Source organism: Drosophila hydei, unplaced genomic scaffold (assembly GCF_003285905.1).
Source record: "Drosophila hydei strain 15085-1641.00,03,60 unplaced genomic scaffold, DhydRS2 tig00000001-arrow-pilon, whole genome shotgun sequence".
Lineage (NCBI taxonomy): Eukaryota > Metazoa > Arthropoda > Insecta > Diptera > Drosophilidae > Drosophila > Drosophila hydei.
In genome coordinates, this window is record NW_022045643.1 from 11457659 (window position 1) to 11511954 (window position 54296).

General features: G+C 41.1%; 10 protein-coding genes and 1 long non-coding RNA gene across 14 annotated transcripts; 4 read left to right on the forward strand and 7 right to left on the reverse strand.

The window, feature by feature from the left end:
• Positions 1-6995: 6995 nt before the first annotated feature.
• On the reverse strand, positions 6996-8122 carry LOC111600937 (copper transport protein ATOX1). Its single transcript, XM_023317308.2, has 3 exons — positions 7870-8122; positions 7725-7800; positions 6996-7565 (listed from the first exon to the last, which is right to left on the reverse strand). The coding sequence occupies exons 1-3, from the start codon at positions 7873-7875 to the stop codon at positions 7432-7434; spliced, it is 216 nt and encodes a 71-aa protein (XP_023173076.1). The 5' UTR covers positions 7876-8122; the 3' UTR covers positions 6996-7431.
• Positions 8123-8173: 51 nt separating this feature from the next.
• On the reverse strand, positions 8174-9471 carry LOC111600936 (aldose 1-epimerase). Its single transcript, XM_023317307.2, has one exon. It carries the CDS (start codon positions 9338-9340, stop codon positions 8237-8239), a length of 1104 nt encoding a protein of 367 aa, XP_023173075.1. The 5' UTR covers positions 9341-9471; the 3' UTR covers positions 8174-8236.
• Positions 9472-10489: 1018 nt separating this feature from the next.
• Positions 10490-12134, forward strand: LOC111600969 (fibrinogen-like protein 1). Its single transcript, XM_023317351.2, has 4 exons — positions 10490-10711; positions 10772-11314; positions 11388-11941; positions 12007-12134. The coding sequence occupies exons 1-4, from the start codon at positions 10649-10651 to the stop codon at positions 12122-12124; spliced, it is 1278 nt and encodes a 425-aa protein (XP_023173119.1). The 5' UTR covers positions 10490-10648; the 3' UTR covers positions 12125-12134.
• An 810-nt stretch (positions 12135-12944) lies between these two features.
• On the reverse strand, positions 12945-14479 carry LOC111600994 (fumarate hydratase, mitochondrial-like). The gene is made up of 3 exons (XM_023317386.2): positions 14345-14479; positions 13279-14287; positions 12945-13223 (listed from the first exon to the last, which is right to left on the reverse strand). Exons 1-3 carry the CDS (start codon positions 14477-14479, stop codon positions 12964-12966), a joined length of 1404 nt encoding a protein of 467 aa, XP_023173154.2. The 3' UTR covers positions 12945-12963.
• A 443-nt stretch (positions 14480-14922) lies between these two features.
• Positions 14923-16598, reverse strand: LOC111600993 (probable fumarate hydratase, mitochondrial). Its single transcript, XM_023317385.2, has 2 exons — positions 16332-16598; positions 14923-16271 (listed from the first exon to the last, which is right to left on the reverse strand). Exons 1-2 carry the CDS (start codon positions 16515-16517, stop codon positions 14988-14990), a joined length of 1470 nt encoding a protein of 489 aa, XP_023173153.1. The 5' UTR covers positions 16518-16598; the 3' UTR covers positions 14923-14987.
• Positions 16599-16855: 257 nt separating this feature from the next.
• On the reverse strand, positions 16856-18276 carry LOC111600995 (aldose 1-epimerase). The gene is made up of 2 exons (XM_030225786.1): positions 18120-18276; positions 16856-18050 (listed from the first exon to the last, which is right to left on the reverse strand). The coding sequence occupies exon 2, from the start codon at positions 18017-18019 to the stop codon at positions 16886-16888; it is 1134 nt and encodes a 377-aa protein (XP_030081646.1). The 5' UTR covers positions 18020-18050; positions 18120-18276; the 3' UTR covers positions 16856-16885.
• A 244-nt stretch (positions 18277-18520) lies between these two features.
• On the reverse strand, positions 18521-19444 carry LOC111600996 (ORM1-like protein). 2 transcript variants are annotated; one of them, XM_023317389.2, is made up of 4 exons: positions 19101-19444; positions 18884-19035; positions 18695-18823; positions 18521-18644 (listed from the first exon to the last, which is right to left on the reverse strand). In XM_023317389.2, exons 1-4 carry the CDS (start codon positions 19275-19277, stop codon positions 18629-18631), a joined length of 474 nt encoding a protein of 157 aa, XP_023173157.1. In that variant the 5' UTR covers positions 19278-19444; the 3' UTR covers positions 18521-18628. The 2 variants fall into 2 exon arrangements, with proteins under 2 accessions (XP_023173157.1, XP_023173158.1); XM_023317390.2 differs by having other exon boundaries at positions 18521-18823.
• Positions 19445-19547: 103 nt separating this feature from the next.
• Positions 19548-25063, forward strand: LOC111600992 (mediator of RNA polymerase II transcription subunit 1). 2 transcript variants are annotated; one of them, XM_030225780.1, is made up of 4 exons: positions 19548-19624; positions 19687-21036; positions 21100-22949; positions 23691-25063. In XM_030225780.1, the coding sequence occupies exons 1-4, from the start codon at positions 19591-19593 to the stop codon at positions 24921-24923; spliced, it is 4467 nt and encodes a 1488-aa protein (XP_030081640.1). In that variant the 5' UTR covers positions 19548-19590; the 3' UTR covers positions 24924-25063. The 2 variants fall into 2 exon arrangements, with proteins under 2 accessions (XP_030081640.1, XP_030081641.1); XM_030225781.1 differs by having other exon boundaries at positions 23696-23951.
• A 302-nt stretch (positions 25064-25365) lies between these two features.
• Positions 25366-26966, forward strand: LOC111600938 (adenylosuccinate lyase). Its single transcript, XM_023317309.2, has one exon. It carries the CDS (start codon positions 25446-25448, stop codon positions 26889-26891), a length of 1446 nt encoding a protein of 481 aa, XP_023173077.2. The 5' UTR covers positions 25366-25445; the 3' UTR covers positions 26892-26966.
• Positions 26967-27057: 91 nt separating this feature from the next.
• On the reverse strand, positions 27058-32891 carry LOC111600975 (mediator of RNA polymerase II transcription subunit 1-like). Of its 2 annotated transcripts, none has more exons than XM_030226161.1 (4): positions 32747-32891; positions 31334-32683; positions 29415-31270; positions 27058-28673 (listed from the first exon to the last, which is right to left on the reverse strand). In XM_030226161.1, exons 1-4 carry the CDS (start codon positions 32778-32780, stop codon positions 27441-27443), a joined length of 4473 nt encoding a protein of 1490 aa, XP_030082021.1. In that variant the 5' UTR covers positions 32781-32891; the 3' UTR covers positions 27058-27440. The 2 variants fall into 2 exon arrangements, with proteins under 2 accessions (XP_030082021.1, XP_030082023.1); XM_030226163.1 differs by having other exon boundaries at positions 28402-28668.
• Positions 32892-33027: 136 nt separating this feature from the next.
• On the forward strand, positions 33028-33646 carry LOC111600976. Its single transcript, XR_002751514.1, has 3 exons — positions 33028-33093; positions 33219-33318; positions 33574-33646. It is a non-coding gene; the product is annotated as an uncharacterized LOC111600976 (long non-coding RNA).
• The last annotated feature ends 20650 nt before the right edge of the window (positions 33647-54296 follow it).

A 54296-nucleotide genomic window follows, 5' to 3' on the forward strand; every position in this document is an offset into this window, starting at 1 on the left:
ATTTATCATTCGTTAAAGAAGCTCAATCTATAACGTGCCTAATTATTATACCTTCTGCTTTCGACCTGAACTTGATTGTATGCCATGGCATAAATTATTTATTGTTGTATTTGCTGGCATCTCATATGAGAACAGGCAAACTCTTGATTAATGTCAAAACGAACGATCCAACTGACTTTGGCTGTTGCTGCTGTTGTTATTGTATGTTGTATGTTGCATGCTCGTATTTTTCTTTGCTGTTAATAAATTCAAAATTAAATTTTCTCTTAATTGCAGACGGTCGACGCGTCGACCGGAGTCACTCGAGAACCCGATCAAGAGAAAGTGTTTCTGTTTTGAGGCTTAGCTGGCGACGAGCTGTGGGTCTGCAGGTCTCCAGGTCTGCGGGTCTGCCCGACCTGTTGCATTGACTGCTTGAAATTGGGTCAGCTCTTGGAGCCAGCTTCAAGCTTCCAGCTCCCAGCTACTCAGCTACTCAGCTACCCAGCTGCCAGCTGTTGGGTTAGCTAGCTGTCTGCTCTTTTGCTCATTGACATTTAAATTATGGATTGTGGAGCTTGGGGTTTGTGTTCACTTTGCTATTGGGGCCAACAAAAATGCCACCGAGACAGCATTTTAGCAGCTCGACTGTCGCGTGATCTCTGCCAAGGGGCAAACACAAAAATCTGACAGTGAAAAATCTGTTTTGCTTCCAGCTTATGCAATCGGAGTGCTAAGCTCGCACTTACTGGACAATTGGCTTGGAGACCGCGCCCTGCTTGACAAGCACAGGCCAGGTGACAGCTCCAAGTGGGACAGTATCAAGTTGTCTTCAGCGCGGCATAACGGTGTCGATTATGCGCCCATCAAACACCAAAAACAACAACAACAAAAGGGCTCCACTGGTAATTAAAACCTAGCTCAATCTATGATCTCTGATTGGAGCTGACAAAGGTGTCTGTCTATCTGTCTGTCTGTCTATCAGTCTGTGTTTTATTTTGTTTCTTTTCTTATTTGTGCCCAACTCACACTCCGCATAACTCTTTTGTGTCCCTTTCGCTTTGAGTGCGGCCCTATAAAATGATCTCGTAATGTTTCATTCGATCTGTCGATTGCCGTTCCCGTTGTCGTTGACGTTGTCGTTGAGTCAGCTCTCAGGTGTGTCGGCACGAGCGACTTATGTCTCGTGTTACCCCAATTCAGCCCACTGGAGGGCACAACCCACAGTCTCGAGTCAAAAGTCTCCATCTCAATTGGGGACCAGCTGGACCAGTTGAGCCTCTCGAGCTAGCACAAAAGAATACTTGTACTCTCTGCGGCCATTGTGTAATGTGCCTTATACAACTCGCTTTAAATTTGATCGTTAAGCATGTTCAATTGCCTTTAATAATATTTTCAGTTTCGGTTTCTACTACATATAACAGCAATATTACTTGTTCGAACCAAAATATCATTTTTTTATTTATTTATTTACAATTGCCTTAGTGAACTTGCATCTCTAAGGGAGATTTTCAATATTTAATTATGATCAAAAGCTGTCAAACCTATATACATATTATATACATATATATATATATATATATATATATATATATATATATATATACATTCTTACATATATTAAAATTCTTTTAATGCTCCAGTGAGAGGAAGTCTTAAGCTTACTCTGAGGCATGCATAGAGGACTGTATATCCATAGTTTCAAGTCTCCCAATCTGTGCTAGATTAAGAATTGGAAGTCACAACGCATCACTTGAAGTAGAAACTATATCTTTTTTCTCAATTATATTTATTTTAAACAATTTTAAATTACATAAAACACAATTTGATAAATTTCTCTCTTATAAATTGTTTCGTGCTTTAAACTTATTTTAATATTGCTTCACACTTTATTAACTTCTTGCTGCTTTCCATTTTCTTAGAGAATCTGTTATACATTTCGAAATTCATTTTTAATGGCATATTTAAGCATCGTTTGGTAAGCCCTAATGCTGTCATGCCCGCCTGTGGACCACACTTGACATGACTCTATATCCAAAAACTCAGAAGAGGAGAGAAATAAGTTCTCTCTCATTGGTCGAGATCGTAAACAAAAGCGCAAAGGTGTCAAACGTCAAAGCTAGAGTCAATAAAAATAGTTTACCATCGACTGTGGGTATATGCATAAACATTTCTGTTTGTTTGTATGCTATTTCGAAACTATTTGAGAGCTTGTTTGTTTTCCACTTAAAACCAGAACAGCGAGCAGCCAACAGCGCTCAGCAAATGTATCTATTTGATAGGCGACATATTTTGTGCTGGCTGCCAAAAAGGCGGCTTGACCATATTGTGAAAGATTCAGCCAAAAGGCACAAATTTCGGTTGGGTTTTATTCGCGGCATAAATTTGCCAAGAGAGCAAACGAGCAAAGCTTATAAAATGGGGCTGCGACACAGTTGAGCCGTTGTAAGCTTTCAATATTTGCATAAACCTATTCAATTTTGACCTACAACCTGCTTTGGAGCTACTAAGCATATTCATATCAGATCAAAGTATCTAAAGAGTCAACTGAATAGAAATGGGTTCTTTAGGTGTGGAATCTAATTTGCTACTTGACTTAAGATCCGCTGACTTATGCAAAGTCTATTGTTTGACTATCAGCTTGCAATATATAAATGGGAATTTTATTTATACATATAAATATGAATATAAACTATGTATTAGAACTCATTCTAATCAAATGAAATTTGCAAGACATCTACATAGTTCTCTCTGCGGGTAAATGTTAGTATCAAAATATTTGTTGTATCTCGTTGATCTTAATCTCCACTATAACATAATAATTGATTACAGTAACATTTTATTTTATGCATTCACCTGGGCAGCTCCCTTACTCACCTCAAATAGTTTTATCCATTTAGTTTTTCTACAAATCCCATAAATTCTAAGCCGCTTGCTGATTATCCAGAAGAGATGATTGTCTTAAATAAATCCACTTTCGTATGTAAGCTTCAAGAGCGATGCTCGCGTGCAATTAATTACAACAAATTGCTTTACTTTCACCCAACTGCGGGTACTCGAGAGATATAATTATTCATGTAGCATTTGCATATTTACGAGTACTTTGATCTGCTAGACGTTTAGCATTTAGCACATCACTAAACTCGCGCACATACACAGCGACGTTTGCCAAGTGGGCCGAGGTGGATGAGGGGAGTTGCACTCGACACCAAATTTACGTATGTTGCATGCACATTTTGTTGTTGTTGTTGTTGTTGTTACTGCTGCTGCTGCTGCAGTTTTGGCAGGTTTCGTTAACAGGAAAATTGACTTTATGTACAAATATGTATGCATGCATATGGGTAGAAACTATATATAAACATATATATATATATTTGTATGTATATAAGTATGGGCTGCAGCGAAAACAACTTTTCGCGAAATATTACATACACACACTCACGCGCGCACACACATACACTCACATGCACCCATAAAACGCCCGCGGCGTCTGCGTTTTGCGTCTGGGCGTTAATCACGTTTAGAGCAGAATCGTTCTGCACGACGAAAAGTCAAAAACACAACTGAAACTTCTTTGGGAAAAAGTATTTTTACAGCGCACGGCACGCGCAATAGACCAACAATGGGTCTTGCTTGGGTCTCAACAGGTCTTGAGCTCAAGATATTGAGTGAGTTTTTTTTCTTTTTTTTTTGCCTCTGGTAGTTGCTTTGAAACCAGTTGATCTTGTTTTTGAGCCGATTTTACTGCGACTGCGGCTGCTGCTGCTGCTGCCGCTGCTGTTACATGACTCGGCGGCTGCGCGCTGCTCCTTTGGCAAGTTCGTGTCCTAAGTCTTTTGTTTTGCCTGCATTGCAATTGCTTTACTCGCAAATGCATGGCATTATTATCTATGAGTTATTTACGCTTAGCATTTTTGCTCTTGTTATGACCAGACGTGGCTCTATTGCTCCGCTGCCAACGTCGTTGTGCTAGTCGTTGTCGTGGGCTTGGCACACGTCCAGCCTCCAACCCCGTACAATGTTTGGTGGCCCAGGAATGTCCATGGCGGCGGCGACAGGTTTGCAGCTCTGCGCACTCCCAACGCCACTGCAGTTGGCGCATTTGGCGTAAATATATTGGCTACTGTTTCCAGTTGTCAATTGCCAATTGCCAATTGCCAAATGTATTCGATTTTTCCGCTCCTTTTTTGCGGGTTTCTATTTGCGGCGTAGGAGTACCTGGTTCAATGAACCGAGCCTGTAGTAAGAGAGACAAAGACAGAGGTGGAGCGAGCGAGAGAGAATCTGTGAGATATGGAAGCTTTGAAACGACCTTGTCGTGTGTGCGAAGTTTCAAAGACTTGAGCTGGCATCGGCTTCAACTTATTTCAGAATTTATTGCCCAGCCGTTGCTCAGCTCAGTTTAGTTTAGTGTGGCATTGTTCTGGCCAGTTCGTCGGTTCTTTTCAAATCTTATGACAATAAAGAGCGGCATTTTTCCGCTGGTTTGTTTTTTTGCTTGAAGCTGCCGCAACGTATAAAACCAGTCGCTGTCCGTGCGCTCTGTACTCTGTGCTCTGTGCTGTGCTCTGCTCCTGCCAATGCCCCAAACGTGAACCGAACCCGAGCGTCAGGGCAGTCACTTGATCAACTGGCAGCCAACTGGTTAAGAGTTGCTGAAAAGCATGCGCCAAAGAATTTAGCCAACGATTTTTGGAATGTTTTCAATGTACCAAGTGTTCAAACACCAAAAACAAAAAAACAAAAATACTTCATTCTGAAGTTTGGGAAGGCATTGATCGAACTAATATGCTCTCAACATGTGCTCTCTGTGTATATTAGCATTAGGGTATATAAGCTGACAAAGCTTTTTCTCACATTGCTTAAAAGTGAGCTTATATTTCGATCTTGTTTTTAATACAGTATTTCTCTCTATTGGAAGGAATAAGAGCTGCAATAACTACACCTTGAGCCTACGACGTCTGTGATGGAAAAAACCTCAAACATGTGGCTTAACAGCAATGATTTACAGTCAACATTACAAATATAACTTTTTGATTTTATTATCTATATAAATATGAATTAAAATAACTAATTGATGCGCCTCAAGTACTGTTGATCAACTATCAAACAGTTCTCTTTGGTCAGGAGAAGTGCAAATATTAAACAAATTTATATAATAAAAAAATTAATATGAATCAAATATTGCATTTTGTTATATTTTAATAAAAATATATTTTGAATTTTATGAATGAATTTGAAAATTTTATCTGCTCTCAGCGCTCTCTGGCAAGGCTTGCTTTCGAAAATATTGAATTTAGTTAATAAAAAACACTTGTTCTAAGCAGAAGAGGAACTTGAAAATTTAGCTATTATATCTCAATTACAACTTTAATTTGTTGCCTATAATTTTATATAAAATTAAATTGAATATGCCAAAACTTGGAAATAGTTTTTATTTATTTATATTTATAATACATTTTCTTTAATTTTATTTACCTTTCTTACAGCTTAAACTTTGATATATATTTAAAAATATATATATTGTGAATAACAATTTCATGTGTTTAGCAAGAAAATAGATGATTTTGGAGCATTAGAAATTCCATAATTTCATAATTATTTTCATACAATTTGTAGTTTAAATTTCGGAATCTGTAATTAGAGATCAATATGCAAGACTGCAATGAGAACTCTTTGATATCTGTTATTAGTTGCTCACTCTGCTGCATGGATTGAGCATGATATTGCATATGATTAGATGACAGAGCATATTATGGCAGAGCAGACCTGCTCAGCTCATAATCAACATTGTTGCCAGGAATTTTAATGCTGCTCATTAGTTGTGTGGCAATGTGTAGGGCAGCAGTGGCACACCAGCTGTTATTTTACTGAGGCAATTTAAACGGCATTAGCGCTAATAATTTGCGTTTACCTACTGCTGCCTTCGAGGATGGGATTGCCTCGGGACAGCGCCGTAATCTGAAAATCTCTTGCATCACTTGAAAATAATCATTGGGCAAGGACGTGACTGTGTCGTTGACGTTTATTGTGACAGCAGCGCTGTGGTGACTGCCTTCGGTTGATCGTATTCCCTGTACCTTTTTCCTGAATAGCTGGCTGGGCAACCTTCAGGTGCTAAGGTCTCAATGCGGTTCCGTTCCATTCCGGTCCTGCGTCGCTGCATGGGGCATAAATCAACACGAGCCGCAAAATGCAACCACAACAAAGCAAAAGGTAAAACGCAGGTAGCGACACCAACGACGACGACGACGACGACGACGACAACATCAAATTCCGAAGCCCCCAAACAAACGCAACGTTCCGTTTGTCGACCCAACTCTAAACTCAATTAGTGCATTGGTATAAGTGTGTGTGTGTGAGAGAGTGTGTTGCATTCTTTGCATGCCAATGTGGCATTTGATTGATAATTTCGTTACGCCTCGAACATGTTTCAAAATACATTTTTGATAGCTTTGGGTTTGCCGTTCCCCAGATTTATGACATATTATGTTCCCAAGCCTCTATTGTTATTGCTATTGTTAGCCATTAGCATGATATTTGTCGCTGATTCGTTTGGACAACGACGCGCTGCGAGCATGACTAAGTGCCCGCATTCGATTGGGATCCTCTTATTACAGAGTCTGCCTCTTCATCTTCTTTATAGAGATGCAAGGCAATTAGGTTGGCTGGCAGCAGAAGCCAACAATAAGATCCCGTTATAATCTTTTTGAATTCAAAATTTATATATTAACCGATATTGATTCGAAGAACGATGATGATTAGATTAAATAATTCCTAGACGCTACAATCTCATTTGAAAACTACAATAAAGTTAAGATTTGCAAAACATATTTATTTATTATAAGATTTATTATCTTAAAAATTTTAATTTGTTAAAATTTGTAATTTATTTATATATGTATATATGTAAATTGGTATATCATAAGAAGGTAATTGGCATATTTTGTTTGTGTTTAATTATTAGCTGAATTATATTGGAAATATTTTGAATATTTCTAAATATTTAATTGGGGTATATATATGTATATAATTCAATTATCGCATCTTCTACTTAATTGTAAAAATTTGAATTTTAAATTCTGGATCTATTGGAGTACAACTCTTCTAATACAAATACTATCTTGAGATACGAGAATTTCAACTACTTAAAATTTGGAGTTAAAGCAAATCCATAAGCAAACTTTGTAGATAAGCTGCCTATGCCTATATCATGTTTGTTTATCCTTCTAATCACTGTAATGTATATTTTGTTTGTAAGATTTCATCTCGTCGAACGTGTGCATCACGCTGTTTTCTTTTAATGTTTTGTTGTGGCTGTTTCTCACATAGTGACATCGATGACATCGTCAGGCAAAGCAAGGCAATCACGAAATCCATTCAGAGTTCCATTAATTATTAGACTTCAAGTTTCAGTTTGCCGTATTTCTGAAACTTGCTGAGAAACTCATCTCATTTCTTCACACCAACATATGACACCGTTTTGCCGCTCTTGCGCAGCTGTGCTAACAGTTCCTCGGACGGTAAGTTGGACGTAACGCTTACCGTCTTCGTCTCCAAATTTATGTTCACTTTTTCCACCTTATCTACAAAATGCAAAATGCAAAAAACAAACTTTAGTTGGCAACCGCGACCAAAGAAATGCCGTCGAACTGATAAGAGACAGCATTATTAATATATGTACTTAATAATACCAGCACAAAGCCTAATGCTTAATTATTCCGTGTAAATATGTGTGTACATACCACCTAATTTGGCTAAACACTTTTCCACGGCGCTGGCACATCCACCACACGACATTTCCACTTTGAATTCATGCACCTGCAAAATAGAGAAATATGCCAATTAACCTAATTTTAATGAATGAAATGTATTTCTTTTTGTACGTACTGTCATCCTGCTGTTTGTGCTGTTGCTGCTGCTTGGACGGCTCGAGTCTGCCGTAGTATGCTTATAGACTTGCGGTAAATTAAACAGCTTGAAGACGATTAATTTTATTGTTGTATTAAACGTGGCACACTCTACCCTTTCAATCGTTGACAAATAATAAAATATTTTTCTTTTGTGTTTGTGCTGTGATTTAGGCAATCGATGGAACTCGATAGTTGTGTTCCGTTGAATTTATCGATGTATCGATATTGAATAAGAAATCTGGCAGCACCGTATAAATACTTTTAAATAATAATAATTATTATTTTATCTACTACTCATTTTTTGATATTATTTATTTTTGGCAAATGTTATTAGATACCAATTCTTACACACGTTTTGGGCATGCACCAAATCTATAAACCACTTGATGATCATATAATTGACCCGGATTAACAATAGTCGTTGGGAAATCCGAGTTGTTCATCGCATCAGGATATTTTTGAGTCCGCAAGCTGAATGCACCGTGTTGTGCATAATGAGTACCGCCCTTCCCAACATTGGGAATATCTCCGCGCTCTTCTTCGGGCAAAGAGTTTGCTGTATAGAAATGCAGTCCAGGTTGATTGGTATGAATTTCCATAAATCGACCCGAACATGGATGAACCGCGCGGGCAACTAACTTCACTAGATTTGGATCTACATCCACGCAGTAGTTGTTATCAAACCCGCTAATTGGACAACGATAAACCTGATTAAGTCGTTTTCCCAAATTGGTTAACGTGGTAAAGTCATAGGGAGTATTACGCACTGGCATTATTTTGCCAGTGGGAATCTGTTCAAGATCCGTATCCACAAGCGAATTCGCCTTTATCATTATCATATGTTGGAGGAGTGTGTCCCTACCCGTACTGTGACCTGCTAGATTAAAAAGACAATTGTGACCAATGTTGATGCAGGTGGTGTCCTTCGCACGCGCCTCTATCCGCAAGCCCAAGCAACCCGTTTCATTAAGTGAATAGTTAATATTGACTGTTATCTCGCCCGGATAGCCCTCGTGCCCGTCCGGTGAAACATGCTGCAAAGTAACACCATCCTTGTGTATGCCAACCACATCCCAGATTACGCTATCAAAGCCCACATAGCCGCCATTCAGATGGTAAAGATCCTTGTAGTTTCGAGATAGATTTATATCTTTGCCACACAGCTTGAATTGGCCGCGTGACACTCGATCCGCCACTCGTCCAACTATAGCCCCAAAATACAATTTTTGGTTACGGTAATAACCGGCGACATCATCATAGCCTAGACAAACGTCTTCCAGCTTGTTATTAGCGTCTGGCACCTTGATGCTTTGTACAATACCACCCAATGTTAATATAGCCACGGACATGCCCTTTTCCGTAAACAATGTGAAACGGCGCACATGATCGGTTTTTTGGGTCATGGGATTAACTGCGATTCCAAATACATCTTCCACTACTCTTACCATATTTATGGGATGCAAAATTTAAGCTTTCAAGACAAAACTACAATTTCGAATATCATGAGTCAAAATAAAATTTAAAATGTAATTAATTGTATAGTCGATCGCTCAAAACATACGAATTTAGAAAAGCCAACTTGAACGCTAAATATAAAAAGTACATTTAGCCTACATTAAATCTCTTTCTAACTAAAAGGATTTTTTTTAAATACTTGAACTTAAACATTTCCAAATTAAAGTTGGCGTCCGATATAGAAATATCGATACATAAATTCGAAATATACTCGATATGAGTAATGATCAGCTGAGCGCAATCTATTTAGAATTGTATAGTCTTTTTAACGTAAATTTGAAAGCATCGTTAAGTGGACAGTCACAGCGATATTCAGAAAACAAAATAAATATTAAATAAAACTAAATAATAAAAAAACTAATTTGTAATATTCAAACATTTAACAACATATCGATTAAAATCATTAAGGTATTATCAATAACAATAAGGTATTAATTATGGTTATTTTAAACTCCTTTTGAAGGATCTTTAACTAATTAAATATAAAAAAAATTTTCGAATTTTGTTTTTGACATGACTTAATTTAAATGATTTAATTTAGAATAATGTCGCAAATTATAAGTTATCTATATAAAATAGAAATCTGGTATATCGGTCAACATATTCATTGATTAATAACGTCTTTACAAGCATTTAAAGCGACCTCAAACTAAAATATTTAAGGCTTATTTAAGGCTTAAGTGGAAAATAGTATTATTAATCATCTATATTTAAACGGGAAATTTTACGTTTTTAAAAAAATTAAGAGTTTCCAAAAATAAATCCAAAAATTTACCAAAGTCAATGACAAAATTGCTTACATATGTTACTAGGTTTGTAATAATTAAGGAGTAGTAACATGAAGATTAATAAGATGGCAGAACTGTCTTTAGAATTCTTTTCTTGATCAGACCATATGTTATTAAAATAATTATACAAATCTACATGGCATAAATCATATCAATATTGATTCGTTTGAATGTTCGTCACCTATAGTGGCTAAAACGAAAACGGTTGCAAATGGTACAAAATCGATAACATCGATAACAATATGTTAATCCCTTTACATTTCAGTTAGATTTAATTTAGTGTTCAAATGGATAAATTCTTTGCATCACATAGCTTTGGCTCGACTTATATTGTAAATGACATAGCTTACTGTTGTTGTGACATTTGCTTGACGTTTAAGCAAAAAATCAGATGTGGGCGATTCAATATTCAATGGAACTTCCACAATTTCAATGCCATAATTTTATACCATTATGAATACTCAAAATATATTTACTATTCAATTGGAACCAGAGGACACATCGGAGAAAGTTGTGGTGAGCGTCGGCAAAGGCCATTGCTGAGTAACTTTCTGAATCAGGCCTGTTTTTGTATAGCCGCCGAATGAGTGGGAAATTTTACGGGATAATGCCTGCAGTACAATTTCTCAGCTGAAGAAAATTAAATTTTCGGTATACAAGGAGAAGCTAAATTTATACAGCGAGAAATGTAAAATCAAAGATGACGTCATCATGGCTCTTCAAACATGTTTGGAAACGTATAAGAACACTAATGAGAACAATAATGAGCTGGTATCATTCCTAAAGGCGAAACTCGCTGAAAGGCATTCAAAAATAGTCGCATTAAAGAAAGAGCAAGATAGTCTAAGCGTTAGCTACGAATCAACCATTCGCGAGAAAAACGAAGTGATCAACACACAATATGCCATCATTATAGAAAAGGAGAAACATATCGAGGAGTTAGAAAACAAAATTAAGGAGCAATGCGAATTAACTATTAGGTCAGATGAAGAGGTTTCCTCGCTAAAAGTAACTATTAACGATAGTGAGATGAAAATCAGGGAACGAGATCAGAAAATTTCACTACTCGAAAGTAAGTTAGCAACCAATGCGGAAAGAGTGAGGGCAACTCAAAATCTGGTAAGCAATGGGAGAATCCAGCCCAATCTGGCTTTATCAATCTATCAGCTATTCTTTTTAATCCTTATGCAAGCTTAAGTTTGATGCCGCACTCATGCTATGTAAGCAAAATGATCGTTTGATCGGCTGCACAATCAAAGAACTGCAGCAGATCCTTTGTGGGGAAAAAAGAACCGAAATTAAAATCATGTCCCTGCCCCGCATTGGTCCAATCAAGGTAGCTGTTGAAAATGTCACAACTGGCCCCAGCTGGATGGTCATTCAGCGTCGTGGTTATAAAATGGTAGACTTCAATCAAGGCTGGTTTTCTTTTGTGGAGGGCTTCGGCAACTTAGACGAGGATTATTGGATCGGCCTGGACAAGATACATGCAATGACCAAAGGTCACATGCATGAACTCTACATCCATTTGGTATTTGCCAATAAGGAAACTCGATATGCCTATTATGACAACTTTGCCATTTCTGGCAAAAGCGATGACTATAAGCTGAGATCGCTCGGCAATTATGTTGGAAATGCTGGCGACGGACTGCGCACACACGAGCACCATATATTCAGGACCATTCGGTATGATACCAAAACCACCGTGGAATACAACCGCTGGTGGCAGCATGAGTATCCCAATTGGTAAGGAGAAATATATCTTCCCAACTTATTTGTATTCATCTCAATTATAAACTGTGCAACTGCAGCAATTTGAATGGAACATTCAATGAAAAAACTGAATTTGGTGTATGGTGGTGCAGAGGAAATGGCACATATAAATTTGTGGAATCTGTACAAATGTTAATTAGGCGAAAGCAAGTGTAATTTTAAAACGTCAATCAAATCATTTTTTGTTGTTTTATTATTATTATATATGTATATATATTTATCAAAATTTTCAAATAATGAAGCTATTAAAAAAAAGCCAAAATAAATTGGTCAATTTTAGATCAAAAACTTGCAGATAAATTGTGGGCCGACGGTGAATATTTGAATGGGTTCAACAGTAACAGGTTTGTATGTAATACGCCAAATAAAGCTTTGCATAAAGTGTATACATCTTGATTAAGGCGACGAGCTGACTCGATCTAGCCATCTCCGTCTGATTGTCCGTACGCCCGCATAAATCTCGAAAGCCTTTAAAGCTGAGGACTGCAAATTTGAAATATATATTCCTGTTTGGCGCACGCAGTTTGAGTTTAATTTTTTTTCATAAGATCCCATTGAGAAGTTGCTATTAGAGAGAAATTAAAAATAATTCATGAGCAACTGTCAAACAACTAAGAGTGCTCGAGAGATACCACGGGAAGAGTTGATATTTCAATCATTCTACTCTTCTCTTACTGATATGTAATTTCAAACAATACCCTCACACACACATACGCAGCCCATATCTTGGGATTTGCTGTCGAAACTTAATTGTGTAAGCTGTGCTGCAGGCAGAGCTCCTGCTTATGTGTGCGAGTGTTGCAAGCCGTGTGTGTAAAAGAAGCTTATGACGATTGGAATATCAGCTCTTAGTCCAGCCGTCTCGACTCCTCTCTTTCGCACAATTTAATTTGTTAGGGCACTTTGAGCTATCAGCAAACAACGGCATTTTACACAAACCATAAAACCCTCGAGTTTATTAACTGCTTAAGAAAATACATGTACATGAAATTATATTAGGCGGGGCCAAGCATGTTTTCCGGGCGTACCCATTCGTCGAAATCTTCTTCCGAGATGCCAGCATTGATGGCCTCCTGCTTCAGAGAGGTACCATTCTTATGAGCTTCCTTGGCTATTTTGGCTGACTTATCATAGCCAATGTGAGGATTGAGTGCTGTCACCAGCATCAGAGACTCGTTCACATGCTGTTGAATCCGCTCCTTGTTCGGCTTCATTCCAACAACGCAGTTCTTGGTGAATGTGTTACAGCCATCCGCTATATGAGACAAACACTTAGTCTAACATTCAAAGAGATTGGGATAGCAAAATACTTAGCAGCCTTATCGAACGTATGACGTTGGACGCTATCAACGGCTTAAAAACATTCAGCTCGAAGTGCCCATTGGAGCCGCCCACAGAGACGGCTACATGATTACCCATGACCTGAGCACAGATCATAGTCAACGCCTCGCATTGAGTGGGATTTACTTTGCCCGGCATTATCGAGCTTCCTGGCTCGTTCTCTGGCAAAGAGAGCTCGCCCAAGCCGCAGCGCGGCCCTGAAGCCAGGAATCGTATATCATTGGCAATCTTCATGAGGCTTACGGCAATGGTGTTCAATGCGCCATGCACCTCGACCATGGCATCCCTGGAGCCCAAGGCCTCAAAGAAATTCGGAGCACTCACAAATGGCAAAGATGTGAGCTGGGCAATGCGACTGGCGGACTTCTCTGCGAATCCCTTGTAGGTATTGAGACCGGTGCCCACGGCGGTGCCACCCAGAGCCAGTTGATAGACATGAGGCAATACCGCATCGATTCGCTCCAGCCCATTGGTTAACTGCTGTGTATAGCCGCTGAACTCCTGTCCCAATGTCAGTGGCACCGCATCCTGTGTGTGTGTGCGTCCAATTTTGATAATGTTCTTCCAATCCATAGACTTAGCCTTGAGAGCGTCGCGCAGCTCAGTGATCGCTGGCTTCAGGTCCTTGACCAGCTGAAGAGCCACTGAAATGTGTAAGGCTGTTGGGAAAGTGTCATTCGAGCTCTGGGACTTGTTCACATGGTCATTGGGATGCACCGGATCCTTAGAGCCCATCTCACCACCATCTTTCTCAATGCAACGATTGCTAATCACCTCATTGACATTCATGTTCGTCATTGTGCCAGATCCCGTTTGCCAAATGGGCAGTGGAAAATGACCCTCATCGTACAGCTTGCCCGAGATGATGTCATCACAAACAGTCGAAATAGATGTGCCGATCTTGCTGTCCAGCCCAAACTCCTTATTGACCTCAGCGGCGGCCTTCTTCAATATGCCCATGGCCTGGATAATGGGCTTCTGTAAAGGTAATGTGAGCATAAAGACCTCATTTCTGTGTGTCGCTTCAGTAGTTACCGGCATGCGTTCAGCCATTTCGCTACAGGGAAAATTGTTCAGACAACGCATAGTCTGGGCCCCAAAGTAACGATCAGCTGGCACCTCGATTTGCCCGATCGTGTCGCTCTCAACGCGACTCTTCGGCTGACTCATCTTGTCTTGTTTATATGTATTATATGGAACACAGCGTCTAGAAATATAATTATAAAAATTTAAAGCCAAGCCTACCTCACCTTAGAGTATTTCTTTCAAGTATCTCATATTAGAATGTTAGTGTTAGTCGGTGCCAGTGATCGTCGACAATCTCAGCAGCCATTCGCATGGCAAATTTTGAAGTTCAGCTCTAGAATTGTACAAGAGACAGTTATGGCTTGGATCCATTCCCATCCTTATCCCTTTCACATTTCTATTCTTGGCTTATAGTATAGCATACTATATATATATATAGTCTGTAACACGACCCGAAATAGTTTTTCCCAGAGGGTAACCACGAGTAAATGTTCCAAGCTTCAAGTCTATAGCTTCAATAGCGGCGATACAGACAGACGAACGAAGAGCATGAAGGACATTGGTCAATTCCAATATGGACATAAATAAACTGAAGTTAATTTTGGTTACTTGGAATACTTTATTGAGCTTTAAAATCAATTAGTTATTTTTGTCATTTCTCATTGGTATATTCATTTGGGCCCAACATTTTATCCAACTGCAGCCAGTTATCAAGGTCGGCATTGGATATGCCTTTCTTGTAAGCCTCCATCTTCACGGTGGTACCATTTGCGTGCGCTAGGTTAGCTATTTCGATTGTCTTCTCTAAGCCCACATACGGCTCAAGTGCAGTGGCCATGACTAGAGATTGATTTAAGGCCTTCGTTATGTTCCCTTTGTTCGCCTGGATGCCCTTGAGGCAACTGTTGGTAAATTCATTCAAGCCGTCGCTCAATAGAGCGATGGAACGTAACACATTTGAGGCGATCAAGGGCATAAAGGCGTTGAGCTCGAAGTGTCCGTTGGAACCACCAATGGACACGGCAACTTGGTTGCCCATCACCTGTGCACAAATCATAGTCAACACATCGCACTGCGTGGTATTTACTGTGCCCGGCAATACTGAGCAGTCTATCTCTCCCTCCGGCAACGAGAGCTCGTTAAATCCACAACGTGGGCCGGAACCCAAGAGCCGTATATCATTAACAATCTTCATGAGACTGACAGCAATGCTGTTCAGTTCGCCATGAAATTCGACCATTGAGTCCCGTGCACTGAGCGCTTCAAAGAAGTTGGGTGCCGCAACGAAAGGCGACCCCGTGATGTCCGCAATATTAGTGATGCATTGAGCTCCGAACTCCTCGTTGCAAGATGTACATGTGCAGGCCGAGCTACTGACAGAAATTTCATATAATCTCTGGATGCACGAGTTGAGTCTCAAGCTGTTGTTGATCATCATTTGCTTGTAGCTGCCGAACACGTGTCCCAGGGTCAAGGGATCTGAGTCCATGAGATGAGTGCGTCCGATCTTAATAATATTGCTGAACTCCTGCTCCTTATTTTGTAGGACCTCTATGACGCCCTTCAGCGAAGGCAAGAGCTTATCATTCAGTTGCATGATAACGGCAATATTGATGGCAGACGAGAAGCTGTCGCTGCAGTTCTGAGACATGTCGACATGCTCTACGGGACTCACTGGCTTGTTGCTGCCCAGCTGACCGCTCAGTATTTGATTGGCGCGGTTGCCAATCACTTCGTTGACATTCATGTCGGACGACTTGCCCGAGCCCGGCTGCCAAATGACCAACGGGAAATGGTTCTCATCGTACAGCTTGCCGGATATAACATCATCGGCAGCTTTCAGAATGGCATCGCAGATAGTCGGATCCAGCCCGCTCTGCCTGTTAACTTGGGCGGCGGCCTTCTTTATGATGCCCAAGGCTATGATTATGGGGCGCTGCAGGGAACAGCTGGCGGCATCTTATACTGACTAGCTTAATCAGAGGCGCCTACTTACCGGCATGCGCTCCTCCATGCCACCTATATCGAAATTCATTGCCGAACGCATTGTATGCGGCCCATACAAACGATCCACGGGCACATTTATTGCCCCCATCTCATCGTATTCGAGCCTTGTATCCGCCTCGGTCAGACGCGCCAGTTTGTACATCAGAGTAAACATTTCCTTTTGATCGAAAGACATCTTAAACTACTAAGAGGGCCCAGCTATGTTTGTACGTATTGTGGAAAGTCCGAAAGAATTGTGTATACAGACTACTGGGATCTAAGGGTAGAAGATAATATATGTCAATCTATATTTATTTCTTATATATTCAATATAAATTGCAGAGGCTTCTATAAACTATTTCTACTACTTATATACTATGGGCTGCTTTATAATCAGTTGATTGTAGAAAGAGCTGGTCATGCTATGACATGTCTTATACTTATATTTATTGTATAATCAATTTCTAGCGCTGTATCTTCAGCAGAGTTGAAGAAACTTGCATATCCCTTATCTAGATTTTAAAACACATTTAATTCTATCAAAGTGTCAGCTCTTTTATTAATTTATTTATTATTACAACAGCAATTCCAGGATTGCTCGACGACAAACTTGAACATGACTTCATGCATGTACTTTTCGGTGGGGCTGAGAAAGACCGAGGGGAATTCGGTATATTGATGGTTGACAGCGTCCGGAAATTTTTCGGTTTCCACACAAAATGAGCCGTGCTTGCAATAATGTGAACATTCCTTACCAATCATGGGTGCATCACCATTCGCCTCGTCTGGCAAATTGTTTGCCGTGTAGAACTGCAGACCTGGCTGATTGGAATAAATTTCCATGGTTCGGCCGCTGGGTGGATGCTTCAGCTTTCCAATCAGATTGACGCCATTGTCCATGCCCTCGTTAACAACAAAGCAGTTGTCATATCCCTTGATTTTACGATCATCGAACTGCTTGAGCCGATCTCCCAGCAAGACGGGTATGCGCATATCAAAGACCGTGTCATCTACATTTAAGAATTTACCGGTAGGAATTTGGTCGTCGTCCGTATCGATAATCCTTGAGGACATAATCTCCACTGTATGCTCAGTCAGCCCCTTGACGCCTGCATTATGACCAGCTAAATTGAAGTAGGCATGATTGGACAAGTTGATGGGAGTCACTTTGTCTGTAAGCGCCTCGTAGCGTATACCCAGATGGTTCTGCTCGTCCAGCCAATAGGTTACTGTGACAGTTAGATTGCCCGGGTATCCCTCGTGCCCATCGGGTGATATGTGCCTAAAGGTAATACCCAAATCTGATTTGCGTGCCACCTCCCAGATAACGCTATCGAAGCCAACAAAGCCTCCGTGAAGCTGATACGTGTCCTTGAAGTTCTTGGTTAGCTCGAACTTGGTCTCCCCCAGAGAGTACGAACCATTGGCCACACGATTTGCCACACGGCCCAGAGTGCCGCCAATGTACGCTTTTTTGGCATTAACATAACTGGCAATGTCATCAAAACCAAGACACACATCTTCAATCTTATTATAAGCATCCGGCATACGTACGCTCTGGATGATAGCGCCGAGTTGTATGACCGAAACGGACAACTTGTTCCGATTGGTCATTGTAAAGCGGCGCACCATTTCGGGTGCATTGGTAAAGGGATTCTTCGCCAGGCCAAAGATTTCTTCCGTAATTGTAACCGACATTTCCTGACGCTGTTGTTGGCTCCTGGTTTAGCTAACAAATTTGATAGGTTCTTACTCGAAAAACAAAATAACAATAACTGCCTGACAGTCTGACACACACCTTATATTATTGTACTTGAATTCCGTAAAGGTCGCGCGATGGTGCTCCAAAGTCAAAAAGGGCAATAGATGCCGCTCGCCGGCGCTCTATAAACTGATGCATTTTGCAATGCAAGTGCTATTTTTTATTGTTGAAGAACGACGTTGCTGATAAGCTCATAGATCTGTATGCATGTATATGAGAGTTGTGTAACTCAGGTAGTAGTTGTTTAGCACTCGCTCTCTCTCTCTCTCTCTGGAAATATATAGTGTCAGCAAACCTAAATTGTATATAATTTGATACATAACATAATGCACATGTATTCGTGCATTCTATGTACGTGTTGCAGTTATATACTTGTAAATTTTGTTTAAAATACACACGTTTTTTGACAGTTATAAATCAATATTTAATATCGATACACATTAGCCAGTAGTAAACAGAAGTATATTTACATAAATCCAACAACAAGTTAAATGCCTGCTATCTGCTTAGTCTTTTATCAATAAATAGTATATACACAGGCCCATTTAACGATAAGCCCACCTGTTTGGCAGAAGTTATTTACATCCTTATATACGACTGCATTTTAGTACTTATTAATATTAAACAAACGAACACCATGGAACTGCGGTAACTTCGGCAGCGTGACCACCACCAAGGATATGAAATTTGCAATGAAATGTTCGGTACTGTTACGGGTGTACAGGCAAGTGAGAAGGAATCTGCAACAAATGTAGTTCGATTAGAAATTACCAATATCATATCTATAAAATACTACATACAAAACAATTGGCACAGCAGTTAGAAATTTGCGCGTTGGAGTTAATTGAACGCCGTCATCTATTTGTTCCCAGTGTGTCCATTGCCGACTGCCGTCATTCTCGATACTTAGCCAAGGAGCTCCTTTAATGATGTGTAGAAAATACAAGTGTGCCTGTAAAAAGTCAGTTAATAATTATGGTATGTTCCGTGTAATTTGTATGGGGCATCAATACTTACTACATTGTGTAGCAAATTGGTCGCTGTCCAGGCTACAGAAATTGTTACAAAGGGCACTGATAAGAGCAGTAAATGCACAAAGAGTAATCCAAGAAAATAAGCAAGCCAAAAGCCACGCGCACTTAGCCAAGAGCTATTTGGATTTGTCTCCCCGTGTCCTCCTGCAATTGATGTCATTTTTGTCTGGAGTTGCACTTTAGTCGCTGCGAATTTCGGTAATTGTTTTATAAAATAGAGATGATAGCTCTACGAAATACAAGAATTACTATTAGCTATCGATTATTGGATCGCATATTTATATATCGATATTAAAATATTTCATTGTATCTGAACTTGTTCAGTTCATAAAAAATTCTCGTACTTTGCAATGAATGGCATATTTTTCAATGCTGTGAAACAGATAAATATAAGATTTACATCAAAGAAACTTTTTAAAGTACAGTTTAACTTTGTAATGTGTTATTGAAGCAATATAATAAAAAACTTTAAAATGAGTGGCAGCCATTCGAAAAATAGTAGCGGAGGTAAGTACTTCAAGAGCAAAGAATGTAAAGATTTTTCGTCTAATTTACACTGATACATGCAGCCGGCTATAACAGCCAAGCACCCATCACAATGCCCATACCAAGCATTGAGGAAAAAAACAAGCAAATGCAACAGGAGACGCTTATGGAAAAGCTACGTGCCAAGTACCGCAACAAGCCAAAGAGCTTCGAGGATATCAAGAAATCTGTGCGCATGTACTTCATAGAAAAGCACTATCCGCTGGACCCGCTTTGCAAGGCAGCGCTACAGTCGGCATTAGACAAGCTGCAGCACTACATCAAAGTAACATCCCGACACGGTCTTGTGGAGCGTTTGGAGAGTCTGTCTCGCCAGCTGGGTCTCAAATTCATGGAAGATCAGCAAATGCTATTCATTTCAACAGACATGTTCTACGTGGAGATCCTGCTTGATGCCAGTGGAAACCTTAGTGATGTCAAGGTCCACCACGAGTGTAAAATTGAGCAGCAATCTAATTCGAGTGCCAGTTCCTCAGAGTTGCTTAATTGCCTGAAGGCAGGCGACTTCGCAGACTTTACAGTCCAGCTGGAGGGCCTATCGTCCATTTACCAACTGAACGCCGAGCCGAAAGTCAAGAAAAAAGCCTTTGTAGCGCTACAGGCCATGGAAACGGACATTTTCAGCCTCTATCAGCACCAGCTGCAGCAACAACTTAGCAGCAGCAGTGACAGTTACTACATCATGAATAACTCATCGGTGGGCTTGGTCCTACCGCGTCGCGGAGGACATCCCATGAAGCTGACCTACTTCTGTCCGCCTCTTCACCTCATCGAGAAAAAGGTGAAAGGCGAGAATGTGCCCACTTCCAGTGGAACTGCAAGCAAGGACTTAAGCATTGAGCAGGTCATAAAAAGCCCCAACGGACTCAGCGCCACGCTAAATCTCGAAGCCTCGTCTGCTAACAAGCTGCAAATTCTGCCTATTGTCAGTTGCAGTAGTGAGTCTGGGCTGCCTCTAGAGCAACCCGTCTATGCGCCGCTCACGCAGAACAATTCAATGCTGATGCCGGCTACCTATGTTCTGCGTCTCAGTAAACCCATGCCCGTCTGCATAGAGTCACTGCGAGCTTTGGGTCTCCCTGGCCTTTCAAACGTAGCAAACGAGGAAGCTACGACAGTAATGAATCTAATTGTGCAAACGGCCTCAAGGCACTTAATAAAGAACACCCAGAAAGGCTTGTATGTGAATCTTCCGAAGGAGACGCACTGCTACTTCTTCACAGACAACCGCAGGCTGAAGGGCACTCTGATATCGTCGCTGCCATTCACTGAGCCTGCGCAGGTACTTAAAATAATTGCGTTCCTCAAGAAGCAGGCGCTCTTCTACACGCTCCTCTCCAGCTGCGTCAGGGAGCAACAGAAACAATACAATGGTGTGTAGCACTTATAAGAAAAAGAATAGTGTAAAATCTAATATCCGTTTGCATTTATTACAGACATGGACAGCACGGTCATTTTGGAAGTAACTGCTGTTTCGCTCAGTCAGATCACAGTGGAATTGCAGCATCCGTACGAGGAGTCGCTCGCCACGGTTGATTTTCTGCTGGAGGACGGCCAGGCAACTTGCACCATTTACTGCCTCAGCAATGAGTATGAAGAGCTCTCCCAGAAGCTTACTAGAACAGTGCGTCAGGTGCTCTCAATTCCGATGGTTATATATAAGTTGCTTAAGTGCTGGGATGAGGAGCATGAGCAAAAGCTGCATGGCAGTTTGGCCCCTGGAGCTGGCACAGGGAGTGGAACAGCGGGTGGACTAGGCAGGAAAGGAGGAGGTGGAGTTGGAGGTGGAAGTGGCGGAATGCATGGAACAAGTAACTTCGGACAGTTCGCAATTGAAGCAGCAGGAGAGGGCGGGATCGGAACTAGCGGCGGATTCAGTAGCCTTTCCAATCTTAAAATTGACTCCAAGGTTCGTTCCCTAGCTGATGCATTCGCTGCATCTACTTCGGCTGCTGCGGCCATTGCGGGCCTCATGAGTTTGAAGCGTGAAACCGATCCTCAATCAACTGGAGCAAATAGCCCTGTTCTCCCCTCCTGCTCTGGCTTGGAGTCCAAGGCCAGCGACCATGAGATCGCCGACAAGTACAAAAATATTTGGAAAGATAAAACGCCCAACCTGAAGCACTGCGTCAGCATCACTCCCATTGCTGGCGATGGAAAATCGCCGCTGCAGCAACAGGTGGACGTGCAGCGTACGGGCGGAATTGAAATCATCCCACTGAATGCGCCAGCCAATGTGGGCAGCTCTCCGAGCACGGGGTCTCCGGCTACAACAATCACCATCACACCCATCACTGGAGGTGGCAAAGAGACGAGCAAAGAGGCAAAAAAGCCAATTTCCAGTGGAAATGCTACTAAACGGCCTCATGAGGTCACCTCTTCGAACCCGAACAGTAGCACTTGCGGTAGCACCTCCAGCGATGCGCAGAAGGAAAAGAAACGCAAGAAGAAGCGAGATGACTCGCCCATGGGGCCTCCTGAGAAGGTATATTCACGGCAGAACTCGCCTGCGGCTGGCGGGATGGTGGATTCTTCGGCAGGAAGCGGCGTTGTGCGCAAGTTTTCGTCGCCCTCTACTTCGTCATCATCCTCGCCCAAGGGAGGGAGCGCTGCAGCTGCAGCGGCTCTGGGTCTGATGGCCGGCCAACCGTCGGCACGTCCCAGTCCGAAGCACTCTCCTGTGTACAGCAGCCCAAAGCACAACAGCAGCAGTAACACTGCCTCGAATAGCCCCAAATCGCCATTCGGCACCCTCTCGCCCAAGCATGGGTCCTCCGGCAAACCGAGCATGTCCACTCTCAAAAGTGCAACAGCGGCCACCAGTCTCAGTCTCAGTCCAAAGGGCGAGAAGTCCATGACAACAGGCGCCGGAAGTGGTTCCAGCTCTACTCACGCCATTCCTTTGGCTGCTGCTGGTTCTGGCTTGGGGTCCAGTGGTAATCCTTCCATGCTGCGGCCCGTGCCACCGCTGGCTAGCAGCAGCCAGTTGCCTGCTGCTATAAAAAAAGACAAATCCATCGCCAGCAGTTCCACATCTGTTGCACCACCGGGAGTCGCGGCTGCAGTAGCTGCGCTGAAGAGCTCCCAGCAGCAACAGCAGCAGCAGCAGCAACAGCAACAACTGAAGTCATCTGTGGCCAGCTTATCGCATCTAGCCGCAGGTGGAAATCTGGGCAGCTATGGGGCTCCAGCCGTGGCCGCCTTGGAGCTGAATGCACTACGCAAGGGAATGGCGGGAGCGGGAGTGGGATCGGGATTGGGCGCAGCTGCGGGAGCGGTAGGTGCGGTAAGTCCGTTTTCAATTTATGAGTAGCTCTCCTGTGCCCACCAACTCAACCGCCACCAACTCAACCTCCACCTGCACCTCTAACCCCTAGTTGATTATCTGTTTCCATTTTGCATACCACTAAAACTTTGATCTGAATGCAAAATATAAAATGAATAATTGTAATAATTTATTTATATTACTATTATAATTAATACTGTCACTGCTGTAGTTTTTGTTTTAATTCGATCTACTGTATGTTCTGTTTGTAAATATATTTACTTTTATTACCTATTTTCTAACTGCATCCGTGTTATTTGGTCTTATTAATCCCTGTGATGGGCTCTATTGCTTCAGTAGTCCCCAAAACAATCCCTCCATTGCAATATAATATATATTTTATGTAGTTTCTTTGCACTTTGCACGTTTCTTCTCAATTTGAGTACAATATTTATCCTCTTTCATGATGATCTATTGTTAATGTGATTTAATATGTAATGTGGAGTAGAGGATGTCTCGGATCATCTGGGCATACCTTATGTAAGGTTTTTGGGACCACTGACAAACTTTATACTAACGAGTTACTCTCTCTCTCTCTCGCTCTACCTATACACTTGCTGCGGTCTTGGCATGATTCGGGACATTAACCCTCAATCGACACTGCGCTACTTTTTGATTACTTTAATTTGCGTTTTCGGTTCGTTTTTCATTTGTTTGTCTCCACACACACACACGCACACGACCACGCGCTTCCTTTGTCAGGTTAGTTCGATGACGTCGACAGCAGCTTCGACGGCAACCATCCAAACCACAACAGCAGCGGATTCATCGGGCACCGCAACAGCAGTGGTGGAAGCGGGAGCGGCACTGGGAGCAGCACATGCAACAACAACAACAGCAGCAGCAACAACAACAACACAGCAGCAGCAGCCGCAGCGAGCAGTGCCACATAGTACCGACAATTCTAGTTGTACGAGCGGCAGCTCCACTACGGGAGCAGTCTCTGGCCTCTCCACGGGATACATGGTGAAGCCAAGCAGCCAGGAAGGCCTTAAACTGACCATCAATAAAACGAGTAGCGGGAAGAGAGAAAGCAAAGGCGGAGCAGCTGGGTCATCCGCGACCTCGACTTCGTCGTCCTCCACTAGCAGCAAGAAGCAACACACGGGCTTAAAGCCAGGCGTCAACAGCGGACCAGCCTCGAAGAAGGCGCTTTCATCGGCTTCCAGTACAGGGGCAAGCAGTTCCAGTTCGAGCAAACATCTCTTTCAGAAGGCGAACTCCTCTGGGAATCTGAGCAGCAAACTTTGCGGCTCCTCGTCTTTAGGCAGTGGTTTGCCTTTAACAAAGAGCAACAGCACCAACTCCTTCCAGGAGCATAGTGTGCCTAAGCGCCGGCCCAGTATGTGTAGTCCGGGAACTAGTGGAGGCGGTGGAGGTGGATCGCAGCGCAAGTCATCATTAACGGGCCATGGATCAGGATTGGGACCGGGAGGGGGAGCTGGTAGAATGTCACCAGCAGCGTTGAGCGGGTCGATGTCACAGCCACCGCCGCGCTTCGATCACCACACAGACATGATGACCATTCTACAATACGCCTCGCCCACCATGGCAGCCAGCATGGAGGGCTTCATCAAGGGACTGCACAACAAGTTTCAGATACCCAAATTGTCGCAGCGGCCAAGTGGCAACAATGGCGGAGCTGGACAGACTACCAGCACCACAGATCCATCGTTAGCAGCAGGAACAGCAGCTTCGTCTTCCTCCTCAGCCTCCTCGCTGGAGCAGCAACAGCAGCAGCAGCAGCTTAACGTGGATTTAAATGCCTTAGCAACCAGCCTGACGACTACATCGAATAGCAGCAGTGGAGGGCAGAAGCCATCGACAGCTTCCTCTGCAACGAGCGATATGCTGCTCAACCTGACAAGCACTGGCACAATAGGATCAGGTGATGGCATCGACGAGGAGCTGCTCGCCAGCTTGGCAGGCGAATGACAGCTCGAGATGGTTCAACCACTCTTTGCAATCCCAACTTAGTTCAAATAATGTGTTAAAGGCCTTTGGCTGCTTTCTGACAATGAGCTGTTGATTTTTAAATGTCAAATAGAATAAGAATTAAATATTTAACAAATTTATCCACATTCAATTGTTTATGTTGATTCACCAGAAGACAAGACGTCCATAGTATAATTTAGGATGTAAAAACTATGAAGCTAAATATTTATATTGATTTAGCATTTCGCCTAAACTAGGATGGCATATAAACCGCATTTAGTTTTTTAATCGATCGAAGGATCGCGCCAAGAGAAATAAATGCTTTCTACAATAATGAATTTAAATACCAAATTTCGATTGTTGCAAAAACGCAGATTAATCGTATATCGGTGGCTTAATAGCTCTGGTAACACAGATGGAAATGCGCAACATGTGGTATTTTTTTCGCATTAATAGGAAATTGCAATTAGTGGAGGGTGGTGTTGATTGTTGATCCGTGGAATTTTCGAAAAAAAAAGAAAAATGTCTACCAGTTACGACGGATACAAGTCTCCTTTGAGTACACGATACGCCAGTAAGGAGATGCAGTTCCTGTTCAGTGACCAGAACAAGTTCTCAACCTGGCGGCAACTGTGGGTTTGGCTAGCCAAGGCGGAACATTCACTTGGCTTAGCCATAACCGAAGAACAGATAGCTCAGATGGAGCAGCACATAAAGGATATAGATTTCGAAGCGGCAGCTGCCGAGGAGGGTCTCACCAGGCACGATGTTATGGCGCACGTGCACGTCTTTGCCAAGCAATGCCCGGTGGCCGCACCGGTCATTCACCTGGGTGCCACTTCGTGTTATGTGGGTGACAATACGGATCTCATTGTGTTGCGCGATGCATTGCAACTGCTATTGCCGCGCGTGGCAACCGTTGTAGGAGGCCTGCAACAATTCGCCGAGACCTACAAGGACCTGCCGACTCTAGGCTTTACTCATCTGCAACCGGCACAGCTGACGACAGTTGGCAAACGTGCCTGCCTCTGGATCCAGGATCTACTAATGGATGAGCGTGCTCTGCGACGCTGTCTTGAGGATCTGCGCTTCCGCGGCGTGAAGGGCACCACAGGTACGCAGGCTTCGTTCATGGAGCTCTTCAACGGTGATAGCCAGAAGGTGAAACAACTGGACAAGCTGGTAACACAACTGGCGGGTTTCAGCAAGCCCTACGCCGTCACCGGTCAAACATATTCGCGCAAAGTGGATGTAGAGGTGATGGGTGCCCTGGCCAGCCTAGGCACTACTATTCATAAAATGTGCTCTGACCTGCGCATTCTTGCCTCACGGAAGGAGCTGGAGGAGCCATTCGAGACCACACAGATTGGCTCATCGGCAATGCCTTATAAACGCAACCCTATGCGCTCGGAACGCTGCTGCGCACTGGCTCGACACTTAATCACATTGTTTAGCAATGCGGCAAATACACACGCGACGCAGTGGTTGGAGCGTACTCTGGATGACTCGGCCAATAGAAGGCTGACGTTGTCGGAGGGCTTCTTGGCTGCTGATGCAGCTCTGCTCACGCTGCTGAATATCTCCCAAGGACTGGTTGTCTATCCCAAGGTCATTGAGCGCCACATCGCTCAAGAGCTACCATTTATGTCCACGGAGAACATTATTATGGCAATGGTAAAGGCTGGCGGAGATCGGCAAGTGTGCCACGAGAAGATTCGAGTTCTCTCCCAAGAAGCCGGTGCTCAGGTTAAGCAGCTTGGCAAAGATAACGATCTGATAAACCGCGTGCGCAACGACTCCTATTTTGCACCCATTCTGGATCAGCTCGACCACATACTGGATGCTCGCACCTTCACGGGTCGTGCCAGCGAACAAGTGGGCGAGTTCATAGCCGAGGAGGTGCAGCCCGTGCTGGCCCGCTATACCGACGCCCTAAAGAACGTCCAGGCTGTCCAACTAAATATCTAATTTTAATATCAGCCATTGATGCACTTATTAAACCGTTATGCTCCAAGCAATTAAATACATTCACATTTTATATTATGACGTATTTGTTTTAAAAACCACCATCTCTCCCAGATTGGGGTTATCGCTGAAGTTCTTTGACCCGTGGACCCCTATGCAATTCCTATTTGCTTCTCAGGTTTCTGACGCGCCTATGTTGTTCGTTGAGAGCTCAAACCCACAAGCCTCCAGCGTCGAACTGCAAACCGCATCAGATAACCCCTACATTTGTTTACACATTTTCTCAATCGCAGTCTAGAGCATTCATACAAATTTATTTTGCTGACTACTAACGTTCCAAAGCATCATATATTTATCATGACTATATAAATTAAGAAAGTACATAAGATAATACAGCATTCATTTGAGTTAAGGCAGCCACTTGATAAGCCCATCATACTAACACTTAAAACTATTAAAGAACAGCTCGTTGTCAGAGTACAGCCAAAGGCCTTTAACACATTATTTGAACTAAGTTGGGATTGCAAAGAGTGGTTGAACCATCTCGAGCTGTCATTCGCCTGCCAAGCTGGCGAGCAGCTCCTCGTCGATGCCATCACCTGATCCTATTGTGCCAGTGCTTGTCAGGTTGAGCAGCATATCGCTCGTTGCAGAGGAAGCTGTCGATGGCTTCTGCCCTCCACTGCTGCTATTCGATGTAGTCGTCAGGCTGGTTGCTAAGGCATTTAAATCCACGTTAAGCTGCTGCTGCTGCTGTTGCTGCTCCAGCGAGGAGGCTGAGGAGGAAGACGAAGCTGCTGTTCCTGCTGCTAACGATGGATCTGTGGTGCTGGTAGTCTGTCCAGCTCCGCCATTGTTGCCACTTGGCCGCTGAGACAATTTGGGTATCTGAAACTTGTTGTGCAGTCCCTTGATGAAGCCCTCCATGCTGGCTGCCATGGTGGGCGAGGCGTATTGTAGAATGGTCATCATGTCTGTGTGGTGATCGAAGCGCGGCGGTGGCTGTGACATCGACCCGCTCAACGCTGCTGGTGACATTCTACCAGCTCCCCCTCCCGGTCCCAATCCTGATCCATGGCCCGTTAATGATGACTTGCGCTGCGATCCACCTCCACCGCCTCCACTAGTTCCCGGACTACACATACTGGGCCGGCGCTTAGGCACACTATGCTCCTGGAAGGAGTTGGTGCTGTTGCTCTTTGTTAAAGGCAAACCACTGCCTAAAGACGAGGAGCCGCAAAGTTTGCTGCTCAGATTCCCAGAGGAGTTCGCCTTCTGAAAGAGATGTTTGCTCGAACTGGAACTGCTTGCCCCTGTACTGGAAGCCGATGAAAGCGCCTTCTTCGAGGCTGGTCCGCTGTTGACGCCTGGCTTTAAGCCCGTGTGTTGCTTCTTGCTGCTAGTGGAGGACGACGAAGTCGAGGTCGCGGATGACCCAGCTGCTCCGCCTTTGCTTTCTCTCTTCCCGCTACTCGTTTTATTGATGGTCAGTTTAAGGCCTTCCTGGCTGCTTGGCTTCACCATGTATCCCGTGGAGAGGCCAGAGACTGCTCCCGTAGTGGAGCTGCCGCTCGTACAACTAGAATTGTCGGTACTATGTGGCACTGCTCGCTGCGGCTGCTGCTGCTGTGTTGTTGTTGTTGCTGCTGCTGTTGTTGTTGTTGCATGTGCTGCTCCCAGTGCCGCTCCCGCTTCCACCACTGCTGTTGCGGTGCCCGATGAATCCGCTGCTGTTGTGGTTTGGATGGTTGCCGTCGAAGCTGCTGTCGACGTCATCGAACTAACCTGACAAAGGAAGCGCGTGGTCGTGTGCGTGTGTGTGTGTGGAGACAAACAAATGAAAAACGAACCGAAAACGCAAATTAAAGTAATCAAAAAGTAGCGCAGTGTCGATTGAGGGTTAATGTCCCGAATCATGCCAAGACCGCAGCAAGTGTATAGGTAGAGCGAGAGAGAGAGAGAGTAACTCGTTAGTATAAAGTTTGTCAGTGGTCCCAAAAACCTTACATAAGGTATGCCCAGATGATCCGAGACATCCTCTACTCCACATTACATATTAAATCACATTAACAATAGATCATCATGAAAGAGGATAAATATTGTACTCAAATTGAGAAGAAACGTGCAAAGTGCAAAGAAACTACATAAAATATATATTATATTGCAATGGAGGGATTGTTTTGGGGACTACTGAAGCAATAGAGCCCATCACAGGGATTAATAAGACCAAATAACACGGATGCAGTTAGAAAATAGGTAATAAAAGTAAATATATTTACAAACAGAACATACAGTAGATCGAATTAAAACAAAAACTACAGCAGTGACAGTATTAATTATAATAGTAATATAAATAAATTATTACAATTATTCATTTTATATTTTGCATTCAGATCAAAGTTTTAGTGGTATGCAAAATGGAAACAGATAATCAACTAGGGGTTAGAGGTGCAGGTGGAGGTTGAGTTGGTGGCGGTTGAGTTGGTGGGCACAGGAGAGCTACTCATAAATTGAAAACGGACTTACCGCACCTACCGCTCCCGCAGCTGCGCCCAATCCCGATCCCACTCCCGCTCCCGCCATTCCCTTGCGTAGTGCATTCAGCTCCAAGGCGGCCACGGCTGGAGCCCCATAGCTGCCCAGATTTCCACCTGCGGCTAGATGCGATAAGCTGGCCACAGATGACTTCAGTTGTTGCTGTTGCTGCTGCTGCTGCTGCTGTTGCTGCTGGGAGCTCTTCAGCGCAGCTACTGCAGCCGCGACTCCCGGTGGAGCAACAGATGTGGAACTACTGGCGATGGATTTGTCTTTTTTTATAGCAGCAGGCAACTGGCTGCTGCTAGCCAGCGGTGGCACGGGCCGCAGCATGGAAGGATTACCACTGGACCCCAAGCCAGAACCAGCAGCAGCCAAAGGAATGGCGTGAGTAGAGCTGGAACCACTTCCGGCGCCTGTTGTCATGGACTTCTCGCCCTTTGGACTGAGACTGAGACTGGTGGCCGCTGTTGCACTTTTGAGAGTGGACATGCTCGGTTTGCCGGAGGACCCATGCTTGGGCGAGAGGGTGCCGAATGGCGATTTGGGGCTATTCGAGGCAGTGTTACTGCTGCTGTTGTGCTTTGGGCTGCTGTACACAGGAGAGTGCTTCGGACTGGGACGTGCCGACGGTTGGCCGGCCATCAGACCCAGAGCCGCTGCAGCTGCAGCGCTCCCTCCCTTGGGCGAGGATGATGACGAAGTAGAGGGCGACGAAAACTTGCGCACAACGCCGCTTCCTGCCGAAGAATCCACCATCCCGCCAGCCGCAGGCGAGTTCTGCCGTGAATATACCTTCTCAGGAGGCCCCATGGGCGAGTCATCTCGCTTCTTCTTGCGTTTCTTTTCCTTCTGCGCATCGCTGGAGGTGCTACCGCAAGTGCTACTGTTCGGGTTCGAAGAGGAGGTGACCTCATGAGGCCGTTTAGTAGCATTTCCACTGGAAATTGGCTTTTTTGCCTCTTTGCTCGTCTCTTTGCCACCTCCAGTGATGGGTGTGATGGTGATTGTTGTAGCCGGAGACCCCGTGCTCGGAGAGCTGCCCACATTGGCTGGCGCATTCAGTGGGATGATTTCAATTCCGCCCGTACGCTGCACGTCCACCTGTTGCTGCAGCGGCGATTTTCCATCGCCAGCAATGGGAGTGATGCTGACGCAGTGCTTCAGGTTGGGCGTTTTATCTTTCCAAATATTTTTGTACTTGTCGGCGATCTCATGGTCGCTGGCCTTGGACTCCAAGCCAGAGCAGGAGGGGAGAACAGAGCTATTTGCTCCAGTTGATTGAGGATCGGTTTCACGCTTCAAACTCATGAGGCCCGCAATGGCCGCAGCAGCCGAAGTAGATGCAGCGAATGCATCAGCTAGGGAACGAACCTTGGAGTCAATTTTAAGATTGGAAAGGCTACTGAATCCGCCGCTAGTTCCGATCCCGCCCTCTCCTGCTGCTTCAATTGCGAACTGTCCGAAGTTACTTGTTCCATGCATTCCGCCACTTCCACCTCCAACTCCACCTCCTCCTTTCCTGCCTAGTCCACCCGCTGTTCCACTCCCTGTGCCAGCTCCAGGGGCCAAACTGCCATGCAGCTTTTGCTCATGCTCCTCATCCCAGCACTTAAGCAACTTATATATAACCATCGGAATTGAGAGCACCTGACGCACTGTTCTAGTAAGCTTCTGGGAGAGCTCTTCATACTCATTGCTCAGGCAGTAAATGGTGCAAGTTGCCTGGCCGTCCTCCAGCAGAAAATCAACCGTGGCGAGCGACTCCTCGTACGGATGCTGCAATTCCACTGTGATCTGACTGAGCGAAACAGCAGTTACTTCCAAAATGACCGTGCTGTCCATGTCTGTAATAAATGCAAACGGATATTAGATTTTACACTATTCTTTTTCTTATAAGTGCTACACACCATTGTATTGTTTCTGTTGCTCCCTGACGCAGCTGGAGAGGAGCGTGTAGAAGAGCGCCTGCTTCTTGAGGAACGCAATTATTTTAAGTACCTGCGCAGGCTCCGTGAATGGCAGCGACGATATCAGAGTGCCCTTCAGCCTGCGGTTGTCTGTGAAGAAGTAGCAGTGCGTCTCCTTCGGAAGATTCACATACAAGCCTTTCTGGGTGTTCTTTATTAAGTGCCTTGAGGCCGTTTGCACAATTAGATTCATTACTGTCGTAGCTTCCTCGTTTGCTACGTTTGAAAGGCCAGGGAGACCCAAAGCTCGCAGTGACTCTATGCAGACGGGCATGGGTTTACTGAGACGCAGAACATAGGTAGCCGGCATCAGCATTGAATTGTTCTGCGTGAGCGGCGCATAGACGGGTTGCTCTAGAGGCAGCCCAGACTCACTACTGCAACTGACAATAGGCAGAATTTGCAGCTTGTTAGCAGACGAGGCTTCGAGATTTAGCGTGGCGCTGAGTCCGTTGGGGCTTTTTATGACCTGCTCAATGCTTAAGTCCTTGCTTGCAGTTCCACTGGAAGTGGGCACATTCTCGCCTTTCACCTTTTTCTCGATGAGGTGAAGAGGCGGACAGAAGTAGGTCAGCTTCATGGGATGTCCTCCGCGACGCGGTAGGACCAAGCCCACCGATGAGTTATTCATGATGTAGTAACTGTCACTGCTGCTGCTAAGTTGTTGCTGCAGCTGGTGCTGATAGAGGCTGAAAATGTCCGTTTCCATGGCCTGTAGCGCTACAAAGGCTTTTTTCTTGACTTTCGGCTCGGCGTTCAGTTGGTAAATGGACGATAGGCCCTCCAGCTGGACTGTAAAGTCTGCGAAGTCGCCTGCCTTCAGGCAATTAAGCAACTCTGAGGAACTGGCACTCGAATTAGATTGCTGCTCAATTTTACACTCGTGGTGGACCTTGACATCACTAAGGTTTCCACTGGCATCAAGCAGGATCTCCACGTAGAACATGTCTGTTGAAATGAATAGCATTTGCTGATCTTCCATGAATTTGAGACCCAGCTGGCGAGACAGACTCTCCAAACGCTCCACAAGACCGTGTCGGGATGTTACTTTGATGTAGTGCTGCAGCTTGTCTAATGCCGACTGTAGCGCTGCCTTGCAAAGCGGGTCCAGCGGATAGTGCTTTTCTATGAAGTACATGCGCACAGATTTCTTGATATCCTCGTAGCTCTTTGGCTTGTTGCGGTACTTGGCACGTAGCTTTTCCATAAGCGTCTCCTGTTGCATTTGCTTGTTTTTTTCCTCAATGCTTGGTATGGGCATTGTGATGGGTGCTTGGCCTCTATAGCCGGCTGCATGTATCAGTGTAAATTAGACGAAAATGCTTCGAATTGATTTGCACTTAAGGTACTTACCTCCGCTGTTGTTTCTTGAATGACTTCCGCTCATTTTCCTCGATTTTTCACATTATTAAAACTATATTTAGTAATTATTTATAGAACTTGCATATCCAACATATTTTCTGCGTCCATTTTTTTCAGCAGAAAGAACCAATGCTGTGCAGCATATTCGCCATTCACTGCGTTTCGTTCGATTAAATGAACCAGTTCGTCTTTTAAAATATATCGATATTTTAATTTTAATTTATAACGTTTATTTGGTTTATTTTACCATAACTACACTGTCGAAGATATAACATTATTCATCCTTACGATTTTTGAATCAAAAATTGAAAGCTTTAAATCTTGAGTCTTATTAAAGGGTAATGATTTTAAATAATAGATTAAGTGCATGCAATGTTCTGAAATTATTAAAAAGATTTATAAAATGCTAATATGATTATTTGTATTTGGAATACTTAAGACTTAATCTAATCTTGGATTACAGGGTATGGGCTAGGAATCAAAAGCCATGCAGCACTAAGCCAGTCTGATGGAATCACAGCCTCCCCCACCTATTACCACCACATGTAGGACACACGAAGCAGGTACGTTAACTTCATTAGGCTCCAACAAGAGTAGCCTGTGAGCAAGTTGCCTGTCAGTCTTCTGTTTCCGCTCGGTTACCGGAAGCTGCGTCAAATATCCTAACTGCCAAAACAAGCAGCTTCAGTTATAATTCAATTGCCTTCTGGCTTCTACTCCAACCACACATACACATCATCTATGACATATGTTCTGCACCATTCGATTTCATTTTTTATTTACAATTTCTTTATTGCATTTTCAATTTAAATTTGCAGGCTGAATAGCTCGACAGGCCGCCTGTCTGGTTTCATACGAACATGAATGAGGCATGAAAGCCGAAAAGCCAACCACATTAACAATTTAATGAGTACTTATGGAGCTGCTTGCTTGCCACTTGGCTAGTCAATCGATGGCTGTACAATTTTATGTGCTCTTGCGACTTGCTACAATATAAATCAGATATTTTCAAATTTAGCAATTGGCAATTTGTTTTAGGTATGTAACATATTTCTTTATATTTTAAATAACCAATATATGCTTACCTGCTCATATTCAGAGCATTATCTATGTAGGGTATCTAGTGTGCCATGCGGCTTTATATTTACACTTCAATTAGCTCGCAAAAATGTCGATGGAGCGATAGATAACCAACACAAATCACAAATGAAATGCTTCAACTGCTCCCCTACTGACAGCAGCATCCAATTTAACTTGATTAACGCAATCATGTGCATAATTTGGCCTGGCTGGAGCCCAGCTGTGATTTAATATTGCCATGGCCAAATGTTTTCTTAAAGTTGTAGTAACCTCATCGGTTTAGCATTAGGCCAACGTGGCGCCCCTACCCTTTGTAGACGCGCACAAAGCCAACAAACAAGACCCAATTTACATAGAATAGCTAGCGATTATCGCATCAGCCTCGCCTTATGGCTGCCACAAACTGCGCCTGCAGCGTTTTTAATATGCACCAACATTTGCATCACGCGGTATCCTTGCTCTACACACTTCCGCCTAGAGATGGCCTCTAACGGCTAAGCAAACCTATATTAATTTAGTATTGATTTATATTCAAAATTTGTCTTATATTTTGTGTTTGTATAAATGAATATTGCGAATTAAGTTTTAAGACTGAGAGTAACCATAGAACTTTAGCTAAGGTTATATATATATTTAATATTTCAGATCTTATACAAAACTTATACAAACTTGATATATTTATATTTACACTTATTCTTATATTAAGTGATAGTAAAATAAAGTAAAATTTTATGTTTTATTTGATCATAGTCATCCTTAACTATGGCTAGACATGGTCTTTACGGACTTCTTAGTTAGCACAAAAAGAAAATATATTTATATACCATATTTAAAGTTCAATTCAATGTTTTTTTAGTTTTTATAAAAAATATTTTATTTCTTTTATGATTTAGAACTTACAAAATATCTAAGAAATAAAAGCAGAGTTCGCCCACTTCATTTAAGTCTTGTTATTATCTTATACGAATATAGAAAGGAACTAATTCTTTAGTTTTTATTACAAATTAATTAGTTCTACTTAAAAACACCTTTTACATTAAATATTTATTTTATCACATTTTTCCATAAATTTCTAAGCTTAATTTTAGTCAAAAGGTTTTTCTACATGCCCAAGCTAAATAAATAGCTCAAAGTATCTCATTTTTATTCACATTTAATATTAAATTCTAAATTTATAATATTTATAACATTTATAATATTTGTAATATTTATAATATTTATATTTATATTTATCACATTTATAATATTTTTAATAATTATAATATTTATTATATTTATAATATTAATAATGTTTATAATATTCAATATTAACCCGTGTCTTTCGTGTCACGAGAGGAGCCCGAGTTCTGTTTCGCCAACCTCCCACTCTCAGTTATAAAAGCAAGCGAAAAAAGTATGAAATTTGTATGCACTACACTTGCATAACATTGACGAAGCCGCTGTTGAAAGTTTCGCCCTCTGCTTGGCTGGCTACAATGGGCACTTGAAGCTTCAATCAGCTCTCCCTGATGATCCCTGGTCGGCTGACGACGTTAACTTCGTTGATATTATCCCTGCGGCTGCTCGATTTACACCAGCTCATAAACGTTTTGTGATGTAATAATGTTTAATAGGATTATATTTTGGACTAGGGTGAGACTTAATGCAAGCCTGAAAGGGAAAGAGAAGGGAGACAGAATAAACATAGTAGTTTTTGTTGCTTGTATTGTCAATAAATATAAAAAGAAGCGTTGGTCTGCATTCGCGATACTTAAATGTTTGCCCTAGCGTTGTCTATTGCTTGCTGATAATCCAACTGAAAATATTTTGGCAAGCGAGTCTTAAGCTTCTCGCTTACAAATTCGCCTTAAGCGCCATAAGCCCAAGCACATGTCGCATCACCTTTAAGGACACGTAAGCGCCGAGCCGTGCGTCGCATGCATTCCAAATGCAATTCAATTTCCTTTTACTGGTATCGTCCTTGGTCCTTGGAGCCGCTGCCATGTCGCCTGGCTACATTGGTTATTGATTGTTAGCCTTAATTCTCCAAACAGCTCTAGTAAGTTGCCATTGTCGTCACTCGCTTAATATACAGTTGTCTCAAATATATCCTGTATATCCTGTATATCCTGAGCACCGTTTAGCGGGCTATTGAATCGTCTTTGCAATTACCTGAAAATCTGTACGGCTTCAATTTTATTGCACACATTTCAATTGCAATCACGGACTGCATGTCAAGCAATTAACAGAGCTCCGTTTGCGTTACATCGGGGATACAAACGGGCTTAAATGCAGCTTAGCACGAGATTCCCGCTAAAGCTTAAAATGTTCTGAGAATCTGCATATGTTTTTTACGAATTTAGCTACAAGTTTTCTAAGCCAGTACACCTGACTTGTAAATACCCTGCACGCATGAATAGGCAATCATGACTTTACTTTAACAACTCATTATAATAAAGGAATTCCTATATGAAACATTATACGTTTTGGCTTTTCAACAGTGCATGCATTTTTAATCAGTGTAAAAGACAAATCGAGTAGTAAAGTCTTGAAGGAAAGGTTCTCTATTACATATTTGTATAAAGAAAATGATGATAATGTGTGAAGTATGTATGTCCCAAAATTATGTAACTTTTGAATGAGAATCTTAGATGTACGCATAGTTTATACATATATGTAGCACATAGTTCTGCGTGGAGTCCCGTTAACTTATTATATATCAGCCACAGGTTGCCTTGGAATGCATATTTCGTGGCTAAAATATCCTATATAGAGACAGTTTATTTTCCTATTTAGAAAGTAGTTTATAGACCATACAAGAATCAACTTATCTAAGTCGAAGTCTTTCCTAATAACTACAAAATTTGTTAATACTCAGCTGAATCGATTATTATTGATTACATGAATACAAATGTTCGATGATTTGCAAACTAAAATATTTCTAACCTTCAGCTTATATGGAATGAAGTAGAAACAAACAGACGAACGCTAGCAGATAAGTAGATGGATATGGATATGGCTTGCTGGTGATGTTGATCGAGAATATATATTCTTTGTGTCGACTGCCTACTCCACATAATCTGTTTAACTAGCTCCAATGGATACTGTTTTTACAGCCTTGACTTGTTGATATGCCAGAGGTTATGGCCTACACGGTCAACTTTGCAAGGTTAGTTTAGTGGGGGTATCTATGCCAGTATCTACGTCTACTTAACAATTGATTGTTGTGGTTGTTGCTGTTGCTGTTGACGCTGTCAGGTGGAAAGTAATTGAAGTTTCACAACAACTTTTGCCATCAAACAAGCCGACAGCTGCTCGCTTTATCTGTCATCAGCGACACCGCCTACGGCTCTGTTTGGGTCTTTGATGTATTTGACTCATAGTTTTTTCTGCTTGGCTCATCCCAATTGCAGTGCGGCCCTTCGATTACGTTGAGTGTGTCAGATTCGAGAAAAGTTTTGAGCAACTTTCCGTCTATCTTTAACACACCGAGCTGGGCGATTTGTTTACACGTTCTGTTCGCCGCAAATTATTTGCATGTGGAAAGTCCAACAACTTTCGCTCTGGCAAATCTCGTCGATTAATCTTGCGCATATGTTGGGTTCTTCGCACTGTTTGTTTTCAGTTTGAAATTTTCAATTTTGCACTTACAAGATTTTATGTTTGGCCTTAAATTGTGTCAGGCTCGTTTTTTTTTGTTTTTTTCTTTCTGCTTTGCTCTCAGTTTGTTTAGACTGTTGGTTTTGGCCGAGTGCCAACTGTGGGCGTGTCAGACAACTTGAGAAGCAAACACAAGGTTCAGTTAGTGTTGCGTAACACAAGGAAACTGTGCAGAAATCACGCTTAAGCAAGAAATGAAAATAATCGTAATATTGATTCAAAAAAGTGAAATTGTTTTTGCTTAATGATTCCTTGTCGAGATTGATTGATAGACTAGAAGTAAGCAGAATTTATATGTAAATATAAGAGTCGATCCCGTGTATTAACATGTTTAGAAATCAGTCTGTATTATCTTTCTCTTGAATTTGTCGAAATTCTGCCCGCACTTACACTGACTTTAACTTTATATTCTATGTCGCCAAATGGCATAATCGAAAGGACAGATCCTGAATATGAAAAAAAATCAATTCAGAACAAATATGTAGAATTATATAAGAAAAGGGTTCCATTTTGTCGAACCCTATCACACATACAGGTCTTCAGCTCTGATTAGCTGCGCATCTCTGTGATGAGTTCTGAGAACAGTTTGCTAAAGAATTTCAATCAGCTCTGAACACGTTTTTGTTTACACTGCCCGCACATTTATGAGCTGGCGTGCGTCTGCTTATCAGGTGATTAGTGCTATCAACGCTGCTGGCCATGTTACCAAGTTCAATAAAATCAGGATCAAACCGAGAAATGTTGGCCTGCGCGCGTGTGTGAGTATGTGTATGTGTGCATGTGTGCGTTATTGTTTACGCCTTTGGCATTGTAATCAATACAAAAAAAAATGGAAAAAAAGCCTGACCGAGCTGAGTAGGTGGGCTTGACGTTTTCCAGGACCAGGCAAGCGTGTAAATGCAATTTCCGTTTGTTGCAGCCGGAATTTCGTGCACGCCAAGGGAACTCCCAGTGACTGCTTGACTGACAGCGACCAACAACACTGGCAGCACCACCACCAGCACCACAACTGGCATCAGAGGCAGCCAAAGGAGCAACATGGTGGGACGCCATGCTGATGCACTTTCTGCCTTGCTCCATGCGCGAAAAGCATTCTTAAAATTTTTTAAAAAATATAAATTCCATTTTCGGGTTGCATTGCAATTCATTCTTATAGATCAGACATGAGGCATTGAGTTTGGTTTTCTCTTTTGCTATTTACTATTCTAAATATTTCATTTTCTATTTGTCAGCTTCATGTTAGAGATTTGTCGTATAAGATACAAATGTAGATATATATATAAATGTAGATATATACTTTAATTTAAAAATAATATTATTTGAATAATCTTTATATTTACTATTTCCAGTTGTCTTTAAACTGTAATTTATACGCTTTTAAATTTTTTTAAATTATTATTTTTCTATTATTCGCTTTTCCCATATCTTTTATATATTTTTATATATATTTATTTTTTTATATAAACTTTAAGCCTTTATCTTTAGGGCATAGGAACGTCGGCTTCTAAGAAATCAGTAGTGTTTCTTGGTTTTAATATCTTTTTTTTCCCAGCTCATATTCCGCATATTCATTTTGGCTCTCGCTGAACTCATTTTGAATCACAGTGCAGCATTATTGAAAGCATTCGTCGCTGTCTTCTGTGAATAATGTGGGTTATTGCTTTTTGTAAATATTGCTGCGGCGTTCAGTGTCGACCCCAGCTGCTGCTGCTGTGTTTTTTGCGATTTAAGAAGAAAGAACAACCAAAGACTGTCCAATCAACAACAGTTGTGCGTAAAAAATTAATGTGCGAACACGTTTAAAATATTAACATGAGAATTGTTCTCGTTTTGCATTCGGTCTAACAGAAGCGAGATCAAAGAACAGCTCTGCCTTTTGCTTTTGCTTTCGGTTGAATGAAACCGATATAAAAATATTTCTTTAGTACGCATTTCGTCTTTAATATGGCTTGTTTTTGCGCTGGGCGTATGCCAATGCACACGCACTTTTATTGCTTGTTGGAAAAGCCGCAAACGCTGTGAAAAGTCGTAAAACACGCGTAAGAATCACCTTAAGTGCAGCCATCAGCAGCCCCGAGTCCACGCTGCTGCCTGCTTGGGTGAAATGCGATTTTGTTTGCTCAATGCTGCAATTTGTATGCTGAATGCCACACGCAACAAACTGTGGCAAGCACCCGAGCTCCAGCCTTGAAAGTCAAAAATGAAACTTTAATATGAACTCTCGCTCTCGCCACTGGCAATTAAAAAACTGATTCTTATCACATAAAGCATTCAGTTGTACTTTAAGCAAACATGTATTAACAATCTCTTTCCTTACAATTGCTGTTGATGAGGTTTTTTATATTTGCTTCTTCTGTAGTCGTCGCTCTTCAAGCTGCCACAACAGCAATCATCAGGAAATGTAAGCAACAATGGGCACGAGCCACTTGCTTAAAAGTAATTTGTGCGGCAATTAGTGTGCGAGCAGGAAGGAAACACTTGAAGACGACCCCATATACCCCAGCCGAATGTGTAGCCATGCTTAAGAGAGGCTTTGCCACAGACTCTGGCAGACACTGCTCTTATGGGGTTGCTCCAGTATGGAGAAGTTCTTCAACGAGCGCAATTATGATTTCCACACAAGATGCTTTCTTAAAAGTCTGTAATAAACCCATTTGTTTTTACATCGCTGCCCAAAGAGCTTTACAATATTCTTCATGCTCGCAATAAATATAATGTTTCGCTGCTTTCGATATTCACGACTCACATCTCTAAACAGCATATATTTATATATATATATATATATATATATATACCTTTTATATTATCCCTTGTGGCACTTGAGACGCCTTCGTATGATAAGCAATGCTGACGACAAAAGCGACAAGTTGAAAGCAAACATCAGTGGCACAAAACAATGCATGCAACAACAACTAGAAGAGCAACAACAAAACAGCAACAAGAGAAGAAACATTCAATGAAATGTTAAAGCAAAGCACTTACAATAAAAAAGTGTCGAGCGACTCATAGAAGTCGTTTCGTGAACATGGACACACTTAAATGCTCGTCCAGCACTCGATTCTTCTCGTCGCCTTGGCTGCAGTCAGTAGCTGCCAAATGCTTCCTGCCTGCCTGCCTACCAGCCCGCCTGATGATGGTATTTCAGCTCTGACTGTTCCGCTTTGCTCTGTTCGTGTTGTCGGAATGCCTTTATTGTTGGCTTCCTGCAGTTGTTGTCCACTTGGCGGCGGCTTCCGCCATGGCTGTAGCCGTTGCCGTTGCCGTTGCCGTTACCGTTGCTGCCTCAATTGCAATCATATTACAAGCCACATTTAATTTAATTTGTTACGGAAATCAAAAAGATACTCTACAGTCCCCCACGCACACTACGCCCTGTTGATTTGAGCAACCTTTTGCATCTCTGCCACTGCAGCATACGCACTTTGCGGTCAACTTATGGCCGACACTCGGTCTGTGCTTTAATGTGCCGGAAAAAACATATCTGACTCTGCTAACTGCCAACAGAACGGTCGTTGCTCTGAACACCAAAATCCTTGTCTTTGTTCTTTTCCAAGCTGCTCGCACTGCAGCATTCAAACGAAAATGAAAATTCACTCACTCAATCCAACTCAACTGAACTCAGTTCCCCTATTTGTAGTCTTTGAGCACAAATACTCGGCACATGCGCCAACTTTGAGCTTCAATATTTGCTGAGCACTTGCCCCGCTTATTCGACCAAATTCTATGTTTTTCATAGAACAACTCAAACCTGTTGCTTAAGCCATATTCTTAAATTGTATTTCATAAATAATGCTAAGAATCATTGCTTATGATAATCATAAGACATTGTAAATATAATTTTTAAAAATTATATTTAATTTAATTTAATTTTATTTTTAAAAATTATATTTAATTTAATTTTATTTTACTGAATTCTTTTCACAATTTATGTATTTTTTTCTTATTATTTAATTTATTTATATTTAATTTCAAGGTGTGGAAAAATAATATATTTTAGTTGAATTTATTAATTAATAAAATTTAACAACAGCCAAAACTTAATAAAAACTCAAAAGATCTTGAGCAGAAAAAAGATTCTGTCTGATGGATTTATACAAGCTTGATCAGATTTAAATTATTTATTTCAATATGATTTTCCCAAAAATAAATCTATGCATATCAAAATAACTAAACTTACGAATTGCAATTTAATTAAAATATTTGAAAAATAAATATTGAATGTCGCTTCATTCATAGAATATATAAATTGAGTTCATCCACTTATGTGGGTAAGTTAGGGCAAGACTAGTTCAGCCAGCTTAGACAACGCTGCGTTCATACCTTTCAAGCTCAATTCTTCCTTTTCACTAAGCTATTTGATAGATATTATAGCTTTCAATAGTAAGTCATAGTGACATCGGCTTATGCATTCCTTTCAACAGAGTTCGCCTGTCAAAGAAATTTGATGGAGCGTATTTGGCCAACTGTTGATCTGCAAAGTGTTTACGATTGTCTTTATACGTCTTGCGACCGAGCTGGCTGCTTGGTGGCCATTGCCCACGTGCCAAGAGCTGGAAATGAGCCTTTTTGATCCGCTGCCAATTACGTGGGCAACAGACAGCTTACAAAATGCTCGCCAAGGGCCATAAAGACGCTTTCTAGACGGAATTTAGCGTTTTGTGGAAAGCGGCACACCATTATTTCTCGAAAAGCGAAATGAAATGCTTGAGAAAGCCTTTGATAAGTAGTGGCCAGCCCGAGGGGCCACATAGTCAACTTGCTGTCTCTAACCATTTGCCCCCACCGATGTTCAAGTTGTTGGCCATGTCCTTGCCATTGGCCTTGTACTTACTTTCAGATGCTTTCAAAAGGTGCCACACCTGATAACATGACTACACAAAGGAATGTCCGTGTTGCTTTGAATTAGAAAACTGGCTGCATCCTTGCAGCAGACACATCGTGTCTCAAACCAACAATTATTGGACTGCCAAAGTGATTTACTATGAACTCGGTTCAGTGTTGCAAAGCTGCCCAAGAGCTGCAAAGGGATACAAGCAAACCAGACCAACAGCAGCTGCAGCTGTGTCTCATAGCCACTTCAATCGAAATCCAGTTTTAAGTTTGAATTTTGTTTTAATTGAGCATCAAATGCATTTGCATTGCGGTCAACCGCATCACAATAAATGTCAATCAACAGTTGCAAATAATAAATTTCTTTGTTCAGTCCATGAGTAAAAATCGTCAGCTTATGGAAACTGATAATGTTCTCTAATTTGAATTGAATTATTATTTACCATTGTTAGTTGACTAGCCTATTGATTCAATTATGAAAGTTTAACTAATTATGCTATAATGAGCGTAGACAAAAAGCCAATTACAGATAAACTTTTCCAATGGCTGCCTTCTAGATATTGTGTATAATGAATTTTTTGAAATTTCAATTTAATTGTTTTGAGCAGCTGGGACGGAGTATTGGCTAATAACAGATCAATATAATAAAGCCCATTTTGGCCAAAACAAAAAATATAAGTTAAATTTGGGGTACATTTGGAGTCCTCGGGCAGCATGATAACTTCTATTAAATATAGTTACAGCATATGCAACTGTTACTTCTGCCCTCTAAAATCTTTTTAAATTTGATTACTTTTCTGTCAGCAATATATTATTTGTTGAATTTACTTAAGTGCTTCTCTCACCTTTCACTTGAAATTATTATACTCTTTCAGCAAGCCTTCGAATATCCTGAAAACTTTCAAGCAATTGGCGTATTCTGGTTACCGATACTGAGCAGGTCGAATGTTGATTTTTTATGCTTGATTACTAAGTCCTGTTGACCCGTTTAATTATTGTCTGTGCACTTCAGCTGTAGGTATTATTATTATAATTTAAGCTTAGGTCTCCCTACAATGCCTTGTTTTATGCTCAAAGAGCGAAACAGTCAGTCAAAGCACTTTAAGCTCTTTAAGTTATTAATTTGACAACAAAAATTGTTTATGTATTTATCATACAGTTTATATAAATAATAAAGAAATTTAATGCTCAGCATTTGTTTCCTTTTGTGAAGTCTTATTTGTGAGTTAAAATCAAAAAAATATATATATATTCAAAAAATAAATGCGCTTTGGCAATTTCTTGTTGAATTTAAAATTAAAGTTGACACACACAATGTATTTTTACTGTTGTTGTTGTTATTGTTGTTGTTGTTGTTTCTTAAACAGCCACTGGCAGTTTTCATCACTCTGACAGTGGCGCCGCCCACTGTGCGTTTTTGCAACGCATTTTATTGCTTCGCTCCTGCAGTTCGCAACATTTTTGATGTTGCAAAAAAAGTAAAGAAAAGAAAAATGAATTAAGATATATTTATAAAAAATTGTTTTGCAGTAACTGTATATGGCTCGGCACGTGCAAAGCTTTGATATGCCTCTGGCAAATGCCGCCACTCAGCTGGCTGACACGCCTCCACATCACCGCCTCTTCTCAATGTACAATCATTTACGCCATTTTGTGAACGTAATGAAGCGTAAGGCTGAGCCTAGCGGAAATGCATCGCGAAAAAAAGCAGCTACAATGGGAAAAACTGGTTTGAAGTGAATAAAACATTAATTGAATTTTTCTCTTTTAATCATTTATATATAATTGAGCCGCTGTCTGCTTCAACACTTATTGCAATTGCATACGATTAAACGCTCGCTGGCCTGCGTTCGGGCATCGCATGAATGAAAAGTTGCGGCATTTACAAAAGTTAATTTCGTAACGTTTCAAACATTATTCATTCTTCATAATTTAATTCATCAGCGTAAAAATGTGCAAGCAAAAAGTTTTCGCTGAAGCCCCGGAATTCTACAGAATGAACTTCTCTTATTTAATATGCATTAACAAAGTTCCATACCTGAAATACCCTAGCAAAGGGCTGTGAGTGTTGCTTCGCGAAATTTACCCCATGCAACTGCGATTTCCCTTTTTGGCAACCTGTTTGAGTATAACTATTCAGTGGATAAGATCTATTAGAAAAGTTGAAAATAATTAAGGTATAATAATAATATATAATAATCAAGATTTTTAAAGTTCTCACATATATATAAGATTTTATATAATAAAATATATTTATAATATTTTATATAATATTATTTTATATAATTTAATATATTATGCTTACTCCATATTCGCCACTCAACATTTAAGTTGGAACAGAGTATTTAAGTTATATTTTTCTGTAAGCAAGGCCAACAGCTCACGTGCCCCCAGTGCGTTGCATCTGACATTCCCCATTGGATTTCTCAGTATTTCCGCTGTCAAAGTCAGAGTTGTGTCTAGTGTCGGAGCTGGGACCTGGACACGCCTACACAGAAGCGTAGCGTAATTGCAAAAAAAAAACATGCTGCTGCTAGCCTTTTGTTTATTTTTTGATTTTTTGCAATGGGTTTCCTCTTTTGCTGTCTTGACTTTTGCACTTTTACTTTGAGCTTTGTTCGTGCTGCTTTTGATCGTCGTTTGCAAGCTGCAATGCAGCAAAATAGCAATACATCTATCAACACATGCACACATGCACACATGCACACATGCACACATGCACACCCTTAGAAACACCCACATGTACATACGCTTTCAGATAATGGCACTGTCAGTCGCGCATTGAACAACATCAATCATACGCAGCGTGGTGCGCCGTTCATATAACGCCTCAAGGCACAGAATAACTTGAAGTGAGCTACTGCTGCGGCTGCTGCTACTGTTGCTGCTGTGTTTGTCCATGTTGCAGACACTGCTCTGACTTGACAGCTGGCACCTTTGACACTCTGTTGGCATTGGGACTGGGAGCGAGTTTTTGGGCGTGTCTGCTGTCCATTTGGTTGGCTGTCACTCGCCGCTTCTGCTGCCGCACCACAGTGCAACGTGATTAATGAAGCATAAATTGACCTTGATTTCAGTGGATACCACACCCAAGTCTGCACATCACCCAGCCATTACATTAAAAATATATACACAGTTGGAATCAGCACACTTATTAATTAATTAATTACGATTATGCTACGTCCTCTGCACTGCTCAAACAAAGAAGAAAAAACTTACTTTCTACTTTACGAGTTCGACATTTGTGTTGAATAAGATGTTAGGGCAGAGAGCGAAAAGAGTGGGGCACGTATACTATACATATACATATAAAATGCATAAATAATATATTAATGAATTCATTAAGATAGAAACATTATTTATTTTTAATTAAAGTATAAAAATAAATGTGAATTATTAAAGTATTATATAAAATATATATTGTATTTAGCTTGACTAAAAATAGTTTAAATATAAAAAATAATACAACAAATATGTTTTATATTTATATATATTATTAATGAAATTGATTATTAAATTATTATATATATAAAATATTATATACAAAATGTTTTTTTTAATAGTAATATATTAGTATATATAAATATATATATATATATATATATTAAATATATATTTATATTAAATTATATATTAAATAAAATAATATTTTAAAAATATAAAATTAATATTAAAAATAACAATAAAATCATTTAAGTATATAAATTTAGACTTAAACAAATATATATAATACATAAAATTAAAGATTATTTTAATTTAATATATGATACAAAAAATGTTCCTGTTTAAAATGAAAATAATATTTAAAATATATAAAGTTAATATTAAATAAAAATAACACAAAATGTAAGAGTAGTTATTTTTCAGCTCATTGAATAGAGTAGGCTCCTTAGCAAACGCCTTGTGTTTATGTTTGTGCCAAAAGGTAGTTAGATTTTGGTTGGTTTGGTTCGAATGCCACGCAATCAAATTCATCAAGATAATAAGTCGAAATAAGTCCTATTTAGTGACGAGGGTGGCATTTGTTCAGTTTACCAGTGAAATGCCAGTAAACTGATATCCATCGGCTGAGCATAGGTTTCGGTCAGTACACATTGCGTAGCCATTTCTAATTATAGCCGCGTGCAATTTCTAATTGCTTACGGCAAACAAACGCACAAACAGCAACGAGGACAACGAGGCAACAAAATAAATAGCCACATTGTCACAATTTGGACACGTATTGCCAAGTGCGGGTCAGTACGCCGTCTACTCGACCAACTGCTACGTGGGCAGCGCTGTTTGTGCAACGCACACAAATTATGCTCAAAATTATCAACAAGCAGGCGAGCTCAGTTTCTATAAGCCGAAACATGCATACACTAGGTAACCCTTTATATATTTTACTTTTTCATTACCTTTCCTTTCCTTCTCTTCATCTCTTCACCTGGCTTGCTTTTCCATTACCAATTGATTCTTCGTCAGCTGCACTCGCTTGAAACATTAGACTAATCTGCTTTATAGAGTATACTCTTCATCTGAGTGTTGCTTGCAACTGTGAAAATGCGTAGCGCACGCACGCGAGAACAATTTCAACAACTGTTCTGCCTCCCTATATATATTTATATACATATATATATATATATTTTTGGGACGCTCTGCCTGCGCCTGTTGGGAATTTCGCTGTTATGCTCATTGTCCGAAATATGCTTTATTTTCCGGTCACTGTTTGCTTTATCCTTTGTGACTGTAGGTGCTGGCAGCGAGCTCTTGTTTTAGCTTTCTGTTGGTGTGTTGCTGTTCTGGTGTTGTGCTCTTGTGCTGTTGGGATCAGACTCTTTAGATGTAATTACAAAATCTGAACGGCTCCATTAATAATGTGTCAGTTTTGAGCGTGGCAATCGGCCACGCGCATCGTCTGATTTATGTGAGCCGCTAGAAGACTGGATAGCCGTAAGGCACATTTAATGTCCTGCCATTTGATTACTCAATATGCGGGAAATGGCAGCGGCTTTTGCCACTTCCTGACAGACGACACTCGACTTGGAAGCAACCAAAAAGCGACCCTTTCACTTCGCATCTTGACTACTAATTGAGTAATTTATGCGTATTTGTCGTTGCGTTTCCGTTAGCCAAAGACTAAATCGCAGCTACTTCATAGCCCACTTGTGTAGGCATACGGATTTGCTGTTGGGCCCCCAAAGTCGCTTGAGCCTCGCGGCACATTATCTAAGCTGACGCCGCACCGTTGACAGTCTCGGCAGTCAGCTCGTTTTTCTGCCTGGTCTTATGTGAGTGAGCCTGTCGAGCTGTCGTTCTGGCTCGCTGGCGGGCGCTGCGAATTCATAAGACGTGACAAGCAACCCCGAGAATTTGGTGTAGTCGGTATTCGGCTTAGTTCTTGTGCTCTCTCTATTGCTGCCTCAGCTGTTGTTACCTTGATTGAAAAGCCAAAAGGCGCACGCGGCATTTTCCGGCTGCTGCCAGCGTGCTAAATTAATTTGACATTTCTGGCATTGTTGCGGCGTGGAGCATCCTCTGCCTGTGTTAGCCTAGCCCTGATTTATGCCAAAAGAGTTGACACTGCTGCATGCCACAATGCCTCCTCCAATTGTGTCGCTTTTTTAGTTATTAGTGGCTGTCTGTGCACAAATTAGATTCACATCGCGGCACAGTTAATAACATTCTTATGTGGGCTACAAATGATGACTGCCAGCAGACGATGCTGTGAGTCTCTTGTTAATATTGCTCTCTCACAGCATATGAATTCACTCTTGGTGTGCCCAACCAGCCGCGACAAAATATTGATCTCAATGGTCGCCGTCCTTCATTTTTTTGTTCATTTATTTATTTATCTATTTTATTTCAATTCTTTCGTTAGCTGTGCTATGCAAATTTTTGTGCGTTGTCATTTGTATCATTAGCCGGTCCTTTTTTCGAGTCCATTTTCGTTTTTTAGGTGCAAAACAAAGCGCTGACAATGTGAAGCTGGGCACGGGACTCGGACTTTTGCCCAGATTTACTGATGCGTGGCGCGGCTTTATGCTTTGTTATGCATTCAAGTGATTTTTTAGCTGCTGTTTGGGGATCAGAGAGAACAGATAAAAAAATACACTTCAATACTTTGTTGTTATACTTGCCTTGTCGAATGAAAAGGGTATATTGGTTACGTGTCATGTTCTTCTAGTTGTTGTTTGATTTATATACGCAAGTTTCTCTGTGCCACAAAAATGATTTATTGCAAGAAAATGCCATCACGGTCGGAGCTTGGACTCAGGCTTATAAATGAGCTTCTTCGCAATCAACAATATTCAAAGTCGATATATATAATAAAATTAAATTAAAATAATCAATAAACCATATCAGTTTTAAGAAACTGTTATAAAACTTTTGCTAAAAGCTTTAGATACACGTGGCTAAAAGTTACAAAATTTGCTAAATTCAGTTTGAATTTTGTCATTTCCTGTGCCGTGCACACATCAGAAGCCATTCACTTCACTCTCTCTCACTGTCTCACTTTATATATATTTATTTATATATAGTATATATTTACCATGTTCATCTGTAAGTAATTTCCTGTCCTATATACTTTTCCTCCTGTCCACAGTCTGCTGCTCAGTTTGCATTGTCATTGTCAGCGTTCTCCCCTCTTCTTTTTTTGCCACATCAGCAATTGAGTTTTTATTTTTATTTTTATTTTTATTTTTTAACTTTTTAGTTGCTGCTAAAATGTATGCACATTGTTGTGGGAAGAATGTAGTTTAAACTGTCATGGAAAAAAATTTATTGCTAAGCGAAAAATGGATTAAAACGCTTAAGCTCATTTAAACTCAGTTTTTCTCCTTTTTTTTGAAAGTTAATGACTTTTTTACTATCAACTGAGGCATGGGCTGCCTTAATTAGGATATACGGAATGTTGGTACGGAAATGGCAAAGTTGGCCTTTGTAAGTTGAGCCGTGCAACTGCGTAACGCAGAAAAGATATTTTATGTTAAGCCAAATCATTTTAGAGATATTTGAGTGCTTCGGCTCCGAGTACCAAACAAATTGCAACCTTGAAAAGGCACTCACTGGAATAGGCAAAATGACGACCATTTCCTAATTGTTCGTGTGTGTGTGTGCGTTGTGTGGTTATGTGTGCTAATTACGACTAAAAGTTAAGCGGATGCGTGGGTTGGCTTTGCGCTGCGGTTTCAAATGTCTAAAAAAGTTTCGGCCGATTTGCTGGAAAGTAATTAACTCGCGGTTGCTGCGATATGTGTTCAGCTTTGGCCATGGACCGAAGCCCAACTCTGTGTTGAGGGCAGAGATTTAAAAATATCTCTTAAATTGGTTTTTTACTGCTGCCACAGCAAACTCAGATGCTGGCAAAGAGATGAGCCCGTAGCCACAACTGGTCACTAAAAAGTAATTTTCCATGTGCATCGAAACTCAATCAATCATTCAAAATGCATAAAACAGAACCACACACCCCGATATACCACGCCACACAGCAGAGTGAGGTGTTAGTGGAGCAACAAATTGAAAGGTAAAATATTGCAAAGGGTTTCGCTTTGCCATCTGAAGGGGTGTGGCCCATTACGTCATAGCTTGGACAGTTGTCAGGCCGTTGACAGGTAACTCGACGAGCAAATAATGAAGCATAAGGCAACACGTGTGGACTGCTCTCCGTGTTCATGTCCAGTGCAACTTGCACTTTGTACTTTAAAAACTTTCTAGACATTTGTTTTCAAATATAACTTTGGCATTCTAATCGTATTAGTTGAGATCTGTTTCATCATTACTGTTGGTAAGAGGCGGAGAGAGGCAGATAGAGAGAGAGTGCTATGCATTGAGAACTAACACCATCTCATGCTTACACTGGTTTTAAGTGGAGCCTTGTCATAAAGCCTCTCTATGCGAATCTCATAAATATAAGGTTTATTTAAATAACTTTAAAAACCCCAATCGAATTACAGAAAAGTGACATAAAAACTATCTATAAATAAATGTTGAATGGGTTTCAAGTCATATAACCTCTCTATGCGAATCTCAGAATTATAAGTTCTATTTAAATGATTTTAAGAAACCCAATTGAATTAAATGTTTATTTATATATTTGGGTTTCAATATGAGTCTGGCGTCAGGAACATTTGAAATCCTATGCAAATCAAAGCTCTAAGTAGGCATTGCCCGTGGCAAGAAAGCTACAAATATTTGTTGGTAATTTAAATTCTTTTTAAGCTGCTTGAACAACTCGCATATTCCAGACACTTTTATAGCCTTTGAGCATACCCAACACATGCCCCATTTCAGTTTAAAGCCATAAATCCACAACACATGCCAAGCTGAAGGCGCAAGAAGCAAATGTAAACAGCGAACAACAAACAAATCCAAAAACTACTTTTAGCAACTTGACACGCTCCGAGTAAAGACCCTTCAGAAATTTACATAAAAACACTCTCTCTTTCTCTTTCTTAGCCCTCTGCAAAGAAGGGAAGATAAGTGTGATGAGTCAACGTGGCGTTTGCCCAAAAATCCGGCTAATTTTCTATGGCCCGGAATGCCTAATGAAGTCCTCGAATTGTCACCGGCAGATGTTTTGGGTCAGGCTCTGATAAAAACTTGGCTAACTAGAAAAACACACTAAAGTCAGACAAATCAGAGGCATTCTTAGCTGAGCACAAAACAAAATTAATAATTGTTAAATTGAATTGAATTAGGATATAATTTATGTAGTCCGCTGCAGGCAGACCACCTATAAACATGTGCATTGAATGGGGCCATAAATTATATTAATAAATGAAAATCAATTTAGATTTTAGTTCAATTAAAATTAAGTTTCATAAATTGACTAAATATTTGAATATATATATATAATGAATATATATATATTTATTTATTCAGAGAAGTGTTTTGCATATAATTATTAAAGACTGAAGTGTGTCGAGTGTCCTGATTGGATTATGCATTGGGTATCTCCATTTCCTTACACACATATAAAGCAATTCTACAACTATATTTCCCCAGCTAATGCGTTCTCATTGAGTGCTGGGCATCCATAAAATTATAATAAATATATTTAGTAACAATGAAATTATATCGAGCTGGTGATAGGCACAGCTGAGAACGTCAACGCTGCCCAAATATCCAGGGAAAAGCAGAGTCAAGTTTTTCTGATTGAGTTAACAGCAACATAGGGAAGCCACCCGCAGTGAAGCCCATGTGTTTCCATCGATATTAAATTAAAGCGATAACAAATTGTAATTACTGGGCGTGGGCCAGAGGTCGGAGCTAATGGAGTTTCGACCTGTGCAGCGCTGTGGCAACATAAATAAACAAATTGACATAAATTAGTAAAGATTGAAAAAATTGCGTCCACTAGCGTGGATCAGCAGCTCCGGCTCCAGCTGCCCCTGGCCTGGTTGTCGCTGGTTATAAATGTCGTTTTTATGGCTGGGCACGTGTAAATCTTGTAAGGCTGGCAGTGCGCATTAAGTGCACATCTGCTGAGCCACTCGCTGGCATCCGTGTGTGGCATAAATTAAACGCTAAATAAGGTCAAGAAATAAATTTCACTTTGATTGCCCCAGAGACATTAGCTGCCGCCAGATCATCAACAAGTTGCCGGCAGTTAATAAAAACCTCTCAAGCAGCTCCGATTACCTAAAGCCCTCAGCAAGTATTGCCAACCAATTCCATGTCAAGCTACAGATTTAAAGTCTGCACTCTAGCATTGATAATGAGTCAATACAATATACAATAAAACTCAGCTTTCTCTTACTATTTGAAGAGTATGTGTATGGTGTGATTGGTTGGACTGTGGCTTAAAAGCCTAAAACTTTTTTTATATAACACAGTTCATTATTATTTTATTCTATGCGTTTATTAAGTCTTTCGGTTAGTTTGCAAATTTAGCAAATTTTTGCGTATAAAAAAGTTTATCCTAAAGTGACTAAATTGGTAAACTCGATTATATCAAAAACAAAATCAATTGGAAGTATTAAGTGGTTTTTTTTATCAATATCAATATGTAAGAAGGGCAGATCAAGCGAATGGACGTATCATCTTTGCTGGTAAATTACCAGTGGTAATGCTTCATCCGAGTGCTCCAACTTCAATAGCAGCAATAGCTTCTAAAATGTTGTTTTCGAGCTATTCCAAGTAATGGAAGAATCTAAAGGACTTAATGTTGTCGAATCGCACAGTATAAAACTCAAAGGACTTGACGTTGTCAAATCGCAAGTTCGTGGCAGCCAATTGATAAAAACTTGTTGCACAATAGGGCGTCTGCTCGCAAAGCAAAAATCAGAATTTGTATGGAAGCAAATGGCCAAAATGATGAATGAATCTGTTTAAGAATTCGCAAGAGGAGCAAACACTTTTTGAAATATGAATGTCAAGGATAAATAGAGGCATTCAAAGTATTAAGAAATAATGTCATGTAAAAAGGCAAAAAAGTGTTTTTCGTATTGAATTGCAACAAAGAAATAATTGATATTTTATGCCATTAAACGGAAAATAATAAAAGGTTTTTCAACTTTGGTATAATATATTTTTTTGGACAATCTTGCATTGAGCTACCATTTATTGATTACTCTGAAGCAACTGTTACTACCAACAAATCCTTATTTTGGCTGCTCGTATTTATTAGTTAAGTGTTATTTAACGTTTGTAGTTAAATAGTTACTCAAATATAGATTTCCAACATCGTATTTGGCATATACACTATATAAAATCGATATCTCATGCCAGCTCTACAGCTTAAGTCCTCTATCCCCAATCTGACTGCGTTGTGATTGGGGTTTTATGAAATCAATCGAGCTCGATTGTGTGATTTGACATATGAAAGAGCATAAGAACGAAGCCTGAGACTTACTGAAAGAGGACTTACAATCAAGTTATTAATCTGTGCCTCGATTTCATAATGCGCTTTTCGGATTAGCAGCAATTAAACAAATGCTGTGTTAATTGTGTCACGGTATTACATCATAGGTGCATGTATGCATCGGATATGAATATGTAATTGGAATTTGCGCAATAACATTTCAATGTCTTATACGTTATTGAAAATTGTGGTCGTGCTTTCATGTTCGCCTTGCAATTAAGTTCAAGCTGCCAGGCTGTGCTGGCATTTGACATTTGACAACAATCCCACCCACTCACATATGTAAAAGCACACGCACGCACACACACACACACTCGCAGGGCGAGAGAGAGCACAGTTGCTAAGCCACAGGCACCGGGTTGGCAATATTAGCGGTGATATGACAAACAGCGAAGTGGAAACCATCGCAAAGCAAACACAAAGTGGCCCGTTTGTGCAGCACAAGAGCAACAACAAACATAACCACTCAGAAAGCAGTTACACCTAGACATGAGCAGCTGCCAGATACCCCTCTTTTCCGCTGGCACACTTTGCTCTTGTCCGACCACAACTGAACCCAAACATGACTTTCGATTTACACTTTCATCTGCGAACTTGTGATTCGGATTCGATTTCGTTAAGGTCTGATTCTTGACTGCTGAACCCTGTTGACCTGTCTGATTTACTTAGCAGAGAGCTTAACAGAAAACAGATTGCATTTGCTTAAAAATAATATCTTATTGTTTATCTATATAAATAATATTATTAAGCTATATTTCAATAACTTAAAAATGTAAATTCCTTACATTATTCGATGCCTCTGATTTACACGGTATCAGCTCGCACCTAATCCGCTCGCACCATAATCTCTGCCGACATATGTCGCCGCCAATGAGCATTATGCGCTTTTGTGGGTTTTTAAGTTTAATTAGTGAGCGTTCCTTGGCTGCTTGGCTGCTCGGCAGCTTGGCAGGTCAAGGAGGTGAAGCTGACTCTGTGCCGATAGAATTACGTTGTCGATTCGGTTTTGAGGTTGGCGAACGACCCCACTTGATGACTAAATGTGAGTGTGTGTATTTTGGGGTTCTAATAGCTAAAAGGTGGCATTCACTTCAAGAGTTGCCATCGCAGTTAGGTAGTAATAATGAGGGGCTCTCCAATGAGTTT

Coding starts and splice junctions, on each gene's coding strand:
- LOC111600937 (XM_023317308.2), bottom strand. Junction 7,566..7,724: donor GTGTTTAGCCAAATTAGGTG/GTATGTACACAC, acceptor TGCATTTTGTAG/ATAAGGTGGAAAAAGTGAAC.
- LOC111600936 (XM_023317307.2), bottom strand. CDS start 9,340: ATGGTAAGAGTAGTGGAAGATGTATTTGGAATCGCAGTTAATCCCATG.
- LOC111600969 (XM_023317351.2), top strand. CDS start 10,649: ATGAATACTCAAAATATATTTACTATTCAATTGGAACCAGAGGACACA. Junction 10,712..10,771: donor ACACATCGGAGAAAGTTGTG/GTGAGCGTCGGC, acceptor GTTTTTGTATAG/CCGCCGAATGAGTGGGAAAT. Junction 11,315..11,387: donor TGAGGGCAACTCAAAATCTG/GTAAGCAATGGG, acceptor TCCTTATGCAAG/CTTAAGTTTGATGCCGCACT.
- LOC111600994 (XM_023317386.2), bottom strand. CDS start 14,479: ATGAGTCAGCCGAAGAGTCGCGTTGAGAGCGACACGATCGGGCAAATC. Junction 14,288..14,344: donor AAATGGCTGAACGCATGCCG/GTAACTACTGAA, acceptor TTACCTTTACAG/AAGCCCATTATCCAGGCCAT. Junction 13,224..13,278: donor ACGTTCGATAAGGCTGCTAA/GTATTTTGCTAT, acceptor TGTCTCATATAG/CGGATGGCTGTAACACATTC.
- LOC111600993 (XM_023317385.2), bottom strand. CDS start 16,517: ATGTCTTTCGATCAAAAGGAAATGTTTACTCTGATGTACAAACTGGCG. Junction 16,272..16,331: donor GCATGGAGGAGCGCATGCCG/GTAAGTAGGCGC, acceptor TGTTCCCTGCAG/CGCCCCATAATCATAGCCTT.
- LOC111600995 (XM_030225786.1), bottom strand. CDS start 18,019: ATGTCGGTTACAATTACGGAAGAAATCTTTGGCCTGGCGAAGAATCCC.
- LOC111600996 (XM_023317389.2), bottom strand. CDS start 19,277: ATGACATCAATTGCAGGAGGACACGGGGAGACAAATCCAAATAGCTCT. Junction 19,036..19,100: donor CCAATTTGCTACACAATGTA/GTAAGTATTGAT, acceptor GACTTTTTACAG/GCACACTTGTATTTTCTACA. Junction 18,824..18,883: donor ACTGCTGTGCCAATTGTTTT/GTATGTAGTATT, acceptor CATTTGTTGCAG/ATTCCTTCTCACTTGCCTGT.
- LOC111600992 (XM_030225780.1), top strand. CDS start 19,591: ATGAGTGGCAGCCATTCGAAAAATAGTAGCGGAG. Junction 19,625..19,686: donor TTCGAAAAATAGTAGCGGAG/GTAAGTACTTCA, acceptor TGATACATGCAG/CCGGCTATAACAGCCAAGCA. Junction 21,037..21,099: donor GCAACAGAAACAATACAATG/GTGTGTAGCACT, acceptor CATTTATTACAG/ACATGGACAGCACGGTCATT.
- LOC111600938 (XM_023317309.2), top strand. CDS start 25,446: ATGTCTACCAGTTACGACGGATACAAGTCTCCTTTGAGTACACGATAC.
- LOC111600975 (XM_030226161.1), bottom strand. CDS start 32,780: ATGAGCGGAAGTCATTCAAGAAACAACAGCGGAG. Junction 31,271..31,333: donor GCAACAGAAACAATACAATG/GTGTGTAGCACT, acceptor CATTTATTACAG/ACATGGACAGCACGGTCATT. Junction 28,674..29,414: donor CTGCGGGAGCGGTAGGTGCG/GTAAGTCCGTTT, acceptor TTCCTTTGTCAG/GTTAGTTCGATGACGTCGAC.